Genomic DNA, 72,089 nt, shown 5'->3' on the forward strand with positions numbered 1-72,089 from the left:
TGGTCCTGCTCAGGGTCCTGTGCTCACATAGCTGGACAGGCACCACCCATACAACTACAATCCAGGAAATTAAGTGTCTGAACACTTGTGACCTCAGTGCCTCTTCATATGTCTGGCGGTGAAAAGAGCCATGTAAACACAATCACTGAGAAGGACAAAGGTCAACAGTCCACACTCAGGAAATTCCCAACCTTTTAATTATTTTTTCTACTAAAGCTTGAAGTCATATCTTATCTCCCTGATAAAAGAAAATACATTACACAATTTGTGGTTAATTTATAACCCTCATCATCTTTCAGCGACTAGTTGAACTATTCATGAGTTTGTATTGTATGAATGCTTCCAGAGGGCCTGCCGAGGGTTAGGTATCTTACTGGGCAATGTCACATGTTTGCTACAGTTAAAACCACCAGAAGCCAGAGTTGCAGATCTAGGCCCCAAACCCCTGCAGGTCATGAGCCAGAGTTTGGTCTGAGTCTCTTTTTGAGGGAGAGACATAATTATTAACACTCATTTTATAGATTAGCTAACTTAGGTTGAGAGTGTTTATAGAACTCACACAGGCCTGCATATCAGTCTCATTTTGTAGATCCCTATCTGTCTGTTGTCTAGAAGACAGAAAGGACAGATGTCCCTGGAGTCCATAGAGATCTCAGGGGCTACCTGGGCCAGGTATCTAACCACATCCTTTCCTTGTGCCCCTCTAGCTCTGGCATGTTCTCACAGACTCTTACTCATTGTGGTTGCACAAAGTCAAAATCCCCCAAATTTTACTACCTCACAACCACTAGGATGGCTATTAAAAACAACAAGAAAAGGAACATCACAAGTGTTGGTGAGGATATGAAGAGATTGGAACCCTTGGACATTACTGGTGGGAGTGTAAATTGGCACAGCTACCATGGTAAACAGGTAGTTCCTCAAGACGGTAAGCATAGAATTACTCAGCCATTCTACTTTCAGGTGTATACCTAAGAGAATTGAAAACAGTTTCAAAAAGCAAATACATATGCTGCATTTTTCATAGTAGCACCAGCCACAATAGCCAAAAAGTGAAAACAATGAAAATCAGTGGATGAATGGATGAAGAAATTGTGGTATGTACACACAGTAGAATATTTTCATTTCCATGAAAGGAATGAGGTATTGACACATGCTCCAATAGGGATGAACCTGAAAAACGTTATCCTAAATGAAAGAATCCGGACACAAAGGGCCATATACTACATGGTTCTATTCATATGAAACATGTAGAATGGGTAAATCCAAGAAGATAGAATGTAGATTTGTGGTTGTCAGAGACTTGGGAGAGGAGAAAGAGGGGAGAAACTGCTGAATGGGCATGAGATTTTATGTGATGAAATGGAAATTCTTTGGAACTAGATAGAGGTGTTGGTTGCACAACACTGTGAATGTACTGACACTGAATTGCTCACTTAAAAATGACTAATAGTAAGTAATGTGAACTTTACCTCAAGAAATTTTTTAAAATCCCAGTAATGTATCCTAACAATAACAAGACAGGCCACTCTAGTGCCTGTCAAGACCAAGGCTTGTTCCAGAGGCCCTGCTCAGTCTCCAGCCTCCTGCTGACCAGTCCAGGGCCTAGCCTTGGCCCTAGAAGCAGAGGAACCCTCACTTGGCCTGTGATCTGATTTCTTCCTATTAGCAGTAATAAAAGTTGGCTTGATTTAGACACTGTGCTTTGCAACCAGGAAATGACAAACGTACTCAACAGTGATAATGACTGTAAGTTAGGCCACTCTCACAGCCTGAAACACCCTCTCTCGTTGTCATCTTCTGGTCAAACACTCCTCTGTCCATGGTAGTGCATGCAGAGTATCACCTTCTCTGGGAAGCTCTCTCCCTGCCCCCAGGTGGGTCCAGATCTGACTCATCTCTGCCTTCCCCAAGCTCTTTGGAGGTGTCTACTTGCAGTGGAACACTCCACCTCAGTCTTCTGCATAAGTACCCTTTGTGATGGTCTTATTCACATGTTTCACCCATGGTGCATCATACCACTGGGACAGTGAAGACCCAATTCAGACTGATTGAGGGGGACCCATGGCCCTGGGAATCTCTGTGCGACCTCTCATGGAATAGGGCATCTTGTGCTGGAGTTCAAAGTTGGATGAACTTGGCTGGGGTGTGCCCCTGGAAAAGTCACTGGGCTTGGTGGGCACCATGGTGACATGTCTCCTTGGGAACTTCTTGGAACTGTGTGCAAAAATGATGAGTTTTTGTTTATTTTCTGGGGAAGTTGTTCATTACGTCCATCTGATTATCATTGGAGTTAGTGATCTAACTAAACATCAAGAAGGCAAGCTTGGGAACCCAGGTGATCTTGGCTGAATGAACCATTGGCCCTCTCCTTTCTTCCCTGCCTCTTGCTAGTCAGTTCAAGCAGCCTCCAAAGGGACAAAAATATTTAATATTTTCAGTGATTTTTGAACTGTTCATCCTGAGATCCAGGAGCAGGATACCTGTCAAAAATGAGTAATGACATTATTCCCATTTATAGCATAAGTTAAGTTAACTGATGGGATTTCTTTTATTTAAAAAAATCCTACTATTTTTGAAAAGGCTCTATGTACACATGCTAAAACATTAAAAGGAATGTGTAAGAGGATAATGCTTTTATATCTGAAGATTGGTGTATTTTGATCTCGTCAAGATGGTGGCATAAGCAGACTCTGAACTCATCTCGTCCCACAAACACAACCAGGTTACAACCATTTTTGTAAAAAATACCCTGGATAGAACTGAAAACTGGATAAAAAGAAACCCCACAACAAGGGACAGTCCTGACTAAGGCAGAAGAGGCAGAAATTCCTACTGGAGAAGAAAAAAGTCACCTTTGGGAGCAGCAGAACTTCTCAGCTGGCCAGGCAGGAGCCACCCTAAGGTCCACAGCCCTCCCTGGAGGAGTGAGGTCTGGAGTGGAGGCTGATACTGCTATAAGCGTCCTTCAGACTCAGCCATACTGAAATGAGGGTCTCACTGTCTGGCTTTGCTGACTATTTACTGCAGCAAGGAGACCCCCAGAAAAGCTACCAGCTGAAAGCTGAAAAGACCAGTGTCTTCAAGGGCCCACACACAAACTCACTCATTTCAGCAACCTAAAATCACCAGAGAGAAGGCTGACAGTCCTTTGGTGAAATGAGACTCACCCGGGGGGCTCTGGGGGTATCTTGGTGAGAGGAGGGACCTCTCCAGAGACTGACATATTGGTAGGGGCCATTGTTCCGACCTGGTCCAGGCGTGCTGACACAGACCCCCGTGGGCGTCATTGAGGTTCTTCCCTTGGCCTGTTAGCCCACAGGTCTGCCACACCCCCTAGAGCACAGATTTAATCCAGTTCAGCCAGGGCAGGTAGCCCACCCCAGGGACCAGCCTGACCCAACAGCAAGCCCTCAGGCTACTTTTCAGCCTGCATTGACTGGGTGCCTTGATCCCCTTACAGGCAGGTGACTGCGTCTGCCTATGTGGAGCAGGGCCGGTGTGAGGACAAGTTGAACTGTAGGGGGCATTGATGGAGAGGCGGGGGCCTCTGCAGTGCAGAGATGGGGAACTCTCCAGGGGGTTGAGAAGTGTGCATGAACCAGGACTGGGTGAGGCTTATCAGTGGCAGAAGACCTGTGCTTCACAAATAGCCATAAAAATGATCAGCACCACCTTCCAAAGCCCGAAATAATTGAGTGCTCCTAAGCCTAAGGCCAGCCCCACTCAGCTGCACCCCTAAGAGAACTGACAACAGTAGGCCTGAGGCCTATCCTCACATCTGTAAGTCCCTGAGCCTAGAAACCAGCTACATTGGGTGCCAACCCAATGAAGAGGAAAATTGCAATAGGAGTGTGCTGATAGACTTTGTAGCCAATGGTACTGAGGCTCCCCAAACCCGATTTACAAGCAGCTGGCCAGGTAAGGAAAGACTAGACTCTCTGGATACCTGCAGTAAGAAGAAGGCTGCCACAGCAGAAAGACACAAGTAGCCCACAAAGGGGTCACTCCTGCATCATTTGGACTGGTGATGAGAGGGAAGCACACTGCTGGACGTCATAAGGCATCTCATGCATAAGGGTACTTTTCAAAGATCAGGAGACATAGCTGACTCAACTAATACATAGAAATAAGCACAGAGAACGAGGCATAATGAAGAGACAAAGGAATACATTCCAAGCAAGGGAATAGGACAAAACCCCAGAAAAAGGACTAATTGAAACAGAAACAAGTGACCTACTAGACAAAGATTTCAAACAAAATATCATAAGGATGCTCACAGATATTGGAAGAAGAATGGATGAACACAGTGAGCTCATCAGCAAAAACTGGAAGATATAAAAACAACCAATCCCAATTGAAGAATACAATATTGGAAATTAGAAATTCACTAGAGGGACTCAATAGCAGAGTAGAGGATGCAGAAGAACTGATCAGTGAGCTAGACCAAAGACTAGAGGAAATCACCCAAGCTGAAAATATAAAAGAAAAAAGAACTAGACAGAATGAGAACAGTCTAAGGGAACTCTGGGACAATATCAAGCGCATGAACATTCATATTATAGGTGTCCAAGAAGGAGAAGAGAGAGACAAAGGGGCAGAAAATCTATTTGAAGAAATAATAGCTGAAAATTTTCCTAACCTAAGGAAGGAAACAGACATCCAAGTACAGGAAGCACAGAGAGCTCCAAACCAGAGAAGCCCAAAGAGGCACACACCAAGACACGTTATAATTAAAATGTCCAAAATTAAAGAATTGTAAAAGCAGCAAGAGAAAGGCCACAAGTGACACACAAAGGGAAGCCCATAAGGCTATCAGCTGACTTGTTAGCTGAGACCCTACAGGCAAGAAGAGAATGGCATGACATATTTAAAGTGCTAAAGAAAAAACCTACAGCCAAGCATACTCTCTCCCTCAAGGTTGTCATTCAGAATGGAAGGAGAGATAAAGAGCTTCCCAGACAAGCAAAAATTAAAGGAGTTTATCAGCAATAAACCAGTTCTAGAAGAAATGTTGAAGGTATTTTTAAGTGGGAAAGAGATGACCACAAATAGAGATTAAAAAAATTATCAAACAAACAAACAAACAAAAAAGGCAATAAAATCACTTGTAAAGGTAAAAATATAGTAAAGGTAGCAGATCAACTACCTGTGAAGATAAGATGAAGGTTAAAAGACAAATGTACTAAAATCACCTATTTCAAAGATAGGAGGGTAACGGATAGACACACACTAAACAAGAGACTACATATGATTTCAAAAACATAAAATGTGGGAGGAAGGGAGTGAATAAGTAGAGCTTTTAGACAGAGATCAAACTAAGGAGTGTATCACGTCGATATAGACTGTTTTATACATAGAATATTAAATAGGACTCTCAAGGTTATCACAAATCAGAAACCTATAATAAGCAAGAAAAAAAAAGTAAGACAAAAGAAATCAAACATATTACTAAAGATAACCATCAAACCACAAGGGAAGAGCGGAAAAGAAAAAGAAAGGAACAGAGCAGGAATACTAAAACACCAAGGAAAAAAGTAACAAAATGGCAATAAATACATATTTATCAATAGCTACTGTAAATGTCAATGGACTAAATGCTCCAATCAAATGTCATAGGGTGGCCAATTGGATAAAAAAACAAGACCCATGTATATGATGCATACAAGAGACACACTTCAGACCTAAAGACATGCACAAAGTGAAAGTGAAAGGATGGAAAAGATACTCCATGCTAACGGCAAAGAAAAGAAAGCAGGGGTAGTGATACTTTATATCATGCAAAATAGACTTTAAATCAAAAACCGCAACAAGAAACATTTATGGGCACTATATAATGATAAAGGGAGCAATCCGACAAGAAAATATAACACTTGTAAATATCTCTGCACCCAACATAGGAGTACCTAAATATATAAAGCAATTATTAACAGACATAAGAGGAGAAATAGACAGTAACACAATAATAGTAGGGGACTTTAACACCCCACTTACACCAATGGATAGATCCTCCAAACAGAAGATCAATAAGGAAACACTGGCCTTAAAGGACACGTTAGACCAGATGGACTTAGTAGATATACATAGAACATTCCATCCAAAACCACAGAATACATACTCTTTTCAAATGCACATGGAACATTGTCCAGGATTGATAACATATTAGGCCACAAAACAAGTCTCAATAAATTTAAGAAGATTGAAATAATATCATGCATCTTTTCTGACCACAAAGATATGAAACTAGAAATCAACTACAGGAAGAAAACCAGAAGCCACAAAAATGTGGAGATTAAACAAAATGGTACTGAACAATGATTGGGTCAATGAAGAAATCAAAGGAGAACTCAAAAAATTCCTGGAGAAAAATGAAAATGAAAATTAAAATACGACAAGCCAAAATCTGTGGGATACAGCAACAGTGGTTCTACGAGTGAAGTTTATAGCAATTCAGGCCTACCACAACAAAGAAGAAAAATCCCAAACAATCTAAAAGTGCATCTAAAGGTACTGGAAAAAGACCAACAAACAAAGCCCAACATCAGCAGAAGGAAGGAGATAATAAAAATCAGAGCAGAAATAAACGAAATAGAGACTGAAAACACAATAATGAAACCAAGAGCTGGTTCTTTGGAAAGACAAACAAAATTGACAAACCCTTAGCTAGACTCACCAAGAAAAAAAGAGAGAAGGTTCAAATAAATAAAATCAGAAATGAAAGAGGAGAGATTACAATGGTCTCCTCAGAATTAGGAAAAATAATAAAAGAATACTATGAAAAGCTATACGGCAACAAATTGGATAATCTAGACAAAATGGATAAATTCTTAGAAACATACAACCTTCCAAAAGTGGGCCAAGAAGTAGAGAATTCGAATAGACCAATCACCACTAAGGAGATTGAAACAGCAATCAAAAACCTCGCAAAAAATAAAAATCCAGGATCAGATGGCTTCCCTGGTGAATTGTACCAAACATTCAAAGAAGACTTAATACCTATCCTTCTCAAACTCTTCCAAAAAATTGAAGAGAAGGGGAGGTTTCTTAACTCATTCTACAAAGCCAACATTATGCTGATACCAAAAGCAGACAAAGACAACCAAGACAAGACAATTACAGACCAATATCACTGATGAATATTGATGCAAAAATCCTCAACAAAATACTAGCAAATTGAATAAAACAATGCATTAAACAGATCATACATCATGATCAAGTGAGTTTCATTCCAGGGATGCAGGGATGGTTCAACACCTGCAAATCTAACAACATGATACACTACCTTAACAAAATGAAGAATAAAAATCACATGATCATCTCAGTAAATGCAGAGAGAATATTTGACAAGATACAGCATCCGTTTATGATAAAAACTGTAAATACAATGGGTATAGAAGGAAAATACCTCAAGATAATAAAGGCCATATATGACAAACCCACAGCAAATATCATTCTCAATGGAGAAAAGCTGAAAGCTATTTGTCTAAGAACAGAAGCCAGACAAGGATGCCCACTGTCACCACTCTTATTTAACATTGTATTGGAAGTCCTAGCCACAGGAACCGGGCAAGAAAAAGAAATAAAATGATCTACATTGGAAAAGAAGAAGTGAAACTGTCACTCTTTGCAGATGACATTATTTTATATCGAGAAAACTCTAAAGATTCCACTAAAAAACTTTTAGAAACAATAAAGGAATACAGTCAAGTCGCGGGGTACAAAATCAACATACAAAAATCGGTTGCATTTCTATACACTAACAATGAAGTAACAGAAAGAGAAATTAAGAATACAATCCCATTTACAATTGCAACAAAAAGAATAAAATACCTAGGAATAACCTTAACCAAAGAGCTGAAAGATCTGTACAGCAAAAACTATAAAATATTGTTGAAAGAAATTGAAGAAGACACAAAGAAATGGAAAGATATTCCATGTTCTTGGGTTGGAAGAATCAACATCTTTAAAATGTCCATACTTCCTAAAGCAACCTATAGATTGAATGCAATCCCTATCAAAGTTCCCACAACACTTTTCACAGAAGTAGAACAAATAATCCTAAAATTTATGTGGAACAACAAAAGACCCTGAATAGCTAAAGGAATCTGGAGGAAAAAGAACAAAGCTGGAGGTATCACACTCCTGGATTTCAAATTATAGTACAAAACCATAATAACCAAAACAGCATGGTACCTGCACAAAAACAGAAACACAGATCAATGGAACAGAATTGAGAGCCCAGAAATAAACACACACATTTATGAAAAGCTCATATTCGACAGGGAGCCTAGAGCATACGATGGAGAAGGGAGAGTCTCTTCAATAAATCGTGTTGGGAAAACTGGACAGCCACATGCAAAAGAATGAAAGTAGACCATTCCCTTACACCAGGCACAAAAATCAACTCAAAATGGATTAAAGACTTGAATGTAAGATCCGAAACCATGAACCTTCTAGAAGAAAACTTAGGCAGTACACTCTTTGACATCAGTCTTAGCAGCATATTTTCAAGTCCCATGTCTGACTGGGCAAGGGAAACAAAAGAAAAAATGAACAAGTGGGACTACAGCAAGCTAAAAAGCTTCTGCACAGCAAAGGAAACCATCAACAAAATGAGAAGACAACCTAACAATTGGGAGAAGATATTTGCACACCATATATCAGATAAGGGGTTAATTTCCAAAATATACAAAGAACTCATACAGCTCAACAACAAAAAAACCAACAATCCAGTTATAAAATGGGCAAAAGATCTGAACAGTGATTTCTCCAAAGAAGATACACGGTTAGCCAACAGGCAGATGAAAAGATGCTCAACATCATTAACTATCAGGGAAATGCAAATCAAAACTACAATGAGGTATCACCTCACTCTGGCCAGAATGGCTATAATTAACAAGACAGGAAATGACAAATGTTGTAGAGGATGTGGAGAGAAGGGAACCCTGGTACACTGCTGGTGGGAGTGCAAACTGGTGCAACCACTATGGAAAGCAATTTGGAGTATCCTCAGAAAACTAAGAATAGATCTACCATATGATCCAGCTATCCCACTGCTGGGTATATATACAAAGAACTTGCAAATGCAAAAGCATAAAGATACATGCACCCTTATATTCATTGCAGCATTATACACAATAACCAAGATTTGGAAGCAACCCTGGTGCCCATCAAGGGACGAATGGATAAAGTAGATGTGGTATATATACACAATGGGATACTACTCAGCCATCAGAAATGATGAAATTCGGCCATTTGAGACAACATGGATGGTCCTTGAGGGTATTATGCTGAGTGAAATTAGTCAGAGGGAGAAAGTCAAATACCATATGATCTCACTCATAAGTAGAAGATAAAAACGACAAAAAAACCCCACATAGCATTGGAGATTGGACTGGTGGTTACCATTGGGGTAGGGGGAGGGCGGAGGGCAAAAGGAGTGATTAGGCTCACATGTGAGGGGATGCACTATAATTAGTGTTTGGGTGGTGAACATGATGTAATGTATACAGAATTTGAAATATGATGTACATCCGAAAAAAATAAAAATTAAAAAAATAATCATGAAAAAAATTTTTAAAAAATGACAAACAAACACATAACAATGGAGGTTGGATTGGTGGTTACCACAGTGGAAATGGGGCGGGGAGGGCAAAAGAGGTGATTAGGCTCGCATGTGAGGGGATGGACTATAATTAGTTTCGGGGTGTGAACATGATTTAATCTACACAGAATTCAAAATATAATACAATGCACATCTGAAAGCTATATAATGTTATAATCTAATGTTACTGCAATTAAAAACATTTAAACAAATTAAAAAATTGATGTTTTCTTAGTTTTTCTGGTAGATACTTTGATTAGATTAAAGAAATTACCTGCTATTAGAAGTTTACATTTTTTAATATCATAATTGGGAGTTAAGTATTATATGATGCTTTTTCTGCAACTGTTGAGATGATATGGATTTTTTTTGGTAAAAAACCACTTACAGTAAGAACTGATATTCATACTTTTTCTTTGTTAGCCACCCTTGAGTTCCAGGATCAAATCCAACTTGGCCATGTTGTATCATCACTGGTGCATTTGATTTTCTACTATTTTGTACAGATTTTTTGTGTTGAAGTTCTTAGGTGAGACAGGCACGCAGTCTTCTTTTCTTGTCTTGTTTTTATCTGATTTGAATCAAGTTGATGCTGCCCTCATAGAGTGTACTGGGAATTATGCATTCTGTTTCAATTCTCTGGATTGATTTTATGTGACACTTCAGTGTCTTTTGACTTCTCCTCTGTAGTCACAACCTCTAAGATAGCTGCCAATGGTCCATACCTCCTAGTGGTCATGACCCTCTATAGTGCCCTCTCCTTGGTGTGGGTTGGATCAGGTGCTTCAAATGAACAGAATATGTCAGGAGAGATGAGAGGCCATGTCTGATATTAGGTTATAAAAAGACTATGGCTTCCATCTTGAGCATCCTCTTTCACCCACTCGCTCTGAGAGAAGCCAGCTGCCATGTTGTGAGCTGCCCTACAGAGAGGATCAGGTGGAGGGAAAAGCGAGGGAGCCCTCTGGCCAACAACCAGTGAGGGACTGAGTCCATGAGGATGTGAGGAACTGAATCCTGCTAATAAGCACATAAGTGGGCCTTGGATTCATGGTTTAATTGCTTTGGAAAGACTCTTCCCCACCCTGACCTTCTGTTCCACATATATAAAGTGGGAATTAAAATAATCCAAACACCGCTCATCTCACTGGGTTGTCCTGAGGATCAATTAAGAGAGATGTGAAAGAACTTTATAAACTGTGTAGTGCAGAAGAGATGCTAGTGGTTAGTTTATTAGGAAGGAGACACTCTGGGGAGGAGTAGAATGTGAGCACCCATGAGAGAAACTTCCTCATGTTATAAAGTCTACCAAAGTGCTCCTACATCAGGGCAAGGAGCTTTCTGCATGGTGTGATGTCTGTGGGTCAGAAAGGATATTCCCTTGTGTCACACCAGCCCTCCTCAATGGGCTTGCTAGGGGGCCTCATCTTGTCTCTGTGTTGGGGCAGAACACTGGTCACTACCTTCTCAGAAGGCCTGGGCTCTAGAGCTAGTCCGCCCACTACTTCTGTGTGGCCTTTGGCAAGGCTGAGCCTGGTTAAAGTTAAGACCTTGGGCTCTGAAGCTGGATGGTCTAAATTTGAATCCTAGCTCTGCTAGGGATTTGTGATGAGACCTTGAACGGACACTTAAACTTTCTGTTCCTCAGTTTGCTCACCTGTAAAGTAAAGATCATAACAATATCTATCTCATAGGATTGTTGGGTAGACTGAATCAGTTCGTGCAGGCCAAACAGTCAGAACAATAAATATTAGCTGTTATTGTCTGAGCTTAGGACTTGCCCTTTGTGTGCCTGTGTGTGCGTGTGTGTGTGGTGTGCCCCTTTCTCTGCAACCCAGTTGAGAATCCAGTCTAGAATTTAGAACTAAGGGCCTAAATGAGCTGTTATCTTCTCCCAGGTCTAACCTATTTCATCTTTGCTCTCTATCTTGACCTCAAGACACTTGGTTTCTGATGGGATTGGAGGTCCTGGGGGAACCTGAAGGACAGGAAGGAGAATAAAGGAGGAGGAGGGAGGGTTTAGAAAATCCTCGAGGGACACAGAGGTTGAGGTAGCAAGGCAGTGAAAAGGCTGTCTGAATGTTATAAGGTCCTCCACAGTCTATTCTGGTCAATTTTCCTCGAAGACAGAGGAGGAAATGAGCCCTGGCATTGCCTTGGTCACATACTTCCAATGTATCAAGTCCTGTTGATTCTGTTGTCTTCATATCTTTCAAAAGAGGAGCAAGTTTAAGAAAGAAGTGTCAACCATGCCCAATACTGTTAATTCATTGCATGTATCCCAATTTATAACTCAATATTTATTTGTGTGGTTTTTTTTGTTTAGTATCTCTCTCCCCAGTGCCTCTGTGAGGTCAAGGATCCTGACTCTTTTATATTTGGGCTTGGTCTACAGCCTGAACACAGCAGGCATACAACCCAATCAACATACAATGACACTGGGGAGAGGTGACCCCTCTTCCAATGCCAGAGAGAATGTCCACAGACCTGTCACTTTCCTCACCACTCCCCCACCAACTACAAGGCTCAGCCACCAAAACTTAGATTCCACCTGACTACCCTGAATTGGCAAGATCTAGGTCTACCCAACTGAGAAGAATGGGGATTTGAGAACTGAGTTGCAGGCACCTAATCTTGCTTTTATTTTTTGCACTCTCCAGATTGTGGCCTATGAAAATGTGCAAATCCTTCCAGAGCAACTTTGCCTCCCATACCATGAGCAATTCTTCTGGCCAGTGGAAGTCAGGACAGGCTTCCCAGAAGAGGAGCCAATTGGGCTAACAATATAACAGGATGAGTATATCAGACTGATGGTGCTCCTTATATCACTGAGTGCTGACAACCTGTCCACATGTGGTGATGTCTGAGCCTAATGTGTCCATGAACGTTATTTGAAACTCAACTTTGACCAGTTGCTAAGGAGAGCAAGACAGCAGATAAACCATTTACTCTTGATGAGGATACTGTGTTTCTCATAACTGTATACTTTAACTTGGCTGTACTTTAAGTATCTGTTTATTTGTCTCTTTCTTCAACCTGAATAATTTCTGGGTCTTAGTCATGTTTTTAACCTAAGCTTTTATAACAGAGCTTTGAAAGTACATGATGAGCCCATTAGTACACAAACGAGTGGATGAGAGACACGGAGAATGTGGAGTGTCCTTCCAACACACAGTGTCTTCCTTCACACATTCAGCACAACTGTTAGAATGGGAGTGACTTCATGTTAGGTGTTCCCTTCAATGGAATGAAGGGGCAGAAAGATTATGCCTTCTATTGTTTCCCCTTGCAAAACAAGGTCATTTTCATGGGTTAGGACATGGTGCTGGCTAGATTTCAGTCCCAAGTAATGACTAGCCTATCACCCTTGGAATAGGTCACAACCAGCTGGAGAGGTCTTGAGGTGACTGGCGTGGGCAGATGATCTTATTAGGCATAGTAACAAAATCATCATAGCTGAGTATGTGCTTTGGAGGAAGATGAAATCACATTAGTTTCCACTGGGGTTTTGTTTCCAAGAAGAATAAAAAAGGCTTTGTGTTTAGTGGAGAGAATTAAGATGTCAACATTTATCAGATGACACTCTAACCTTTCTTTGTTTGAATGTGTTTTGTGTCCCTCTCTTGTTGGGAGCATAGAGGGGAGACCCTACCCGACAATAACGTTAGTGTCACCATGACTTGTGTCTGCCTTTGTTCTTGCTGAGATGAAGTAGGATCCTTTGTTCTGGTAGACCCATAGGGGAGCTGCTTTGGGGGTAGACATGGAGATAGAAATCAGAAATTTTCCAAATTTGCTGTTTGATCCTTGGGTGTCACTCATTCCTATGGTAGCACTTATGAGGGAATGGCAAATGTTGAGTAAGGTGTTTCAGTGAGGCAGCAGACTTTTCAGTCTCCATACCTATTAGTTTATTTATACTATGTTGTTGTGATCAATAGCTGTTGGGAAGCCATTTGCCATCAGTGAACCTCAATTTCTACATCTGTAAGCTAGCGAAGGTAGCATGACCCTACTTACCAGTGCCCAGGGAAGGCATCTAAAGAGGGAAGAAACATCTTGGAATTACTGAGACTTTCTTAGTTTTCCTGGGGATCATCTTCCAGCTTGCCATGTCTGTCCTTTGTTGGTATTCTAGCTTGGAGCCAATCCTCTCCTAAATTACCATTCTGTAGGGCTCCATTATCTCAGTGATTCCAGAGGTAACCCATGTTCTGAGCATAGTTATTTTTCTCTTTCCCTCCATTGGGAGGCTGCTCTTGTGGAAGGGGCCCTATTGGCTTCTGGCCCACAACCTGCATGATACATACACATAACATACATTCATTTGGCCTTGAGTCAATACACGGATGAATACACAGATATATTCATGATTTACACTTTCCAGTGGCAGCTGTGGATCTTAACAGATGCCTCCTGGAGAAAACCTTATCCCAAAGGTGACAAGGTGTGACAGTATAAATTTCAGGCTGCTGACAAGCTCCTAAATAAGTAAAAGGAGGTGAGTGAGATAGTTGGGACTTATTGTATTTTACCAGTGAGATGTCTACCTACTCAGGCAAGTTTTGGGAAGCCCTGGGGACTTTCAGGTTAGAGAGATGGAAACAGTTGGTGATGGGTGAGTATCACCTTCTGCAGAAGGGCTGAAATTGAGGAAGGATAAAGAGAGAAGGAAGTGCACAAATACAGTTTAAATGTCTTCTGTTTCTGTGGTTTTAAGAAACATTGAGAGTTTTTCTTTGACATGATCCATGGTTTCTCAGGCCAAATAGACACAGAACATTGGTCAGAGTGCTGATAATGGGTGGTGTAATTTTCAGATGCTCAGCCCTCAGATCTCTCCCATCAGGTATGTAGTTGGGGGGGGGGGCTAACAGGTGACAGAGATTGAGATTCTAGAACTCATCTTATGAACTCCTTACCACCCATTAGAAAATCCTCCCCCTGTCCAAAAGCAGGAAGCAATCTTCTCTGACTCCTTTGCCCCTAATAAAAAACTCTCATCATCTACTCTAGTCCTGGGTGCTGTGTACTGCCTGTAGTGATGCCTGTCATATTATTGGTGGCTAGGGTGGTTTGGGTCCACTTGGCCATCCAGGCTGCTGTTCTCCTCTTTGCTCCATTCATTCACACTCATTGTTCTTGGATATTGATCTGTCCAGAGAAAGGGGGCTATTATATGATCAAGAATCTATCTAACTTGCTGTCTAAGCCACAGGAAAAGGGCACACAGGTAGCTCAGTATTCCCATGTCTACCAACTCAACTACACCAACTTTTCTGGATGTCCCCTCTGCATAAAGCACTCTGCTAGGGACTAGGGACACAATGGTGACTAATACCCAGACTGTGCCCTTGAGCACCTCTCAATATGATAGGAGAACTTGGTATAGAAACCATCAATGGTGCTAGAGGGTAGAGAAGGCAATAATAGAATTTTGTATGGAAGATAGAAGCTGCCCAGTGGGGGAAGTGGTTAAATATGTTCAAGCAGGTTGGTGAGGAAAGACATTAACAGAGGGGGTCCTGATGAGCTGGGTTTTGAAGGATGAGAAGGAGCCTTCTAGGGGCACGGGGGAATTTCTAGGCAGAAAAAACTGCATGGGTAAAGATCTGTAGTCCTAGCTTTTTTGTAGGATTTCAAGTGTTTTGGAATGCATGCACCCATGGAGTCAAGGGCAGGTTAGAGATTAAAGGCTGGTGGGTTTACTTGAGTTTCTGTAACCTTTGGGCTTACTGATAACACTGATTGAGCTGTTTATTTACCACAGAATATGAACTCAAGGGAGGTCATCTGCGCAATGTCCATGATCCTTTGTCAACTATCATGGCAGAGAGAACACCTGCACATGGAGCACAAGTGGTCCTTCTATTGGATTCAGCCCTAGCCCCACCCACTTTCCCAGCACCCAAATCTTCCAGTCTCACAGAATCTCCTCTGGGCTGGAAGGGAAGCTCTGTACACTGAGGCCTGCAAACAGTAACACAGACTGTTGAAAGTAGAACTCAGAGGAGAGAATCTCAGAAGGAAAGTGGCCATGGACCTGATCCCAAGCCTTTCCATGGAAACGTGGGTTCTCCTAGCTACCAGTCTAGTGCTCCTCTATCTGTGAGTAACTGTCCAGGCTCATGTCCTCTTAACCTTGGACTTGGGGTGCTAATCAGGCACCCCTTTCCATTATCTGTTTTGAAGACTAAAAGTGTTAATAAAGGGGAAATTCCTTAGGCATTTGATGCTACAAACACTTGAAGGGTTATTATTGATCTTATGTAGATCCCTTGAAATAGTAAACTTCCCTTCCAACTGTCAATGTCTATGGCCTTGAGGCTTAGTGATACTATTTTCTCCTGGGCATGATCTTCCTATTGACTACCAGTTTGGACCTAGACTAGTCAACCATAATTCAGCAGAGACAGATTATAAGCAACTGGCCCCTTTGCAGTGGGGTCCTCATCTCCATCCCAAGGTCTGGGGCTCCCAGAGGCAGGAGGAAGTGGCTTGGGTTTTTGTGTCATTTACTTCACCTTCCAATGTCTGTCTTTGCTCCAAGAAACTTGTAGGACTTGTCCCTGTGTTACTCAGGTGGCTCCTGTTACCCACCCTTCCCACCACCTGGTATCATTTACACAAGGCACCTTGAACACCTAGACTTTTCAGGTGGGCTGGAGATTGCTCTACTCTGTCCTCAGACTCAGCTGTTCCGTATTTTCTGTGACTCTTCTATAGGAATCTTCTCCTAAGACTCATTTACCCCATCCTGCAATATACAGAACTATTTACCCCTAAATGGGGAATGTCTGGAGCAGAGGAGACTTGGAAGAAATCTTGAATTGTATTCTTTTCTTTCACCTTTTCTTTCCATTCTCTGGGAAGGTTATCATCAGTATAGAGATTTCTTTTCCCCTGATATGAAATCTGCTAGTAGCCTGTAAAGGCATGAGCCCCAAAAACCAATTTGTTTTTTTAAATATTTTTAACTTTAAGTTACAGTACAGGAGGATGAATCAAAACCATCCAGTGGAGGAATTCCTTTCAATGGTGGGATTCCTGGCATCATGGATCAGGTTGGGAGAGGAGATAATTTTGACATGTGGGTAAGGAAGCCCCCTCTGTATCACATTTAATCTGTGTCTCAATTTTCTTTTCAGAGGAGGAAATCAGGAACACAGGAAATTTAAATCCTGGTTTTAATTCTTTGAAATAAATGTTAGGAATTCCCGGTACATTGGCAATGTATTTTCTGACTGATGACATTTTAAAATTAATTGATGTGTTTTAATTTTGTTCTACATAATACCAGATTTTTTACTTGATAAAACTATTTCTAGCATGTACTTTTTTTTTCTTTTAGGAAGATTAGCCCTGAGCTAACTACTGCCAGTCCTCCACTTTTTTTCTGAGGAAGACTGGCCCTGAGCTAACATTCGTGCCCATCTTCCTCTACTTTTTGTTTTTTTTTATGTGGGACGCCTACCACAGCATGGTGTGCCAAGCGGTGCCATGTTGCACCCGGGATCTGAAACGGCGAACCCTGGGCTGCTGAGAAGCAGAATGTGTGCACTTAACCGCTGCACCACTGGGCCAGCCCCCTAGCATGTATTTTCTAAAGAAGGCTGTTGGCTCATGATTTGTGACAATAAACATGCATAAATAAACTCACCCTTGTAAAATAATGTCAGGAACTTGAATCTAGGGTACAAAAGTATACTTCTGTGATATAGTTTGTATTGTATATATGTTTGCTGAGGATGATTCACCCTGAGGTAACGTCTGTGCCAATATTCCTCTATTTTTTAGTATGTGGGCTGGCAGCACAGCTTCTAACTGAGCAGTGTATGTCAGCACCTGGGAACTGAATCCAGGCCACTGAAGTGGAGTGCACTGAACTTACCCACTGGACCACCAGGGCTGGTCCAAGATTGTATATATATTTTAAATATCCCTGCACAGCAGATTCTGTTAATTTCTCAATGCAAGTGCATAAATGAGACTGTAGGCCAGTGATGATATGAGAGGCATCCAGTAGAAGTCAGGATGAAGTGGAGGAATATTCCTCATCCCTTAGAGCAGTGATACTCCTTGGTCCTGGTCCCACAGGAGGTCCCTCACAGCACAGCAGGATTAGCATCTCATCAGCTTGAAGCCTGGACACAAGGATGCCATCTAAATCACTCTGCGTGTGGTCGGTCTGGCAGTGGGACTGTCATTAGAAACTATCACCGCCAGGCAAACAACCTTGTAGCCCTAGGACACTGAGGCAGCCAGGAGTCAGTTGCTGTGGAGTAGACAATGTGCTCCTTATGCCAACATAAGGTAAACATAATACAAATGATTGGCCTTGTTGTTAGTCTCTTCACATGTATCAAAAACAGCATTACTCTGCAAAAAGAGGAAAGCTGGAGGGAAAGCAGGGAATTCACCTAGCCCACCTTCTGCCTTGAGATGGAACCATGTGAGTTTAGACACTAGAAGAGATCTTTCCTTGGGGACCCGTGTTGTTCACACTTTCACTCAATTGCTTGGACTTACCTGAGAGTTTACATAACACATTGAAAGTTCAGAAGCAGAAATTGGTTTAATTGATTTGATGTGGGTATGATGGCAAAGGAACGAACTGAGTGGGGCTAACTGAGGCCAGTCTTGTTTCTGGTAGTCAGTGCACATGCTTCCATCAGCTGTTCTGGAGGAAGGACCCAAATGCCTGGGTGGGCCTGGCCAAGGTTCTTCTGCTGGGTCCTTCAAACACACATCCTTTCATGCAATTTTAGGGGTTCATATCACTACATATTATAATATTTGCTGGATTTGAACTAAATATCTGTATCCTTCCTGTACTAATTTAAAGGCTGACCTTCAAAGAAAAGACGTCTTAATTCAACTCTCTGGAACATTTTATGGTTACTCATTTTATGTTGCTCAATGCATCTTCTGCTATCAACAGGAAGCTACCTAAAGTATGGAAGACTCCCTATTGTTAGGCTAAAAGCACTTGTAGGGCATGTTGAACCATTTATACATACCATACTTTTCAGCCGTACTTTCCTAATTTACCTTGTGGAGTTAGCTTATAGACCTAACTACATCATGGTAAAGATGGCTTTTGGCAGCCTCTTCCCTCAGCCTCTCTCCTTCCTCCACTCTGCCATCTCTCAGTAACCCTGTAGTGGGAAGACTTGCAGAGATCTAGAACCGCTAGTTGTGGGATTCCACACATGACACATGAAAGATGAATTATAGGCAGGCCTGCTGTCGGAAACACCAGCCTTAATGAAGTTGGGATATTTGATGCACAGAGGCAGTAAACTAACTGTTTTGTTACTGACCATCTTGAAAAAAATGAGTGTGCCTGGCATTTTGCTCAGGAAGTAAGTGTGGCAGGTTGGAGGTCCAGATGCTATGGGGGGAAGAATGGTATGGAAATGGATTCTTCAATCATCAGATCCTTTATACAGTATCATTCAGGAAGCATATGGGTCAATCATCCTTATCTTTAGCTCAAGACAACCAAATTGCCTGACAGAAGAGACTTGGGAGTTGCTGAAAGACACTCACATTTCTACTGGGCCAATGGAAGCCTTGAATATAGTTTTAATTCTATAGAAGTAAGAACACTGTGGCTGCCTCAAGACCTTCCTGTGAAGACAGATTTAAGAACTAGATTCTAAGTCAGGATCAGGGCAGAGAGGGAAAGAAAAGCATAAAAGTCATCAAGCAAAGTGTAAGAACAATGTCACAGTAGGCTCTCAGTAACTCTATTCTATTGAGTGGACCCAGTTATGCAAAATCTATCATCAGAGAAGAAAAACATTTTTTCCCCTTTCTAAATAGAATGAGAATCTCCAAATCATGGAATAGTCAACATACTAAATAGACACGAGTGAATTCTCTGGAAGAATTCCAGCCTGAAAACCTCTCAGGAGCACTCAAATTTGGAAATATTTATCAAGTATTCACTCTAGGATTGGGACCATGGAGACTTGAGCTCTTTTAGCTACTCATCATTACTTTCTGTGGGTCTCACAGTGGAGGTGGGAAAGGAGAGGATGAGTGAATGTAATTACTGCTGTTGGAGTTACTGTTATTGTTTATCACCTAGACCTCTTTCTCTGTTGACTGTTCCGGTTCTGAGTCAGTGACTGGCCAGTTGTAGCACCTAATCCATAATCCCTGTGACCTGGCTTTCTCTTTCACTTTATAGGTATGGGACCTATTCACATGGACATTTTAAGAAACTGGGAATTCCTGGGCCAACACCTCTGCCATTTTTTGGAACTGTTCTGGGCTACATTAAGGTGAGAATTGTTTGAGCTCCCTCTTTTGCTTCTTATGGTTTTAAATTCCATCTTAGTTCCATATTACAAATGCCCCTGCTCTGGAGGAAGTTCTGCGGTTTCACACTTTGCAGATGGCATCATAAGCCTCACCCAGCACATCTCCAGGTTTAACCCAGGACTCTATTCTCAGCTGTTACGAACCCCAGGGTTCAACTCGGTTGGACGGCCCAGCTCTCCGGCTGATTCTGCACACGACTTGGTGCTCCAACTTGTAAGCATTCTGAAGAGGCTTTTCTTTCTGTCAGGTGCAGATTCCCAGGAAGGCACAATCATACTGAGTATTAGGACTAAAGAATAAAGGATGAGCCCAGTAGTAGTTCATTAAGCTGTGCACAGCAAAGTTAGATTTTGTTTGTAACATAAGCTCTGGGTACCCTTTTCTTTATTTCCTTCTCTTGGGTAGCTATTAAACTTCAGTTAATTAGGCAGCCCCAGTATTTACCATTGGGTAATTTACATATGCTTGAATTCACTGAAGAACTGCTAAACCCCTGAAGTTATTTCCATGGCTGTAACTAATCCTCTGCTACCCATATCTTTTGGGATTTGAGAGATGGAACAAGAGCTTTCTGTTTTACTTCTCTTCCTTCAAAGGAGGCTCCCTATAGGTCAGTCTGAGCAGGGAGTGGGTATAACTGAGAAAAGATGATGGTTGTCTATTGGCTTCAGATATTTAATCACTAATCAAGTTGTATTTCTTTTCTTTTCAACAAATATGGACTTATACAAAATCGCTGGAAAGGAGATGATTTGACAATTTTTTTAAAAAATTAATATAACTGAGTGGAATGTACTAGATGACAAACGGACTGTGAGTTCTCACAGAGCCTTTGTGGTTAATCCAACTCTGATGCCTGAGCCAGGTTGTGGCCACTGGATGGAAGGTTATGCATTTTTGTCCAAATGAAGGAGGTAGAGCCTTGTGTGCAGGCTCCTCACTTCCTCAGATTTCCTTTCTTGCAGATGTGACGCTTGTTTCTCAGATCCCAGCTCTCCCAACTGAGGCCTTCAGTGTCTCGTTACCACCTAAGAACTTTCATACTTTTTTCCCCCTCTGAAAAAGCAATAATTTACTTTTTGCCTTTCCCAGATAAGCTCCTTAATAGATGCATTCCAAGATCCACATTTCTGTAAACTTCTTCGCATAGTTAAATCATCACAACTGAAGGTGACAGAGGATTTTTAAAAGTTATATGTGAAAACACAGAGCAAATATTTTAATTTACTCTGTCCTATATAGAGTGGTGACATCTCCCTTCTTTTCCATGTTGAGCTGGAAAACTGGAAGTTAATTCCACTTTGTCATTTATCCATTCACTCACTTTTTCACTCAATACACATGCGTTAGACTTATTAAATCTGCTAGACCAAAGAGGTCACTAGTGTCTTAAACTTCTTAATTCTGTTAGAATTCTAGAGAGAGAACTCATGAGATAAAAGAAAAAGATTCTTAACTAGGAGTTCAAAGAGTGTGCAGGCCATTCTAACTTTCCCTCTGCTTCAGTTTTCTCCTGTGCCCATGGAGGTAATAATTCAAAGAGTTATTTGATTTCAGAGACAACACATGCACAAGCAAAATCACTTCAGAAAGACAAGGAGTTACTTAGTATTCATAGGCATGGGTAAATCATTTAGTATCTACAATACTCGGAGAAAATTCTAGAATCACTTTAGATTCTCCATTCAAATATCTCCTCTATTTTCTGTCCTTTCCTCTAAGACCTCTTTGAATAAAATCTCCCTCTATCAGTGAAAGATAGTAAGCTTGATTCATGGGATTCAAGTCATTTTTGTCCCAGTTATAAGTAGAGTTTATTACATTTAGATTAATAATCTAATTTTGTTTCTCCTTGCAGGGTGTTTTGGCTTTTGACAAGAAATGTTTTAAGAAATATGGAAAAATGTGGGGGTGAGTATTCTGGAAACTTCCATTAGCTAGACTTGTTATGATGAAGCTTCCTGGAGTGGAAGGCAATCTCAGTCGAGAGCCTTTTTTAGAGATTTTAGAAATAGGGGAATGAAACCATTCAGAATTCTACTGTCACTTTTTGAGCATTCCAAATCTTTTTCCATTTGTAGACACATTTTTCCACATTTGTGTCAGTATGCCTACAATTTTCATCTAATATTATGTCATATGTATTTATTACATTTTTGATATAACTTCAATATTATAATTTTTCATGAATGAGTTGGTGGAGTCTTCTTAATAAATCTTTTGTTAGTAACAAAATGGCAATAAATACATATTTATTAATAGCTACTTTAAGTAGCTATTTAGCCAATGAACTATTGGACAATAGACCATTGGTCAATGGACTAAATGCTCCAATCAAATGCCTTAGTGTGGTCAGTTGGATAAAAACAGAAGACTCATGTATACGCTGCATACCAGAGACATATTTCAGACCTAAAGACACTCACAAACTGAAAGTGAAAGGATGGAAAAAGATATTCCATGCAAATGGAAAAGACAAGAAAGCGAGGGTAGCAATACTTATATCAGACAAAATAGACTTTAAAACAAAAACTGTAACAAGAGACATTTATGGGCACTACATAATAATAAAGGGAACAATCCAACAAGAAAATATAACCCTGTAAATATCTATGCACCCAACATAGGAACACCTAAATATATAAAGCAACTATTAACAGACATAAAAAGGGAAATAGTAACAGAATACAGTAGGGGACTTTAACACTCCACTTACACCAATGGATAGATCCTCCAAACGGAAGATCAATAAGGAAACACTGGCCTTAAAGGACACATTAGACCAGATGGACTTAGTAGATATACATAGAACATTCCATCCAAAAACCACAGAATACACACTCTTCAAATTCACATGGAACATTGTCAAGGATTGATCACATATTAGGCCACAAAACTAGTCTCAATAAATTTAAGAAGATTGAAATAATACCATACATCTTTTCTGACCACAAAGATATGAAACTAGAAATCAACTACAGGAAGAAAATCAGAAAAGCCACAAACGTGTGGACATTAAATAAAATGGTACTGAACAACGATTGGGTCAATGAAGAAATCAAAGGAGAACTCAAAAAATTCCTGAAGAAAAATGAAAATGAAAATACTACATGCCAAAATCTGTGGGATACAGCAAAAGCGGTTCTACGAGGGAAATTTATAGAAATTCAGGTTTACCTCAACAAAGAAGAAAAATCCTAAACAGACAATCTAAAAACGCATCTAAAGGTACTGGAAAAAGAACAACAAACAAAGACAAAAATCATCAGAAGGAAGGAGATAATAAAAATCAGAGCAGAAATAAACCCAATAGAGACTAAAAAACAATAGAAAACATTAAGGAAATCAAGAGCTGATTCTTTGAAAAGACAAACAAAATTGACAAACCCTTAGCTAGACTCACCAAGAGAAAAAGAGAGAAGGCTCAAGTAAATAAAATCAGAAGTGAACGAGGAGAGATTACAATGAATACCTCAGAAACACAAAAGATAATAAGAGAATACTATGAAAAGCTATATGCCCACAAATTGTATAATCTAGAAGAAATGGATAAATTCTTAGAAAGATACAACCTTCCAAAACTGGACCAAGAAGAAGTAGAGAATTTGAATAGACCAATCACCAGTAAGGAGATTGAAATAGCAATCAAAACCTCCCAAAAAATAAAAGTCCAGAATCAGATGGCTTCCATGGTGAATTGTACCAAACATTCAAAGAAGACTTAATGCCTATCCTTCTCACACTCTTTCAAAAAATTGAAGAGGAGGGGAGGCTTCCTAACTCATTCTACGAAGCCAACATTGTCCTGATACCAAAACCACACAAGGACAACACAAAAAAAGAAAATCACAGACCAATATCACTGATGAACATCCATGCAAAAAACCTCAACAAAATACTAGCAAATCAAATACAACAATACATTAGAAAGATCATACAGCATGATCAAGTGGGTTTTATTCCAGGGATGCAGGGATGGTTCAACATCCGCAAATCTAACAACATGATACACCACCTTAACAAAATGAAGAATAAAAATCACATGATCATCTCAATAAATGCAGAGAAAGCGTTGAGAAGATACAACATCATTTATGATAAAAACTCTAAATACAATGGGTATAGAAGGAAAGTACCTCAACATAATAAATGCCATATATGACAAACCCACAGCAAATATCACTCTCAATGGAGAAAAACTGAAAGCTATCCCTCTAAGAACAGGAACCAGATGAGGATGTGCACTGTCACCACTCTTATTTAACATTGTATTGGAAGCCCTAGCCAGAGCAATCAGGCAAGAAAAAGAAATGAAAGGGATCCATATTGGAAGAGAAGTGAAACTGTCACTCTTTGCAGGCAACGTGATTTTATATATAGAAAACCCTAAAGAAGCCACTGATAACTTTTAGAAACAATAAACGAATACAGTCAAGTCATGGGATACAAAATCAACATACACAAATCGGTAGCATTTCTATACACTAACAACGAAGTAGCAGAAAGAGAAATTAAGAATACAATCCCATTTACAATTGCAACAAAAAGAATAAAATACCTAGGAATACACTTAACCAAAGAGGTGAAAGATCTGTACACCAAAAACTATAAAGCATTGTTGAAAGAAATCGAAGAAGACACCAAGAGATGGAAAGATATTTCAGGCTCTTGGGTTGGAAGAATTAACATCGTTAAAATGTCCATACTTCCTAAAGCAATCTGTAGATTCAACGCAATCCCTATCAAAGTTCCCACAACATTTTTCACAGAAATAGAACAAAGAATCCTAAAATTTATATGGAACAAAAGGCACCAAATAACCAAAGCAATCCTGAGAAAAAAGAACAAAGCTGGAGGTATCACACTCCCTGATTTTAAAATATACTAGAAAGCCATGGTAACCAAAACATCATGGTACTGGCACAGGAACAGACACACAGATCACTGGAACAGAATCAAGAGCCCAGAAGTAGACACACACATTTATGGATAGCTCATATTCAACAAGGGAGCCAAGAGCATACAATGGAGAAGGGAGAGTCTCTTCAATAAATCTTGTTGGGAAAACTAGACAGTCAAATGCAAAAGAATAAAAGTAGACCATGACCTTACACCATGCACAAAAATCAACTCAAAATGGATTAAAAGCTTGAATGTAAGACCTGAACCCATGAAACTTCTAGAAGAAAACATAGGCAGTATGTTCTTTGACATCAGTCTTAGCAGTATATTTTCAAGTCCTATGTCTGACTGGGCAAGGGAAACCAAAGAAAAAATGAACAAATGGGACTACAGCAAACTAAAAATTTCTGCACAGCAAAGGAAACCATCAACAAAACGAAAAGACAATCTAACAATTTGGAGAAGGTATTTGCACACCATATATCAGATAAGGGGTTAATTTCCAAAATACACAAAGAGCTCATACAGCTCAACAACAAAAAATACCAACAACCCAACTAAGAAATGGGTAAAAGATCTGAACAGAGATTTCTCCAAAGAAGATATATGGATGGCCAACAGGCATATGAAAAGATGTTCAGCATCATTAGCTATCAGGGAAATGCAAATCAAAATTACAATGAGGTATCACCTCACTCCAGTCAGAATGGCTGTAATTAACAAGACAGGAAACAACAAATGTTGGAGAGGATATGGAGAGAAGGGCACCCTGGTACACTGCTAGTGGGAGTGCAAACTGGTGCAGCCACTATAGAAAGCAGTATGGAGTATCCTCAGAAAATTAAGAATAGGTCTACCATATGATGCAGCTATCTCACTGCTGGGTATTTATCCAAAGAACTCGAAAATGCAAAGGCATAAAGATACATGCACTCCTACATTCATTGCAGCATTATTCACAATAGCCACGACTTGGAAGCAACCTAGATGCCCATCAAGGGACAAATGGATAAAGAAGACGTGGTGTTTATACACAATGGAATACTACTATGCCATCAGAAATGATGAAATCCAGCCATTTGTGACAACATGGATGGTCCTTGAGGGTATTATGCTGAGTGAAAATAGTCAGAGGGAGAAAGTCAAATACCGAATGATCTCACTCATAAATAGAAGACAAAAACAATGACAAACATGTAGCAATGGACATTGGATTGCTGGTGATCGTAGGGGAATGGGGGGAGGGCAAAAGGGGTGATTAGACTCGCATGTGAAGGGATGGACTATAATTAGTTTTTGGGTGGTGAACATGATGTAATCGACACAGAATACGATATATATTACCATGAACACTTGAAAGCTATATAATGTTATAATGCAATGGTACTGCAATTGAAAAAATAAAAATAAAAAAATAAAAAAACCTTTTTTTCTTAGATAATTTACTTGCCTTCCTTTATTTGCTAACTTTACTTCTTTTTTATAATGAAATATTTTAAACATACTAAAAATTATGGAGAATGGTATAGGAAATAACCACGTACACACTATCTAAACTTAACAAATGTTCTAATGTTATTTAAAACCATGACCTCTAGGGTTATGGATTATGTGACATCAGGATGAAAGTCTGGACTTCCAGGTGTGGCTCCAGCTCTAGAATCTGTTTATTAAATTTTATCCGCTTTGTTTTCCCAACAGGTTTTATGATGGTCGACAGCCCGTGTTGGCTATCACAGATCCAGACATGATCAAAACAGTACTAGTGAAAGAATGTTATTCTGTCTTCACAAACCGGCGGGTAGGCTTCCAATCTTTTTCATTTTAAAATTTATTTATTAAATTTTTATTTAGAAGTAATTATGGAGTCACAGGAAGTTGCCAAAAAGGAAGTACAGGGTGGTGCCATGTCACATGCCCTTCATCCCGATTCTCCCAATGATAATAACTTGCATAACTGTAGTACAGTATCAAAGCAGGAAATTGACGTTGGTACTATCTGCAGACCTTATTCGGATTTCATCAGTTTTATGCATACTCATTTTTGCATTTCTGTATGTTGCTTTGTGGATATTTATCATGTATGTAGATTTGTGTAATGACCACCACACTCAAGATATACAACTGTTCCATCACCATAAAACTCCCTCTTACTATTCTTTTATAGTCGTGATGTGTAGCTTGTCTTTTCCTCTTATCAAGGACAACAAAAAGCAGACATAACATTTTTTCTATTTCGATGAGGTGGATTTATCAATTTTTTCATTTATGGGTTGTGCCTTTGATTTCAAGTCTGAAAATTCTTCACCTAGCACTAGGTCCCAAAGATTTTCTCATATTATTTTTTCTAAACATTATATAGTTTTATGTTTTACATTTAAGTCTATGATCCATTTTATGTTAATTTTTATATCTGGTGTGACGTTTAGGTCAAGCTTCTTTTTTTAATAAAATTTTGCCTGTGAATGTCTAATTGCTTCAGCACCTTATTCGGAAAGGCTCTCTTTCATCCATTGACTAGCTTTTTCACCAATGTCAAAAATCAGTTGGGCCTATTTCTCATTCTCTATTCTGTTCATTGATCTCTGTATCTATCCCTCCACCAGTATCACACAATGTTGCTTACTGTAGCTATAGAGTAAGTCTTAACATCATGTAGAGTGATTCCACCCACTTTATTTTTTTTCAGAATCGTTTTAACTATAATAGGTGTTTTGCCTTACCACGCAAATTTAAAAGAAGCCTATCTATGTTTACAAAAAAATGCTGAGATTTTGATAAAGTCTATAGATCAATTTGGGAAAAATTTATATGTTTACTAGGTCAAGTCTTTCAATCCATAAACACAGTATGTCTCTCCATTTATTTACATTTCTTTGATTCCTTTCACCAACATTTGCTAGTTCTCAACATAGAGATCCTGTACATGTTTTGTTAAATTTACACCTGAAGAACTACATTTTCTTTGGAGTAATTGTATATGGTATTGTATTTTCAACGTATTTTCACATATTCATTGTTATTACATAGAGATGTGGTTGATTTTCGTGTTGATTTTGCAGCCTACAGCCTTGCTGAGCTTATTTATAATTCTAGAGGTTTTTAAAAAAAATATTCTTTTAGATTTTCTACATTGACAATTATGTCATATGAAAGTAGGGACACTTCTTTTTTCTCCCAATCTATATGCCTTTTATTTCTTTTTCTTGTCTTACTGTAACAGGTAGGATTTCCAATATGATGATGAGGAATGGTGGTGAGAGTGGGCATTTTTGCCTTGTTCCTAATCTTAGGGGGAAGCATTCATTTTTTCACCATCTCTAAATTTTTATTAAATTATTTTGGGCAAATAAAAAAAAATATATATATAATTAAGGTGTAAAATGTGATGTTTTGATATATGTATACATTGTGAAATGATTACCACAAATGAATTAACATATTCGTTATCTCCCATAGTTACTTTTTCTTGTTTGTGTGGTAAGAACACTTAAGATCTACTCTTAGCAAATTTCGAGTATACAATACGGCATTACTAACTATAGTCACCATGCTGTACATTAGGTCTTCAGAGCTTATTCATTTTATAACTGTAAGTTTGTAACTTTTGATCAATATCATTCATTCCTCTTCTCCCTAGACTTTGATAACCACCATTCAACTCTCTCTTACTATAATTTTGACCTTTTTTAAAAAAATTCCACATATGAATGAGATCATATGATACTTGTCCTTCTGTGTCTGGCTTAATTCTCTTACTGTGTTGTACTCCAGGTTCATCCATGTTGGCATAAATGGCAGGACTTCCTTCTTTTTAAAGGCTAAATAATATGCCGTTGTATATATATATACACCACATTGTCTTTATTTATTCCTCTGTCCATTTACATTGAAAGTAATTACTGATAGAAAGAACTTATTAATGCTATTTTGTATATGCAGGTGTTCATAGATCCTTTGTTCTTTCTTCTGCACTTCTTCCTATCTTCCTTTGTGTTTTGATGGTTTTACATAGTGGTGTGCTTTGCAGAGCATCTTCAATTTCTATGCTGGCTGTTGGTTTCCTCAGCAGCAAAGGCTCCAGTCTCTTCTGCAAAGCAGGCCACAGATATTCATGATCACTCCAACTGCATGGCTGATACTGGCAGTCCTTGACATTCTTCTCTGTTGCTAGCTGTCTCAAGATGTTTCAGCTCTGTAGTCTCTGGATGTATTGAAATCAAAGCAAGTCATTTGTCCAGTGCCCTGAAATGCTGCAGAAACGGGTCACTTGCCCTGCCGTGCTATTCCCAGCAAGGGGAACTCTTTCAGTCTGGCGAGTTCCCTCTTAGCAATGAGCAGTGCTGGCCTGTGGGATTAAATGATGCAGGCAAAGAGAAATGATTCTCCCTACCTATTTGTGCAAGTATTCTCTCTCTCTCTCTTTTTTTGGCTCCATTGTGTTGCTGAAGCTTCTTAAGTGGGCTCCTGATCTCTTCTAGATCTATTTTCATTTGTGGATAGCTGTATAATTGCTGCTCTTTGTTGGGCGATAGATGCTTGAGCCTCCTACTCTGCCATCTTGGTGATGTCACTCTTGTCTTTCATCACAAGTGTGACGTTAGCTGTGATTTTCATAGATGTTCCTTATGAAGTTGATGAAATTTCCCTCTCTGCCTAGTTTTTATCATGAATGGGTGGTGGAGATATCCATTTTAAAACAAAATATAGTTTTGGAAGATGAAAGAAAGTCTCAAGTAGGCTGGCTTTTTAGGCCAGTCCCAAGCTGAGAAATAGAATGATCTGTTTCTTTTCCTTTCTGTCCCTGGAGAAAAAAGTAATGGAAAGGGATTGCCATGTGATTGTATCTTTTCTTCAGAATATCAAATAGATTACTAAAGTTTTAACTACTATATTTTTTTTAAAAAATCACTGTTTCAAGAAATCCCTTTGTCTGGGTTGCTTTTGCTGTACATATATGTAAAGACAGAACTAGTCTGAGGCATCATAGAGTTTTCCAAGGCTATCTATCTTTCACCAATCCCTTTCCACTCTGTGCAGCCCTGGAGGATGAACTAGGTCTTATTCCTGTCTATTCTCATGGAAGAACAGTTTCCCTATGTCGTGAGTCATTTGCATTTAAAATGAGTATAAAAGAACATAAAAGCTGGAAACCACATAAGATGGCTGGATGTCTCCTTCACCTTCACAGGAACGTAGGCTTTTGGGATAAATATTTGCTGAGCATCTAGCATAGGGTTGACTACTAAGTAGAAAGTCAAAATATTTGTTGAATATTCGATGCTAATTTAAGAAATTTTCATAATTGTTGAGACCTCCAAAATTTACATAGGGCAAAATGTCTTTTACTTTTGAGTCTAGTCTTTTGGTCCAATGGGACTTATGAAAAATGCCATCACTATAGCTGAGGATGAAAAATGGAAGAGAATACGAACATTACTGTCTCCAACCTTCACCAGTGGGAAGCTCAAGGAGGTAAGAAAGTAGAACTTTTAATTAGAAGCTTAAATAATTCATCTGGAGTCAGATAGATAATAAGACTTTAGTCTTTTTCCAAGGGGGTGTTTTGCTGAATTTGACCTTCCTAAAAATGGCATTTTATTTTTATTTCCTAGAAGAGACATTATAACATTTATTATACCATGTCACTTACTGCTACATGCTTGCGAAAGCCAGGTCCTTCAAGGACTTGAGTCTCCACATTGAAGTTTGGATGGTGGTGTATTTTGTTTCTAGATGTTCCCTATCATTGGCCAGTATGGAGATATGTTGGTGAGGAACCTGAGGAAGGAAGCAGAGAAAGGCAAACCTATCACCATGAAAGAGTAAGTAGGAGTGAGTCTGTTGGGATTCTGAGCTCTATCACGAGACCCTTCAGCAGCCAGCCACAGAGCCAAAATTCACACTGTTGAGTTATTCTAGTGACCAAACAGATATAGGTGTGTGGTGCCACAACTCCAATGGGCCACCCAAGGAGTCAATTGCCCAATAAGGCAGGGAAGCCAGGAGTGAACTGGTTTTCTCCTGTGTACATGAGCTAGGCTTCATTTATCTGCTTAATTGTTAGCTTGGATATTCTGGAAGACAAAATTACATAGTTTAGTAGAAGGAAACATGATTGTGAAAGTTTTAAGTTAACAGGGTATGGAATGGTGGGAGAGGAAGGCACTTGATACATATTGGCAGGCAGTGGGTGGAGTAGGAAAGTTACGATGTGGAACTTGGAACAACTTAAACCCCTTCATGATTTTTTCTGAGTATACCAGCAAAATACTAAGTATTAAATCTTCTCACCACTTCTCCTTCTTAAAGTCTCAAAGGGAGAAGGCCCTGTACAGGCTATGGGTGGGGAGATCATATCATTTATTGCCTAAGCTGGGATTTTTTTTTTAATTATGCAGGAACAACAAAGGTAAACTGAGACTGTCCTGGGGAAAACTGGGACATATGATCATCCCCCAAATCAATTTTGGAGTGATTTATTATCATTATTTTTTAACTAAGAATATCCTTAGTTTTTACATTTACAGAAATGAGTCTGTCCTCAGTGTAACCTGAGATTACTGGAGTTGAGGAAGAATGTTTTTTTTCCAAGAGCCTTAGAAGGGGTCTAGAGAAGGAGGGATGATGCTCCTGGCAACTTGAAACAGGTGTAACCGTTCTGTAATGTGCTAAAGAAGAATCAGCTCTGACCATAGGTCCTGTGGTGAGACAAGAGCCAGATCGGTGTCACCTTTCTTGGCTCCCCTAGGAAGAGCTAATTATTCAGCCCCTTGTTCTGCTCAGACATGGTGCTTATACACCTACTGTTGCCTGTACTCAAAACACACTGCTGTAGTTTGTTTGTTTATTGTTCTCCATCTGTCTATGACTCAGCTTCTTTGGCTCAGAGGAGGCTCTAAGATGCCTTACTGCCCCCAGCTCACCTAACACAGGGCCAGCTGCATGATTGGCACCTGGTAAACACCTCATGAGTGAGTGTGATGGTAGCACAGACTCTTCAGATGTTCCAGCAGAAATTTCTGCAAGTGTGGGTCTCTTTAACCCTTGCCTGGGCGTATGAATTAAAAAGCACTTCTTGCTGCATGTGTTGTATAAAGAAAGAAAAGACACACTGATTTTAATTTTCCATGTCTTTCTTTGTCTCCTCAGCATCTTTGGGGCCTACAGCATGGATGTGATTACTAGCACATCATTTGGAGTGAACATAGATTCCCTCAATAACCCACAAGATCCTTTTGTGGAAAATACTAAGAAGCTCTTAAGATTTGATTTCCTTGATCCATTCTTCCTCTCAATACGTATGTGGACTACTATTTTTGTTTTCCTTCCTTTCTTCCTTTCTTCCTTTTTGTAAGAGCTTTATTAAGATATAATTATTATATCATATAATTAAACAATTTAAAATATACAATTCAATTTTTTCACAATCTAAGCATCCATGCATATATGAATGAAGAAAATGTAGTTTATATTTAAATTTAAATACTATTCAGCCATAAAAGAAATGGAAATCCTGCCATTTGTGATAATATGGCTGGACCTTGAGGGCATTATGATAAATGAAATAAGTCAGACAGAGAAGGACAAGTACTGTGTGATGTCATTTATCTATGGAACCTAAAAAGCCCCTGAAAACACTAAACTCAGAGAAAATGAGATCAGACTTGTGGCTACCAAAGGGGAGATTGATGGTGGTGGATTAGGAGAAGGTGGTCCAAACATATAAACTTTCGGTTGTAAGATAAATAGTTCCTGGGGATGTAATGTACAACATAATGTCTAAAGCTAACACTCCTGTGTGGTATATTTTTAAGTTACTAAGAGAGTGTATCCTAAAAGTTCTCATTACCAGGGAAATTTTTTTTGTAATTATATGAGGTGATGGTTAACTAACTTTTCACAATATATATGTCAAGTCATTATGATGTATGTCTTAAACTTATAAAGTACTGTATGTCGATTATAATCCATTGAAATTGAAAAAATTATTACATTCAAAGTTATGTGCAGTAGTCACTATAGTCAATTGTTAGAACATTTTTGTCAACACAGATACCTTGTACTTTTTAACTACCACCTCCCACTCCCATAGTCCTAAGTAACCACTCATTTGCTTTCTGTCTCTATAGATTTAGCTAGCTTGGAAACTTCATATAGAGGGAATCATACAATATGTGGTCTTTTGTGACTGGCTTTCTTCATTTAGCATTACTCTTTTCAAGGTTCATCCATGTCATAGCATGTATGGGTACTTCATTTCTTTCTATGGTTAAATAATATTCTGTTGTATGGACATTCCACCTTTTGTTTATCCATTTATCAGCTGATGGACATTTGGGTTGTTTCCACCTATTGGCTGTTGTGAATAGTGCTGCAACGAACATTCATGTACAAGTTTTTTTTTTAAATCTGAATACCTGTTTTTGATTCTTTTCAGTATTTACTTAGGGGCAGAATTGCTGAGTTATAGTTATAACTGCCAAACTGTTTTCCACAATAGCAATACCAATTTACATTTGCACCAGTAACACGTGAAGGTTCCATTTTCTCCACATCCTCACCAACACTTGGTCAATATTTTTCTTTTTTCTTCATTATGGCCATCCGAGTAGATGTGAAGTGGTATCTCATTGTGGTTTTGATTTTCATTTCCCTAATGACTAGTGATGTTGAACAACATCTTACATGTTTGTTGGCCATTTTTCTATCTTCTCTAGATAAATGTCTATTCAAAGCCTTGCCCATTTATAGCCATGTTGTTGGGCTTTTTGTTCTTGAGCTCTAAGAGTTCTCTAGATGATTTAGATAAAAGTCCCTTATCAGATGTATGATTTAAAAATATTTTCTCCCATTTTTTTAGGTATCTTTCACTTTCTTGTTAGTGTCCTTTGAAGAAAAAAAATTTGCATTTTGATGGTGTACAATGTATGTATTTTTTCTTTTATTGCCAGTGCTTTTGATGTCATATCTAAGAATCCATTGCCATATCTGAAGTCATGAAGTTTTATTCCTTGGTTTTCTTCCAAAAGTTAGATAGTTTTAGCTCTTATGTTTAAGTCTTTGCTCCATTTTGAGTGGGTTTTTTTTTTTTTGTCTATGGAGTTAGGTAAGAGATCAACTTCATTATTTTGCATGTGGCCATCCAGTTGTTCCAGCACCATTTATTGAAAAGACTATGTTTTCCCATTAAATGGCTTTGGAACACTTCTCAAAATTGACTTGACTATAGACATGTGGGTTTATTTCTGGACCCTAAATTCTATTCTGTTGATCTATTTGTCTATCCTTATGCCAGTACCACATTGTCTTGATTATCATAGCTTTGCGGTAAGTTTTGAAATTGAGAGTGTGAGTCCTACAATTTAATTCTTCTCTTTTTCAGGATTGTTTTGGCTATTCTGGGTTCCCTGCTTCAGTATGAATTTTAAATTCATCTTTTCAATTTATACAAAGAAACTAGCTAGGACTCTGATAGGAAATGTATTACACCTTTATGTTGATTTGGAGAGTATTGCCATCTTGACAACATTAAGTTTTCTCTCCATGAATGTGAGATGTTTTTCCATTTACTCAGATCTTCTTTAATTTATTTCACCAATATTTTGTAATTTTCAGAGTATAAATTTTGCACTCATTTTGTTAAGTTTATTGCTAAATATATTGTTCCTTTTGATGTTAACATAAATGGAATTCTTTTCTTAAATTCACTTTTGAACTTCTTATTGCAGTGTATAGAAATATTGAGCTGTATATTGATTTTGTTTCCTGAAAGCCTGCTGACTTAGTTTATCATATGTAAGAGGTTTTTAGTGGATTCTTTAGGATTTTCTATATACAAGATCGTGCTATCTTATAATAGAGATAGTTTTACTTCTTTAATTCCTATATAGATGTCCTTTATTAGGTTGAAGAAATTCTCTTCTATTCCTAGATGGTTGAGTGTTTTTAACACAAAATTGTGAAATGCTTTTTCTACATCTATTGAGATGATCATGTGCTTTTTATTTTTTATTCTGTTGATATGGTGTATTACACAACCTTGCATTCCTGGGATAAACTCCACTTGGTTTTGCTGTGTACCTCTTTTTCTATGTTGCTGGATTCAGTTTTCTAGTATTTTGTTGAGGATTTGTGCTTATGAAATGTTGTTCATAAGATACATTGGTGCATAGCTTTCTTTTCTTATGATGTCTTTGTCTGGTTGTAGTATTAGGGTAATACTGGCCTTGTAGAATGAGTTTGGAAGTATTCCCTTCTCTTCTACTTTTTAGAAGAGCTTGTGAAATATTGGTTTTAATTCCTTTATAAATAATTGGTAGAATTCCTCATTGAAACCATCTGGACCTGAGCTTTTCTTTGCAAGTAGCTTCCTGAGTACTCACTCAATCTTTTTGCTTGTTATAGTTCTATTCAGATTATCTATTTCTTTTTACTTATTGAGGTCACATAGGGTTATAACATCATATAAATTTCAAGTGTACGTCGTTATATTTTGACCTCTATATAGACTGCATTGTGTTCACCACAAAAGTGTTGTTGCCATCCATCACCATGCACATATGCCTCTTTACCCCTTTTGCCTTCCCGCAGCCCCATTCCCCTCTACTAACCACCACAGATTGTCTCTTTCCTTTTGAGTCAGTTCCTATAGTTTGTTTCTTTCTAGGAAATTGCCTATTTCATCTAAGTTATCTAATTTATTGGCGTACAATTGTTCATAGTATTCCTTTATAGTTCTTTGTATTTTTTTTAACATCAGTAGTAGTGTTCTCTCTTTCATTTGTGATGCTGGTAAGTTGAATCTTCTCTCCTTTTTCCTTGGTCAATCTAGCTAAAGTTCTTTTCAAAGAATCAGCTGTTACTTTCATTGATTTTCTCTATTACTCTTTATTCTGTTTCATTAGTTTCTGCTGTTAACTTTATTGTTTCCTTTATTCTGCTTGCTTTAGGTTTCATTTGCTCTTCTTTTTTCAGTGTGTTAATGTGGAAAGTTAGATTGCTGATTTGAGACTTTTGTTTTTTCTAAATGTAGATATTTATAACCATAAATTTCTCTCTGAACACTGCTTTTGCTACATCCTGTAAGTTTTGGTATATTGTGTTTTCATTTTTATTATCTCAAATTTGCCCTTTTGATTTCTTTTCTGGCCTATTAGTTATTTATGAGTGTATTATTTAATTTTGACATACTTGTCATGAGTTTCCCAGTTTTCCTTCTGTTTTTGATTTCTAGTTTCATTTTATACTGGTTGAAAGACATCATGTGTTATTTCTATCATGACTCTAATTTCTTGAACTGTATGATTAATTAAAGTAGCAGACTATGGTCTGGTTTATCCAAAGAGACTTCAATCCAAATAGATAAAAGGCTAAAAGGTCAAGGAATGCAATCTTGTTTCTTTTGTCACTCCAAAGATACAGGAGGGGTCACTGACCTCACTCCTCTAAAGATGAGCCTATGTGTGGACTTGCCCTTGCTCAGCCCTTGGCTTGGCAGTCCAAGCAAAGGTCAATGAGGGAATGATTCTTGGTTGAGAAGCCTGGTGTCTTTTACTATTCTGTGTAGTAAACTACAATTGCTTCATGTAAATTTTGCAATTTCAATTGTGCTTTTTTTTCTTTTCCCTACAGTATTCTTTCCATTTCTTATCCCAGTTTATGAAGCATTAAATATCTTTGTTTTTCCAAAATGTGTTACTGATTTCTTCATAAAATCTGTAAAAAAGATGAAAGAAAGTCGTCTCAAAGATAAAGCAAAGGTAAATCTGGTGGTGGTTACATGATAGTGTTCAATTTTTGATAGTTTATTGAGCTGTATACATATGATTTGCACACTTCTCTATAAATTTTTAATGGTAGGCAGAGAACTCTAGGGTTTAGAGCAGAAGAGTTCTAACATTTGGGGGAAAATGAGGAAGGTGGAGGCTGGGGAGGAAGAAAATAAGTTGGAGAACAATGTTTAAAATTTAATAATAAGCTTGAGAAATGTATGTTACTGCATGAATATTGTTGAGATAAAAACTTTTCCACTTCCATTCAATAAATTGTGAAAGGAAAAAAGTAACTCTTTAAAAATTATTTTACTGGTATAATAATTTCCCCAGATCTTATATTAGCAAAAAATCACTTCTATCAAGCCTTTCATTTGATACATTACTCAGTGGAAGTTCCCATGAGGCTACCTTGTGGAGTATAGCCTATGTTAACTTTGAGCCCTCTAATAGTCTGGAGTGAGCAGGAGTCTTCTCTGGGCATTGAGGCTGCAGGGTGACTGACCCTAGTTTGCCTTCATGAGGTCTGGAGACCAGCACAAGGATGTCTTCAGGTCAGGGAGACAGGGCTGAGTACAGCAGGATGTCACTGAAGATTGTGTAGAGTTCTGGGAGGGTGGAGCACTTGAAGATATTTACAGAAAAACTCCTGATGAACTCAACATGTATCAGAGGATTAATCTATGTTGCCATTCATTAAGAATTAAAGCTGGAAAGAAAAATGATTGAAGTCAGGGACTTCCTCCTGAGCAGGCAGGCATGACAGGAAGAGGAGCAGGTAACTCTTTGGCCAGGAAGCTGTGGTCAAAAGCCAGAGAAGCCAAAAATCAGAGAGAACAAGGATCAAAAAGTACTTGGACATGATGGCTGGATTCCTCTCGAGGACATAATCTGCTCTCTCACATTTTTAGCTGGGTTATTTTGTTGAGACAATACTAGTCACTTTTCTGGAGTTAAAGGGGCTATATTCTCAGAGAAGAGGGTAAATACTGAACTCCTAATTTATTTCTTACTTCAAAAGTGAATTTTATTGAAATTTCTCTTTCTGCTTCCAGCAACGAGTGGATTTTCTTCAGCTAATGATTAACTCCCAAAATTCCAAAGAAATAGACAACCTTAAAGGTAACCAAGGAGTGCTTCAGAGGGCCACTGTGTGGTGGCTCAGAGGGTGGTGGTGGTTCCAAAAACATGAGGGAAGTTTTCCAGACAGATGAGAATTTCTGCCCAATTAAGAAAGACACATGTTCAGATATAAATGTAGCCAGAGGCACTTTCTAGAGCATGCATTCACAACTCTTTTCAAAACTTGAAGAGCAAACAGAAACAAGTGTTTCCTGCCTAGAAGTTAGTCAGTGTCTGTGGATGACCTACATGAGAACCTCTGGAGAGCTTGATTCCTTGTCAGTTTTCAGGCCTCATTCAGACTCAGTGAATCAGAACCTCTTCCTGGAAATTTGCATCAAGGCTTTATCACCTTAGGAAGCACATTGCCACAGTGTTGGGATCTTATCTTGGACACTGGATTAAAGTTGTATTCACTAGCTTAATCTACTGAAAAAGTTTTATTTTTATCCATGTAATTAATAAGTAACTTATGGGGGAAGCCTTTGAGACCATGTAAACATTCAGTTCCTCTTCAATTTCACCAACTAGTTTTATCAATGTGAATGGTTTTTGACTGAGACCATTACTACTTCAATGGTTGCAAAATAATGACTTTCTCATTCCATTATTTCTTCTACATTTATGAGTTGATGTTCCCTTGTAAGGGAGAACTTTCCATTCTTCCCAATTTATTTATTTATTTGTTTACTTATATCCTTATGATCTCATATGTTACTAATTTAATCTCTTACTTACATCATCCTTTATTTTTATGCTCAAATTCTCTCAGGTTTGTCCACTGGAAGCCCTTTCAAGTGGGCTCTTGTATCCTTCTTTTTCTTCTTCCTTTTTTTAATTTTATTTTTTCAATAGACTTTATATTTTAGTGAAACTTTAGATTCACAGCAAAGTTGAGCAGAAGGTGCAGAGATTTCCCATTTATCTCCTGCCCCAGCCACACACAGCTTCTTCCACTCTCGAAGTCCCTCACTAGAGTGGTACATTTGTAACTATCGATGAACCAACACTGACACATTACCACCACCCAAAGTCCATATTCTACACTAGTGTTCACTCTTGGTATAACACATTCTACGGGTTTTGACAAATGTATAACGACATATATCCATGATTATAGTCTACTGAGTATCCTGTATCCTTTTCAGCTATCATTTTCTGAACACTTCCTTGCTTTCTCTTGCAAGACATTCCAGGTTTCTCTTCTATTTCCCCTGACCAGCCCTGGAATCAACCATTTCTTCAGGAGCTCTGGTTCCTTTTATTGAGAAATAGTATTTAGAAACCAAAATGTGTTTTCTCATTGCTGGTCATTTGTAGTAGCTCACTGTTACTATAGGTGTCTTTGATTCTAGAAACTCTCAGTGGGCAAAGCTAAGCACATCAAATACAGTCACTCAGAACTGATAAACATAAATATTTCTATCACTACCCATAACCAGTGATGTAAAGAAAATGTCTCTATTTCTCAAAAAAATTAGTTTCTGATTTATAGTTTATTTCCATGACATAAATACTCCCATATGTTTAATTTCAAGCTACCAATGGTTTTACAGCCATCTCACAAAATTCCTGAATATTTAACAATTGGTTCTGGAGTACAGGGATGATCTGAGTCCAGCACGCCACTATAAATATATCTATATCTATGCCTACATTTACATCTATCTATCTACTATCTATCTATCTAGTCCAATACCACTTTCTGTGATGAAGGAAATACTCTTTATCTGCACTGTTCAATGTAGTAACCACTAGGCACATGTGGCTATTGAACACTTGACATGTGGCAAGTGTCACTGAAGAACTGAAGCTTAAGTTATATTTAAATTTAATTAGTTAAAATTCAAAGAGCTACATGTAGCTAACATATTGGACAGGAGAGCTCTAAACCTTGAGTATCATGAAGTTCATGCTAACTGGAGGAAAGAATTTGACAGTTGAATTTACCCACAATAGCATCACAGAAATCATCATTGGGAAATCAGAACTCTGTAGACCTTTCTTTTCCTCATTTTGTATTCTTTTAAACTGTGAATTACATGATTTGGATGGGTACCATGTTTATTTCAAATCTCAGAATATCTAAATGTCCTAATCTAGTGTTTATCAAATAGATTAAAATCTGAGTGTGCTCAATGTCTTTCAGGAGAAAATCTAAGGGGATGCCAACTTAGAATCATGGGGTAGCTTCCTGAGTATGAAGTAAACAATGAGGGACAGCATGTGGTGAGGAAGATTACATTCAGGTCATTATTGATTGAGAATTGATGTTACTCTCAATGGACCCTATTTTTTGTTCTTCTCCCTAAGGTGCCCCCATACAAAGTAGTATATTCTAGTTGTAGGTCCGTCTGGTTGTGTTATGTGGGATGCCGCCTCAGCATGGCTTGATGAGTGGTGCCATGTCCATGTCCAGGATCCAAACATGCAAAACTCTGGGCTGCTGAACCGAGTGTGTGAATTTAACTACTCAGCCACGGGGCTGGCCCCCTATGTTTTTTATTTCATTCTGGCCAATGTCTTTCTATTGACCCAATCTTTCATCTGCTATTTTAATGCCATTGATCAGACAAGGGTCAACCACCACACTTCCAGCATTTTGTCTGTCCCCATAGTTTCTGTATATATCTGAGATCTTCCACTTGAAGACTTGTGCTCCAGGTCTTCCATTACCTGACGCTTCTCATATAGCAATCCATGCTGTTCCACCTATGTTGTGCACAGAAACCACTACATCTCATGAAAGTTCAGCTTTGATTAGATAGTTCTAGGGTAGGAGTTAAGATTCTGCATTTCTAAAAAACTCCCAGATACTGCTGATGTTGCTGGTCCATGGACCACATTTTGAGTAGCAAGAGTTTATCTGTAGTGCATATTATTCTCTTAAGTTCCTTCAAACATAATTAGATGAAAAATCCTTTAATTTTCTCTAAAATTAAGTCTTGATATGGCAAACTCTCTTAAAAAGTTTCAAACTATATTCTAGCTGGAATAATTTGAATTTTTCCTTGGGGAGAATACTAAACCATATTACTTGTATAGTTTTGGGTAAAGTATTTTTATAGGATTCTCCAAAGGACAATGCTATTAATACTGTGTTAGATAGAAATGTTACTTTTTAAATTACCCAGCTGAGTTTGTGGGAAGGGTGGCATAACCAGAAGGAGATGGCCAAGAATAGTATAGACCTTGAGGAAAAGGATTAAGATCATTTTTGCCTTTTTTTCTGGCTCTGTAAGATAGACATCAGAAGGCAAACCACTCCCAGTTTGACTCTGAACTCATTTTCTTGTTTTTCCCTAGGGATTTGGGAGTTTCATTTGTATTTCTCATCATCTGAATCCATAGTCCATCATAGTCCAGAAAGTGAGCCTGGGTGTGTTCTTCTCAGGACAATGGTAAAGGACAAGAGCATGAAGCCCAGTCCTATGGATGCCTTTCAAAACTGTGCTTGCAAGACACTTAGCCAACATTCCATTGGTTTAAAGCAAGCCACATGGCCAACCCAAGAATCAGAATGAGAGGGCACCACAAAGTTAGATAGCAAAAGGCATCTAAACTGTGCTGTGTCATGTTGACGTACTTTACCTAAAACGTCTTTCCTCTCCTTTTAGCTCTGTCTGATCTAGAACTTGTGGCCCAATCTATTACGTTTATCTTTGCTGGCTATGAGCCTGTTAGCACTTCTCTTTCCTTCCTTCTGTATCTTTTGGCCACTCACCCTGATGTCCAGCAGAAGCTACAGGAGGAGATTGATGCGACTTTCCCCAATAAGGTGAGTGGATGGTACCTGGAGAGGGAGGGAGAAGATGAAGTCTTAGCAAAAATGTCTCCTCACCACTTCCTAGGACAAGTTTTTCAAAAAGCATAAAATCAGTTCTTTTACCTGTGCTATTTAGGAAGAGACAAAAACAAAGGGAGAAAACTGGATAACGTATGCTACTCAGAGACATACAAGATCTTTGAAAAAAAGTGCTAGCCCTGGCATTTCAGTTATCTGTTCCTGTGATAATGCCAAATGAAAATCACAAAACCTCAGTGGCATCTAACAATAAGTTATCTCCGTTGATATTGGCTGGACTTGCTTTGGTCTGCCTGTTGGATGATCTAGGCTGGCCTTGGCTAAGCTGACTGGGCTGACCAAGCTCCACACATGATCCATATATCTCTCATGGTCCAGAAAGCGAGCCTGGGTGTGTTCTTCTCAGGACAATGGTAAAGGACAAGAGCATGAAGCCCAGTCCTATGGATGCCTTTCAAAACTGTGCTTGCAAGACACTTAGCCAACATTCCATTGGTTTAATGCAAGCCACATGGCCAACCCAAGAATCAGAGAGGGCACCACAAAGTTAGATAGCAAAAGGCATGAACACAGGAAGGGTGGAGAGTTGGGACCATTAGTGTAATTTACCAACCTAGGTAAACTTTTCAGACAGGAAAACCCTGGTGTACAGGAAAGAGCATAGGGTAGGAAATGGAAGACATGACTTTGAGTCCTAACTTTGGCTTTGGACAAGTCTTATGAACTTTCTGAGTCATAGGTCCTTCATGTATAAGGTAAGGAGACCTATCTAAATTAGAGATTATCTATATTCCCTGGTAAAGCCCATATTGTGATTCTTTTGATTGCAATCTGAGGAAAAGGTCACTTAGGGGCAGAGGCTAGCTAAGCATTGTGTCTCCCTTTTTTTATAATAATAATTACAAGGCATCAACAATACTAATAGCTAACGTTTGCTTCTTACTATATATGTCTGTTCTAAATTTTTTCTGTTTATCCATGAGTTTAATCTTCATAAAATTCTGTGTTAGGATAGTCTAGGTTATGCCTCAGTAACAGATTAGTCGTCAATCTCAGTGGCTTTACATAACAAAGATTTACTTCTAACTCATATTTAGATGCCGAAAGGATTTTAGTGGAGGATGGGAGTGGGAGTCTCTGCTCCACATAATTGCTTGGGGATATGGGCTGTAAGGATCCACCTTCCTATAGTTGATTATCTGGAACATAAGGTCTTTGTGTTGGCTGGAGATCAAGACTGTAGTGTTGCTCATAGCTTTTCAAATGTTTTGTCCCCGAACTGACATGCTTCACCTCAGCTCACAGCCCATTGGCATTGCTGGTTTCCCCTAAGTTCAAGTGGGCTGAGAAATGTGAGGGACTACATGGATGTTGGGTGAGCATTGAATATCTCTGACACACAACCCTATTGAATGTCTAATCTATTTACCTCCAAGTAACATATCAGAAACTGAGCAACAGCAAGATGACATAACTTTCATATGCTAGTCATACAACAAGCTCTGAAGAAGCCAAGCTATGAGCCAGGATATCTGGCTCCTGAGCCAAACTCTTAACCTCTACAATATTGCCTCTGAAATATAACACCAGGTGATAGCCACATATTGTCCACAGAGTTTTCACATCTCTGCGAAAACTGGAATTCTTTGTGGTGTGAAGAGACCTGGCCTCTGTGGCTGGAGTGGCGTTTTTAGACCCTCAGAGCTTACAGTCAGATCCTGAAGCTACAACTAGGACACTGTTTCAGCAACAGAGGGTGGGGCTGAGAGTGAGAAGAGATCCTCTTAAATCTTTCCATATAAATGAAATTGTGTGTCCTGCTAGCATCCAATCTTATCCTTCTTTTGTCAAATTTGGTTTAGAAAGGTATTAGCTTCTCCCCATGTTATTTATAGAGCTTTTATATAACAGTGTTTTTCTCCAAGTCTTTTACATATATAACCTAAGAAGTTAGCAAGTAGGATTTGTCAACTAAATAACCTTTGTGTTGAATAGGGATATTTGCTCTTTCACACTTTCTCTTTCCTTAGTAGAGATTTGTGGCCTCTTCTTTTAAAGGAAACAGTGACTTTGGGATATTTCACTTAAGAGTAAGGGTCATATGCTATTAGTCACATTTGTTCAGGTGAGAAAGAAAAACCACTACATGGTAATGTGAGAGATTTAAGGCCCTGTTTAGAAGATTGTCCCAACAGTGTCCCATAGCCATAGATACTCTATGCATCACAGTGAGCCATCGAGGAAGTCAAAGAACATGACACATGTTAAAATATCTGTAACTTCTAAGGTCCTTTACCAAAATAAATTATTTCTTTTGTACTCAACATTTCAATAGTCCTGCATAGGCTGAGTGGAAAATTGATCCCAAGTCTCTGTTTATCAAAATCTGTTTCTTTCTTCCAGGCACCTCCTACCTATGATGCCCTGGTACAGATGGAATATCTTGATGTGGTGTTGAATGAAACTCTCAGATTATTCCCAATTGCTGATAGACTTGAGAGGGTCTGTAAGAAAGATGTGGAAATCAATGGGGTGTTCATTCCCAAAGGGACAACAGTGATGATGCCAATCTTTGTTCTTCACCAACACCCAGAGTTCTGGTCGGAACCTGAGGAGTTCCGTCCTGAAAGGTACAGAGCACCTGGGGAAGAGGACTCACCCTGATTCAGGCTGGTTCAAGCATATACTGACATCTTTTAGTATAGATGACAAGTGTGTGATTCTACAATCACTTGTTTGTACATCATTTTATTTTTGAAAGTTTTTTCTCTTATTACAAGAGTGATTATTATTTGTTGTCAAAATTTTACAAACTGTAGACTAGAAAAAAGAAATTATAGCTGTCCGGAGTCCCCATACCTTAAGATAGGCCTCATTAATAATGTGATATATGTCTTTATGGACATGGTTTTATGCGTATATAGAGTTTTAAAAGTTATATTGGAATTATGTTTTATCAGACTCTGAACTGCTTACTTTATGTAACAGTAAACTATAAACAACATCTAATGTTACACTATATATACTTGTGAGTGTGATTGTATGTGTATACCATTATTTACTGGATGGTTATCTGATTTTAGGAATATGGACTTTTGTTTCCTGTATCTTTTTCTGTGCTGCTCTCTTCAACTCTCTGCTATTACCACCAATGTTCCCACATTCCATTTTTTAAAACGTTAGTGCCATTCCTCTATGGAATTTTTTAAGGGGAATTTTCGACATACACAAGTATATGTGTATTCAACATATAGACAAGCATAGTCCCTAGACTCAAGTCTATGGGATAGTTTTCATGCACCTATACGTGCCCAACAACGCTTGCCCAAAAATTGTCAACCTATGTCAGCTGCCCCATCCACACACCACTGCTACCCTTCTTCTGAATCCAATATTATTTTAAGATGTGTCATCTGAAATAGTCCAGAATATTCTCCAAAATACAAAGACTCTTTAAAAAGTGCATAACCACGATATCATTATCACTTTTGCCAAATCCACCTTTTTCTTCATATAACCAAATATTGCAGAATCAAATTTGAATAAAACAGATCTAACTTTTAAGGAATTTATAGCTTAGTGAAACAGCTAGACAAGGAAATTAGTGATTGTACTATGGTAGAGTATCCTCATATGCCCATATAAATCACCTGACATAAGCTATTCTATGGGAAAGAGAGGGAGAGAGAAAGAGAGGGAAAGGGAGGAGGAGAGGAGAGCGAAAGGAAATGAAGGGAAAATAACAATTTAAAGAATGGGAGGCATTTCCTGTGCTTCCTTTCTCCATGAGCACATGACCAACATAAGTATGAGTGGAAGCAAGAATCTACTTTTCCTTCAATCACTCTCATTTCTTACTTGCTTTTCAGAGTGTGAACATCCCACCACCCTGAATGTAGTTTTTGTGTTTAAAGATAAATTTTCTCTTAAATAGCATTCATCTTATCTCATCAACAAGACTGAAAGATCCTATAGGGTAAGGAGAATGGAAAGGGTCTATAGTTTACAATTCTCACAGCAAAATACCCATAGCAGGATGTCAATGACTAGTGCACAAAAGTGTTCTGTGTACTACAGGATGAAGGGGCTAAGTGAAAACCCCAATCCTGTAACTCCTGTGGATTTTATATTTCATTAACTTGTTTTTCTCTACTATTGTGGAACCAGGTTCAGTAAGAAGAACAAGGACAGCATAAATCCTTATACATACCTGCCCTTTGGAACTGGACCCCGAAACTGTATTGGCATGAGGTTCGCTATCGTAAACATAAAACTTGCGGTTGTCAGAGTGCTGCAGAACTTCTCCTTCAAACCTTGTAAAGAAACGCAGGTGAGACAGTGAACTTTCTGCGTGAATAATGATTTATGGGAGGTTTTTTTCAACTGAGAGGGTCTATATATACGCATATGTAAATAAAAGAATGTATTCTATTCAAAGAATAATTTATTCTATTGGCCAGAGAATCTATTTGGAGCCATCTGTGACATTTAGGGGTCTTTTGTTCTCGAATGCTGAGACTGTGGCTTTTTAAAGACTCAACTATAAAGGCAATCTAGAGTCGATGCTGATAGTGTGTTGTGATTATGCCCAATTCTTTGAAGTTGAGCAAAGTTTTGACTTTGCTTTCAAGTCCACTAGAAGGAAGAGGAAGTGTTGTGCACAGCCAGAAAGTGCAATAATTACCATGCTGTGACTTTCGAAGGAGGCTCTTCTCTAACAGAACTTACTGAAGCTTCATGACAGTAGTTTTCAACCATTGTCTTGAAAATGAAATAACCATGGAGCTTTAAAAAAAACTCTGATACTTAGGACATCTCAGAAACTGTAAAATAATTTGCCCAGAGTGTGTCTTAGAAGCACCCCCATTGTATCTCCTGTGCAGCCTAGGTTGAGAATCTCCCATTGAAAGCATTTTGCCAGATGTGAAGAACTCCGACAGTCCAGAGCCATCCTGCTTCTTTGACCTCACCTTCCAATAGCTCTGCTCCAGTCAAGCTGGACTCCTTTCCCACCTTAATAATAACTCTATGAATGTTCTTCCCACCTTCCTCCTCATTATGTTCTCATTCTTCAAATCCTGGTTCTATCCCCACCCCCACCATCTTCCCCATCTAGTAAAGAGCCCATTCTCTCCTCTGCTCTGTTATTGGTTTCTTCAGGCTGGTCTCATTGGTCAGATCACTTAATAATTTGTCATTAAATCATCCAGTTTGGTTCTCTGTGTTTTCTTTGTACTCAAGATTGTTGTTAACTCTACCACCTCATTCCATTGCTTTCATAAACTTGGATGACTTGTAGTCATCCAGTGAATGCATATGGAGTGATTTGAAGTTGATTTAGAGCTCTTGGATAAAAATTTTTAGACAGTTTTAATTTGAAAATTTTAACAACTGACGTTTGTGTATGTGAATGTTGTGTATGTGTCTGTTTGCAGGGGATATATATGCATGCCATTTGAAATTATAAAATAACAAGGTTTTACATTTATGGAAAGACGTGGAATCAAATCTGTCTTCTGAAGAATATAAAGAAGAGTAGTCATTGATTCATATCAAGCAAGGCCCTATAAGAAGGTTATTTCTAGGACTTGTGCACTTAATATGCAGCTCTTCCTCTTAAGTAGGCTCCATGCAGGTAGAGGAGGATACAGATGGTTTTGATCTTATTTGTGGCTTTAGGCCAGCTCTGTAGTAATGGTGTAAGTGTGTGAACAGGGGAATCAGTCACGAGAGAAAGCAGATGTCTGGTACAGTTAGGATAGAGCAGACACTCCCTGAAAGCTCCCAGTCATCCACAGGGTGGCGCTTCTCACTCTCCACGACAATTTGCTTGCCCTTGATTAACTGAATTCAGAAAGTTACTTTCCTGCTCATCCCTCAACCCTGATGAAGCGACTGGCTGAGAATGGAGATAAATGTATCAGTCAAAACGCTGTAGATTTTCAGAAGTTTACCGTCAGCACTATATGGGAACCAAGAGATGTTAGAAGACAGGCATAATGCTTCATAAAGACCTCTTCCCATCATGAAACTGGATGGGTTTCACTGGGAGAGGTGACTAGACTCTTTAGAATTTGAGGATGGTTCATACAATAAGAAGTGTAATATGCACTCAGGATACCTAGCAAGTTTGAACATACACAAAGTTAATTCTGTTGGCTTTTCAAAATAATTTGCCATAAAGCCTAAGTTTATCCATTTTAGTTAAAATTTAAATCAAAACGGAACATAAGCCAACTTGATTTTGTGTCCAGCCTGGTGTGGAATATGTCTTCAATAGATATTTTGTTGAATGAATGGATGGCTAAAATTTTGACTATGCAATCTGACACAGTTTATAGAATAAATATAAAGAATCAAGGATATATGATGCTCAAAGTAGTTTTTATATGTTTGTAAAGCATTACTGTCCTTAAGGTATCTTGTCTAATTCGCTGCTGTTGTTGTTGGATCTTTGTTAGTCAGTTCTCTTTGGCTGTTTAACTATTGCAGATTCCCCTGAAATTAGTCAGTCAAGGACTTATTCGACCGGAAAAACCCATTGTTCTGAAAGTTGAGTCGAGAGATGGGACCATGAGTGGAGCCTGATTTTCGCTAAAGACTTCCGCTTTGTTCTTCAAGGAAGCTGTATCCCAGAACACAAAAGACTTCAAATTACTTTGTGAATGAAACCCAGAATAAAGATTGTCTTAACCTACTGCACTTGATGGATGCCTAGGGGTTCTTACATTCATTGAGCTTTCTCATTGTCTAAGTAGAATATTATATGTTGTGTGGTGTAAAGGAGAGGACAAAGTAAGTGTCAGATATGTGGACTCAGCTTATCTGTTTCTCACAGGATGAGCTCCATCCACCCCCAGTTACTTGCATCTACTTTTCCTGAGCACTGATCAAGAATAAAAGTTTCTCAACAATTGTATCGCAAACTTTAAAGAAAACAAGAATTATTGTGCTGATTGTAGTAGTGACATTTATATCACATGTTCATTTTGAATATTCCATGAAGTATTATACATTGGGAAAGTCAATAAATATCTCTTTACAAAAGTGTTATCTGATGCCTTAGTGCACATTAGGGGGGATCTATAGAACTGAGTCAGTGAGCCAACAACTAAGTGGTTTTGACCATCACAATCACTGTTCGGCTGGGGCCCTTTTCAGAACTCCCGTTTAATATTTAAGACAGGTGAGAGTTAATCCACTGTGATTTTTCCTGTTGCTTAGAAAGTGTATTAATAGTCCAATTCTCTCATTTTTGGAGCACATATCGTTTGTAACATTCAACTGAGGCACTGATTATTATATTATTAGTTTTGACTTACTGTTCTTATCTTACCTGCGCTGACTTTTCTGAAGGCGGGAAACATGTTTTCTTGTACCTCTTTGTATTCTGTCCTCAGCTCCCAACTGTCTTAACACAATGAAGATCAAATGAGAAATGGTTGATAGGTCAATTGACTGAGCAGAAAGACTAAAAATACTCATCAGTTTCAGTTGGTATCAGCAGGTGCAAAGGTTTTCCTTTTCCTTTTCTGCCCCTTCCCTTTCCTTCTATCTCCTCCTCTCCCCTTCCTTCCTTTTCCTTTCCTGGATAATTCAGTCTTAAAGCCAGTAGGTGGGGCACAGCATGGTTGGCAGCCACACATTGGGTGGTGGGAGCCGAGTGGGGGGGGTCACAGTGGCTCCAACTCAGAGATAGAGTTGGATGGGGAGAGTGCTCACATGGAGGAGTAGTCTGACATGTGTGTGGGAGCCCAAGCAAAGTGAGAAGGGGATCCACACAGAGGGGGGCCTGGAGAGAGAAGTCAGAGCCTCAATAGGATGTGGAGAACCAAAGTAGGGTAAGGAGGCATGCATCCATGAGTGGAAAGTGATGGAGCAGGAATTCGTCACATAAAGGGGGGTTGATCAAATAATTAAACATATTAAGGATGATAGGAGCCATATTTTTCACTGTTGGACAAGGGAGTCTCTGATTCTGAAAGGCAGAAAAATCAGAATGAACCCTGTGGTGTCAGCAACTGGAAGTAAATTTATGCTTTTATATATAGATAGATGATAGATACATGACAGATAGGTGTGTGTGTGTGTGTGTGTGTGTGTGTGTGTGTAGATACAAAAACATATCTTCCCTACTTCTCTCTGCTGTTTGGGCTTAGACTGATGCCCTAAGTGCAATGAGCACCTGGTGCCAATATCCTGGGTTATAAATACCATTTTCTGCTAAAAGGAACCAGGGCTCCTTAGAAAATTGGCTTATTCCAGGGCCGGGACTTGGGAAAGTACAAGATGAGCCTGGAACACCTTTTTCTGCTAGAATACAAGAGAATGCTAAGCAGTGGTGAGGACATGTTAACAGGACATGGAAGCCAGCCTGAGGGGCTTCCACTGGCGAAATCAGGGACAAGTTGACCATCATAATAAAGAAGGATAGTAAGAGATTATTACCCATTGAATAAAATAGGAAAACACAACTTATACACACACACATATATATATAAATAAATGGATACATTGCAATGTGATGAGGATATTTACACAGTTTCGAAGTGCTGCTGTTCAAAATTCTCATTAATTACAGGGAGAAAGTGTACATTCACAGTGGAGAAACATGGCAGATACCCCCTTAATCAAGTGATGAGAGAAAGAATCAGCAGGAACAGGGTGAATTGATTGTCACCTGATGGAACGTAGTGAGAAGAACTCAGCATCACCTCTGTGATAGTCTTGCCAAGTAGCTAAACCAGAAAGAAATCCTGAAAGAAATCAGACAAACCCAAACTGAGGAATATTCTACTTCTAGTTTGTAACTGGGGTGTAATCTTCAAAGACTAAAGGTCATGAAAGCCAAAGACTAAGGAATGTTCCAGACCAGAGGAAACCAAAGAGAGGTGACATCTAAGCAGAAGAGATGGGCAGGGCCCTTCTGCTATAAAGCACATTGTTGGGACAACTGTGGGGTTTCAATGGAGTCTGAGGGTTTGATGACAGTAATGCGGCAGCGTTAACTTCCTAACTTTAGTGGTCATATTGCGGTAATGTAGGAGAGTAACCTTGTTTTCAGGAAATACAGGGGTTTATGAAATACCAGGTCTGCAATTTACTCTGAGATGATTCAGGAAAATAGTCCTGTGAAAAGACCTTAGCAAGTTGTGATTGTTTGCAGGGGCAAGAGCCAGAGAAACACATTTGGCTTATACAGCTGTCCTCTTCTCTCACCTTCATTTTACTTGTTTTGTTTTAACATAAGAAGGCAGCACCACAAAGTGATTGAGAGATGGGGGATCTGAAGCTGGAGCTCCTGGGTTGAATCCTGGCTCTTTCCAGGGCTGAGTCTGGATCAATCAGTGCTTTTGGGAAAATGCTTAAACTCCCAAGTGAATTGGCTTTAGTTTGGCCCTGGGTGATTCTCCAGAGACTCTGGAGAATGGGGCAGCTGTGAGCTAGAAAGAGCCAACACTCCCAGCACTTGGGGATAGGTGCGCAGCCCAGTGAAAGGGATCTGGTGCCTTCCTCCACTATAGACACGTATAAGTGAGACCTTGAGCAAGTTACTTAACACCTTCATACCTTAATTCTTGGTGCCTCAGAGTCCCCATCTGCAAAATAGGGGGATAATGCCAGCAGCTTTCTCAAGTTACGCTGGAATCAGATGATGTGTATGAAGTATTTAGGACACAGTTCCCTGAGGACACGGTGAGCACTTAATAAACGTCAGCTATTATTTCCATCAACATATTATCCTCAGTCATCAGGAGGCCAAATTTCCTTTTGAAATTTGGAATCCAGCATTATCAACTCAAGCTTCATCTACCTCTTTAGAAAATAATTGCATACATCTCCCATGGGGGTTTAAGTATGAGATCTTTGGTGTCTCAGCTGATGCTGTTCAATAATTTCCAAAGAACAATATAAATATCCACATTCTAGGAGTGCCTTTGTCATCACAGCTAAGTGTGGGCAACGTTGAGGAAGATCTGCTGCAGTGACTCTAGGGAAACTCTCCCACTGTGTTCATGTGAGCCCTCTCCTGCCTTCCCTTAGAATTGTTTTTCTTGTCCCAGAGTTCTGACAAGTCTCTCTGATCATATCCAGGTTGTGCAGTGTCCAGGATTCACGAAAATCTAGGGTGAAGCATGTTTATCCCTTTGGGGTCAAGGATAGGCAAGACTGGGGAATTGTCAAGTCAATGTTGGTTAATTTAGCAATTCACTTCCTCTCCTGCACAGACTGGATGAGAACTTCTGCAGAGTGTTTGATTATCGATATTGGGTTGGAAGGCCATCAGCTGGTTATCTGAACTTCCATATTCACTTCTTTAGGCCAAGAATTGTCCTTGCTATGGGATCTAGGTTGAGATGACAAAAGTCCTTATGAGTGTAACAATGTAAGTCTCTATGAATGTATATATCATTCTATATATCACCTATCTATCCATCTGTCTATATCAGTCAATCATCTATCTATATTTACCCATTTATCTATCTATACCTCTATCCATCTCTCTATCATCCATTTATCTACATCTGTATGCATCTATATCTAATTATTTACCTACCATATATCTACATTTATCCATCTATATCTATCCTCTATATCTATCTATCTGTCTATCTATCTATCTATCTATCTATCTATCTATCTATCTATTATCATCTGTGTATCTATCAAGAAAGAGAGAAATGTCTTAAAAGACCCAGGAATCCAGCACTCAGCTGTTTGAGTCTTTCCAACCCAGACATGTTAAGAAGGCTTTCAGGATGACCCCAGCTCCAGCCTGTCTATCATCACATCGGAGACCCCAAGCAAGAACTGCCCAGCTGAGCCTAGTCAACTCCATATTCATGAGGAAAATAAAAGATCATTGTTGTTTCCTCTTTTGGGGCGGTCTATTATGCCATAATAGATAAATGGAACATCCCTCCTTTATTTCAGATAGGATAAGATGTACAGGAACCAGAAGAAAGAAAATAACTGAGGGAAACTGAAGAAAGTAATAAACCTTTAAGTTACTGTGAATCACTGGAAGCAGCAGTGGGTTAATGGGACAACTGAGTGCCAGGGTACAAGCCGGAGTGACACTTGGAGTCATGATATAAGAAATAGATATGTACAAAGCCAGAGTCAATGTGATCATTACCATGACCACCTCAAGGCTGAACTATGTGCAGAAATAGAACATTTCATTTTAACCTTGACTGTCTCCAGATGGCCAGAGAACAATGTGGTAGTTTTCTCCTGCAGTTAAAACATTTGGAAAGCCCTGGGCACAAGAAAAACTGTCCCGACAGGGTGAACAATGAGAATTGGACTCAGACTTAGCCCTGCATACCCTGCAATTTCTTTTTTCTGTAAAAATCCAGCCACCCTAGACTGAGGGGGTTCACCCATCAGCTTGCTGGTTGACGTGTACTTCCTAGTTTGCAAACCTCTTCAATAAAGTGTCTCTTTTCTTTAAAACTTTATCTTTGTCTCATAAAACTGCTCATTTGAGTTGAAATTGCTGGTGATGAGGATGGAATGTGAAGCTTCCACCTGATTGCTTTCTGGGGATGGCTAGACACTGCGTATCTTCATGTCTACAGCCACTTGTCTGCTCCTGTACATCTCAGATGGACTCAGGTGTGATCAAGGCAAGGCCCTGTCACATCCTCAACCTCTCATGCTTTGATAGAGGCCTAGAGGTGTCTTTAAGGAGAGGAATCCCTCAGGAGGGGAATCCTTCAATTTCTGGTTTCTTTAAGGAGGAGAATTTTTCAATTTTGGGTTTCTTTAAGGTTCAGCTGGCTTAAAAGGAGGTTTCTCCATTCAGGGATGTTTCTCCATTCAGGGAGGGTACCTTTTGTTCTAAAGCTTGTTCTAAAGAGGCAGCAGGTGGCCAACTGCCTGTCACCACTCCTATGACCTTTCTGTACAAAAATTATGGACTGAACACTTGCAAGTTCCTTGTCACATGCCTCCAGATTACTAGAGATGATCTAAAATTGCTTTGGCCACAATGGGGCTCACTTGATATCCCCACGTTGGTTTATTTGTGCACTCAGTTGGAAAAGAGAGGATATTGCACATCTCAAAGGCACTGGGAAGCCTGTCTTAATTTTTTAAGGCTTCTAAACATAATCGGAAACCATCATTGCCTCTTTAAAAGGAAATAATTAAGTAAGAAACAAGCCAGATTGGATGATATCAGCTGCACCAGCAACCACTGGAGCAAAATGAAACCAAATCTGCTGCTCATCTCTCCTCTCTCACTGAGCTCCCATATTTCAAGTACCCCAAATTCCTTATCTAAAACTAAGCAGGTGTAAATGGATAAACTTTTGAGGTAATTTGAAATTATAATGGCTATTCTGGGGAGATTTTGTTTCAGATATCTCCACCTTAAGGCTCACCCTCAAAAGGGAGGATTCAAAACCTCTCAGAGACAATGGAATGTATTCTTTGATTAACATGCACAAGCTTCTAAAATGGAAAAAGGCCTTCAAAAATGGCTCTAAAGAGGATCCTTATGGCAAAAAGAAAAGAATCTTTAGTAAAAATCTTTAGCCATCTGGGTAAGTCCATCTTCCAAGAAGCAATTTAGATTCAATTATTCTTTTGAATTTTGTGCCTGAGACATGGCTAAATTTTTTAAACGTGTCTGTTGTGTCTATGTATGCCTACGTATGTAAGTCTTACTTTATCCCTCCAGATGATATCATTTCTAAAGGAGCTCTACATGGTTTTTTGGGAAGACTGCAGTGTAGGAGGACTCTGAACTCACCTCCTCCCATGGACACAACAAATTTACAACTACCCTTGGAATAATGACGCCTGAAAGAGTACTGGAAACTGGTTTTAAAGGACCCTCACAACAAGGGAGAACTCTGAGTGAGGTGGAAGAGGTAGAAATATCTTTACGGAGAGGAAACAAACACATTCTAGTCATGGCTGAGGGCAATCTTAGGGTACAAAGTTTTTCCTGAAGTAATTGGGAATCTGAGCAGGAGAACTTTGCTATAATAAGCAGCTTTTGAACTCAGCACAACTGAGATGAGTGTCATATTACCTGGCTTTGCTGGCTATTAACAACAATGGGGAATATCCTTCAAAAGGGGTATTGAACATAAGAGAAAGAAAAGCCTGCTCTTAAAGGGCCCACACGCAAATTCACCCATTCCAGAAGGCAAAACAAAATCACAAGAGAGGTGCACAGTCCTTTGGTGAAAGAGAATCACCTGATAAGCTCTGGGTGCATCTCAGAGAGGCAGGAGTCTGCTCTGACCACTCTCCAGGGATCTGAGACCTTGGCAGCAGCCATTGTGACCTCTACAGGCATGGTTACATAGATGCTGGCAAATGCCATTGAAGTTTTTCCCTTGGACTGTTAGCACAGGGGCTTGCCTCAACCACTAGAGTATGGATTTAACCCAGTTTAGCTAAGACAGGCAGTAGCCCTGGGGACTGGCCCTACCCACCAGCAAGCCCTCAGGCAATTTGTTGGCCCACATACGTGGGGTGTGTGGGACCTCTGCAGCAGGGCTAGCAGGTCTGCTGCAGCAGGGCAGGGCATGCACACAGGACAGGACTGTGTCGGTGGGGTGTGTGGGATCTGTGGGCAGTGGGGCTTGTCAGCTGCCTCAGACTTGTGCTTCTCAAGCAGCCACATAGAGGATCTGTCCCATGTCCAAAGCCTGAAACAATTGTGTGCTGCCACATCTGGGGCTGAGTCCACCAAAAACTCCTGAAAGAGCTGACAGTAGACTCCCAGGCTAGAGTCCTACAGCAGTTGTGAGTCCCTGAGCCTAGCAACCAGTTTCCGTGGGGGCCTACTCACTTAAGAGCAAAAGAGCAGCAGATAGGTGCTATAGACATTGCAACCAACTGTTCTGGGGCTCTCCCCACTGAATAAAGTAAGTAAAGAGACTGTAATAGCAACATGCACTTGAGCCTTACCACTAGCCAGGCAGAGGGAAAGCTTAGCCTTCCTTTGCACCTGCAGTAAGAGCAAACCTGGCACAACAGAAGGACACACACAGCCAACTCAGAAGACACTCCTGGAATATTTTAAACTGGTGATGAAATGGAAGCACACTACTGGGCCTCACAAGGCATCTCTTATATAAGGCCACTTCTCCAAGATCAGGAGATGTAGCTGATTTACCTAATACATATAAATGAGCACAGAGAAGTAGGCAAAATGAGGAGACAAAGGAATATGTTGTGAATAAAGGACTAGGAAAAATCCTCAGAAAAAGAACTGAATAAAACAATAAACAACCCACTTAATAAAGACCACAAACTAATAGTCATAAAGATGCTTACCAATCTTCGGAGAAAAACACAGGAACACAGTGAGAACTTCAGCAAAGAATTGGAAGATATAAAAAATAATGAATCAGAACTGAAGAAGACAATAATTGAAGAGGAAAATTCACTAGAAGGAATCGTCAATAGCAGAGTAGATGACACAGAGGAACAGATCAGTGAACTGTATGAAAGACTGGAGGAAATCACCCAAGCTGAACAGATGAAATAAAAAATGATTAAGAAGGACAAGGACAGTCTAAGGGGCTCTGGGACAATGTCAAGCATAGTTTTTCCCCTATTACAGGTGTCCCTGAAGGAGAAGAGGGAGACAAAGAGTCAGAGAATCTATTTTAAGAAATAGTAGCTGAAAATTTTCCCAACCTAAAGAAGGAAACAGACATTCAGGTACAGGAAGCACAGAAAGTACCAAACAAGATGAACCCAAAGAGGCTCACACCAAGACACATTATAATTAAGATGTCAAGAATTAAAGATAAAGATAGAAACCTAAAAGCTGCAAGAGAAAGGCAACAAGTTACATGCAGAGGAAACCCCAAAGGCTATCAGGTGACTTCTGAGCAGAAACGTTATAGGCTAGAAGGGAGTGGCATGATATATATATTTAAAGTGCTGAAATGGAAAATCTGCAGTCAGGAATACTCTACCTGGCAAGGTTATCATTCAGCATGCAAGGAGAGATAAAGAATTTTCCAGACAAGCAAAAACTAAAGAGTTTATCACTAATAAACCAGGCTGACAAGGAATGTTAAACGGGCTTATTTAAGGAGAAAGGAAAAGGCCACAAATATGAATAAGAAAATTACCAAAAATAAATAAAATAAAATAAAATAAATGGTAAAGACAAATATACAGTAAAGGTAGCAGATCAACCTCCTATGAAGGTCAAAAAACAAAAGTACTAAAAGTGTCTATTTCCGTGATAAGAGGGTAACAGATACTCAAAAAAAGAGATTGAATATGATATCAAATACACAAAATGTAGAGGGAGGAGAGTAAAAAAAAGTAGGGCTTTTAACAAGAGGTCAAACTAAAGAGACCATCAACTTAATATAGATTGCTCTATATGTAGGTTATTACAGATGAGCATCATGCTAATCACAAACCAGAAATCTATAATAAATACACAAAAATTAAGAGAAAGGAACCCAAACAGAACACTAAAGAAAGACATCAAACCACAAGGGATGAGAGCAAGAGAAGAAGAAAGGAACAGAGAAGAACTACTAAAACACCCAGAAGAAAAATAAGAATAAATGGCAAGAAGCACATACTTATCAATAGCTACTTTAAATGTCCATGGGCTAAATGCTCCAATCAAAAGGCATAGGGTGGCTGCCTGGATAAAAAAAAAAGACCCGTATATATGCTGCATGCAAGAGACACACTTCAGACCTACAGTTACTCACAAACTGAAAGCGAAAGGATGGAAAAAGATACTCCACGCAAATGACAATGAAAAGAAAACTGAGATAGCAATACATATATCAGACAAAATAGACTTTAAAATAAAAGCAATAACAAGAGACAAAGAAGGGCACTACATAATAATGAAGGGAAAAATCCAACAAGAGGATATAACACTTGTAAACATCTATGCACCCAACATAGGAACACCTAAATATACAAAGCAATTATTAACAGACATAAAAGGAGAAATAGACACTTACACAATACTGGTAGGGATTTTAACACTCCACTTACACCAATGGATAGATCATCCAAACAAAAGATCAATAGGGAAACATTGGCCTCAAATGACACACTTGACAAGATGGCCTTGGCAGATAGATACAGAACATTCCATCCTCAATCCACAGAGTACACATTCTTTATGAATTCACATGGAACATTCTCCAGGAGAATTTTGTGGCATTTTAGGTCACAAAACAAGTCTCAGTAAATCTAAGAAGATTGAAATAATACCAAGCATCTTTTGTGATGGCAAAGGTACGAAACTAGAAATCAAGTACAAGAATCAAAGTGGAAAATCCACAAATATGTAGACATTAAACAAAATGCTACTGGACAACGATTGGGTCAATGAGGAAATCAAAGGAGAAATTAAAAATACCTGAAGACAAATGAAAATTGATATTCAACACACCAAACTTTATGGGACACAGCAAAAGCAGTTCTAAGTGGGAATTGTATAGCAACACAGACCTATCTCAACAAACAAGAAAAATCTCAAATAAACAATCTAACAGTGCATCTAAGAGAACGAGAAAAAGAAGAAAAAAATGGGCTCAAAATTGGTAGAACAAAGGAAATAATAAAAATCAGAGCAGAAATAAGTGAAATAGAGACTAAAAAAAAATAGTAAAAATCAATCATACTAAGAGGTGGTTCTTTGAAAAGACACACTAAATTGACAAAGCTTTGGCCAAACTCACCAAGAAAAAAAGAGATAAGGCTCAAATAAATAGAATCAGAAACGAAAGAGGATAAATTATAATGGACACTTCAGAAATATAAAAGAGTGTAAGAGAATACAACAAAAAGCTATATGCTAACAAATTGGATAATCTAGAAGAAATGGATAAATTCTTAGAATCATACAACCTTCAAAAACTGAATCAAGAAGAAATAGAGAAGTTGGATAGTCAAATCACCAGCAAGGAGATCAAAACATTTATCAACCTCCCCCCACCAAAATAAAGGTCCATGACCAGATGGCTTTCCTAAAGAATTCTACCAAACATTTAAAGAAGACTTAATACCCATGCTTCCCAAATTCTTCCAAAAAAATTGAAGAGGAAAGGAAGCTTCCTAACTCATTCTCTGAGGCCAACATTACCCTGATACCAAAACCAGACAAGGACAACAACAACAAAAAAGAAAATTACAGGCCAATATCATTGAAGAACATCAATGCAAAAATCCTCAACAAAACACTAACAAATTGAGCACAATAATACATTAAAAAGATAATACACCATGATCAAGTGCGATTTATTCCAGGGGTGCAGGGATGGTCCAATATCTGAAGATCAATCATGTGATATACCACATTAACGAAATGGACAATAAAAATCACATGATCATCTCAATAGATGCAGAGAAGGCATTTGACAAGAAACAGCATACACTTATGATAGAAACTCTCAATAAAATGAATAGAAGGAAAGTGCCTCAACATAATAAGGGCCATGTATGACAAATCCACAGCTAATATCATCACACTCAACAGAGAAAAACTGAAAGCTATCCCTTTAAGAATAGGAACCAGAGAAGATTGTCCACTTTCACCACTCTTATTTAACATAGTATTGGAAGTCCTTGCCAGAGAAACCAGGCAAGAAAAAGAAATAAAAGGAATCTAAACTGGAAAAGAAGTGAAAGGATCACTATTTGCATTTGACATGATTTTATATATAGAAAACCCTAAAGAATCCACCCCAAAACTGTTACAAATAATAGATGAATACAGTCAAGTTGTTGTGTATAAGCCAATATACAAAAATCAGTTCCACTTCTATACACTAACAGCGAAGTAGCAGAAAGAAAAATTAAGAATACAATCCCATCTACCATTCCAACAAAAGAGTAAAATATCCAGGAATAACTTTACATAAAGAGGTGAAAGACCTATACACTAAAAACTATCATGCATTATTGAAAGACATGGAAGAAGACGCAAAGAAATGGAAAGATATTCCATGCTCTTGGATTGGAAGAATTGGACACTTAAAATGTCCATACTTCCTAAAGCTGTCTACAGATTCAATACAATCCATTTCAATGTTTCAATGACATTTTTCACAGAAATAGAACCAAGAATCCTAAAATTTTATTGAACTACAAAAGACCCCAAATAGTCAAAGCAATCCTGAGGAAAAAGATAAAATGTGGAGGTGTCACATTCCCTGTTTTCAAAATATACCACACATCTATAGTAACCAAACAGCATGATACTGGTATGAAAACAGACTCAGAGATCAATGGAAAAGAATTGAGAGCCCAGAAATAAACCCACACATCTATGGACAGCTAATTTTTCTACAAGGAAGCCAAGAACATACGATGGAGAAAAAAAATCTCTTCAATAAATGGTGTTGGGAAAACCTGCCACTCACATGCCAAAGAATGAAAGTAGACTATTACCTTATGCAATGCACAGAAATCAAATCAAAATGGATTAACTACTTGAATGTAAGCCCTGAAACCATAAAACATCTAGAAGAAAATATAGGTAGGAAGCTCTTTGACATCAATCTTAGCAGCATATTTACAAATACCATATCTGACCAGGCAAGGGAAACAACAGAAAAAGTAAACAAATGGGACTATATCAACCTAAAATGCTTATGCACAACAAGGGAATTCATCAACAAAATGAAAATATAACCTAACAATTGAGAGAAGATATCTGCAAATCAAATATCTGATAAAGGGTCAATATCCAAAATATATAAAGAACTAGCCATAAAAAGGATCAGCCCCACCTTCCAAAGCCTGAAACAATTGGGTGCTCCCCTGCCTAGAGCCAGCTCCACTCAGCTGCACTCCTAAGAGAACTGACAACAGCCTTGTAGGCCTGAGACCTATAGCAACTGTAAGCCCCTGAGCCTAGCAACCAGCTACACTGGGTACCAACCCAATTAAGAGGAAAACTGCAATAGGAGTGTGCTGAGAGACTCTGTAGCCAATGGTGCTGAGGCTCCCCAAACCGGATTTACAAACAGCTGGCCAGGGAAGGAAAGACTAGACTCTCTGGGTACCTGAAGTGGGAGCAACCCTCCCACAGCAGAAGGACGCAGGTAGCCCACAAAGGGGTCACTCATGGTTCTTCTGGACTGGTGATGAGAGGGAAGCACTCTGCTGGGCCTCATAAGGAGTCTCATACATAAGGCCACTTCTCCAAGATCAGGAGACATGGCTGACTCACTTAATCCATAGAAATAAGCACAGAGAAAGAAGCATAATGAGGAGACAAAGGAATACTTTCCAAGCAAGGGATCAGGACAACACCCCAGAAAAAGAACTAAAAGAGACAGAAACAAGTGACCTACTTGACAAAGAGTTCAAGCAAAGTATCATAAGGATGTTCACAGATATTAGGAGAAGACTGGATGAACACAGTGAGCTCATGAGCAAAGAACTGGAAGATATTAAAAAAAAAAAAAACAATCAGACATCCCACAACTAGAAGGACCTGCAACTAAGATATACAACTGTGTACGGGGGTGGGGGGAGGGTTGGGGAGGTAAAGCAGAAAAAAAAAAAAAAGATTGGCAACAGTTGTTAGCCCAGGTGCCAATCTTTTTTTTTTTTTTTTTAAACCAATCAGAAATGAGGAATACAATACTGGAAATGAAAAATTCACTAGAGGGACTCAATAGCAGAGTAGAGGATGCAGAAGAACAGATCAGCGAGCTAGATGAAGGACTAGAAGAAATCACTCATGCAGAACAGAAAAAAGAAAAAGAATTAGACAGAATGAGAACAGTCTAAGGGAACTCTGGGACAATATCAAGCACACTAACATTCATATTATAGGTGTCCAAGAAGAAGAGAGAGACAAAGGGGCAGAAAATCTATTTGAAGAAATAATAGCTGAAAATTTTCCTAACCTGAAGAAGGAAACAGGCATCCAAGTTCAGGAAGCACAGAGAGCTCCAAACAAGATAAGCCCAAAGAGGCCCACACCAAGACATGTTATAATTAAAATGTCCAAAATTAAAGGTAAAGAGAGAATCCTAAAAGCAGCAAGAGAAAGGCCACAAGTGATTTACAAAGGGAAGCCCATCAGGCTATCAGCGGATTACTTAGCCGAGACTCTACAGGCAAGAAGAGAATGGCACGACGTATTTAAAGTGCTAAAAGGAAAAAAACCTATAGCCAAGAATACTCTATCCATCAAGGTTGTCATTCAGAATGGAAGGAGAGATAAAGAGTTTCCCAGACGAGCAAAAATTAAAGGAGTTTATCACCAAGAAACAAGCGCTACTAGAAATGTTGAAGGGACTTATTTAAGTAGGAAAGCAATGACCACAAATAGAGATGAAAAAAAAATATCAAAAAATAAAAACAGCAACAACAAAAAACCAGGCAATAAAATCACTTGTAAAGGTAAATCTATAGTAAAGGTAGCAGATCAACTACCTGTGAAGATAATATGAAGGTTAAAAGACAAATGTACTAAAATCACCTACTTCAATGATAATAGAGTAACTGATAGACATACACTAAACAAGAGATTAGATATGATTTCAAAAACATAAAATGTGTGAGGAGGGGAGTGAAAAAGTAGAGCTTTTAGAAAGAGGTCAAGCTAAAAAGTCTATCTACTCAATATAGACTGTTATATGCATTGCAGATTAAATAGGATCCTCATGGTAATCACAAATCAGGAACCTATAATAAGCAAGAAAAAAAAGTAAGACAAAACAAATCAAACATATTACTAAAGATCTCCATCAAACCACAAGGGAAGAGAGCAAGAGAAAAAGAAAGGAACAGAGAACTACTAAAACACCCAGAAAAAAAAGTAACAAAATGCCAAAAAATATATATTTACCAATAGCTACTTTAAACGTCAATGGACTAAATGCTCCAATCAAATGTCATAGGGTGGCCAATTGCATAAATTAAACGAGACCTATGTATATGCTGCATACAAGAGACACGCTTCAAACCTAAAGACACTCACAAACTGAAAGTGAAAGGATGGAAAAAGATATTCCATGCAAATAGCAAAGAAAAGAAAGTGGGGGTAGCAATACTTATATCAGATAAAATAGACTATAAAACAAAAACTGTAACAAGAGACAAAGACGGGCACTACATAATGATAAAGGGAACAATCACACAAGAAAATGTAACACTTGTAAATATCATGCACCCAGCATAGGAGCACCTAAATATATAAAGCAATTATTAACAGACATAAGAGGAGAAATAGTAACACAATAATAGTAGGAGACTTTAACACTCCACTTACACCAATGGGTAGATCCTCCAAACAGAAGATCAATAAGGAAACACTGGCTTTAAAGGACACATTAGACCAGATGGACTTAGTAGATATACATAGAACATTCCACCCCAAAACCACAGAATACAGATTCTTTTCAAATGCACATGGAACATTGTCTAGGATTTATCACATATTAGGCCACAAAACAAGTCTCAATAAATTTAAGAAGATCAAAATAATACCATGCATATATCCTGACCACCAAGGTCTGAAACTAGAAATCAACTATGGGAAGAAAACCAGAAAAGCCACAAAAATGTGGAGATTAAGCAAAATGCTACTGAACAAGGATTGGGTCAGTGAAGAAATCAAAGGAGAGGTCAAAAAATTCCTGGAGACAAGTGAAATAAAAATACGATATGCCAAAATTTGTGGGATACAGTAAAAGTGATTCTACGAGGGAAGTTTATAGCAATTCAGGACTACCTCAACAAACAAGAAACATCCCAAATAGACAACCTAAAAGCACATCTAAATGTACTCAAAAGAGAACAAAAAACAAAGCCCAAAATCAGCAGAAGGAAGGAAATAATAAAAATCAGAGCAGAAATAAACTAAATAGAGACTAAAAAAAAAAAAAAAAACAGAAAAAATTAATGAAACCAAGAGCTGGTTCTGTGAAAAGTTAAACAAAATTGACAAACCCTTAGCTAGGCTCTCCAAGAAAAAAATAGAGAAGGCTCAAATAAATAAAATCAGAAATGAACGAGGAGAGATTACAACAGACACCTCAGAAATACAAAAGATAATAAGAGACTACTATGACAATCTATATGTCAACAAATTGGATAATCTAGAAGAAATGGATGAATTCTTAGAAACATACAACCTTCCGAAACTGGACCAAGAAGAAGTAGAAAATTTGAATGGACTGATCACCTGTAAGGAGATTGAAACAGCAGTCAAAAACCTCCCAAAAAGCAAAAGTCCAGGGCCAGATGGCTTCCCTGGTGAATTCTACCAAATATTCAAAGAAGACTTAATGCCTATCCTTCTCAAACTCTTCCAAAAAATTGAAGAGGAGGGAAGGCTTCTTAACTCATTATATGAAGCCAACATTGTCTTGATACCAAAACCACACAAGGACAACACAAAAAAAGAAAATTACAGGCCAATATCACTCATGAACATTGTTGCAAAAATCCTCAACAAAATTCTAGCAAATCGAATACAACAATACATTAAAAATATCACACATCATGATCAAGTGGGTTTCATTCCAAGGATGCAGGGATGGTTCAACATCTGCAAATCTATCAACGTGATACACCACATTAACAAAATGAAGACTAAAAATCACTTGATCATCTCAATAGATACAGAGGAAGCATTTAACAGATACAGCATCCATTTATGATAAAAACTCTAAATACAATGGACATAGAAGGAAAATATCTCAACATAATAAAGGCCATATATGACAAACCCACAGCAAATATCATTCTCAATGGAGAAAAACTGAAAGCTTTCTCTCTAAGAACAGGAACCAGACAAGGATCTCCACTGTCACCACTCTTACTTAACATTGTATTGGAAGTCCTAGTCAGAGCAATCAGGCCAGAAAAATAAATAAAAGGGATCCACATTGGAAAAGAAGAAGTGAAACTGTCACTCTTTGTAGATGATATAATTTTATATATAGAAAACCCTAAAGAATCCACTAAAACACTTTTAGAAACAATAAAGGAATGCAGTCAAGTTGTAGAATACAGAATCAATGTACAAAAATTAGTTGCATTTCTATACACTAGCAACGTAGTAGCAGAAAGAGAAATTAAGAATATAATGCCAATGAAAATTGCAACAAAAGAATAAAATACATAGGAAAAAACTTAACCAAAGAGGTGAAAGATCTGTACACGAAAAACTATAAACATTGTTGAAAGAAATTGAAGAAGACACAAAGAAATGGAAACATATTCCGTGCTCTTGGATCGGAAGAATTCACATCGTTAAAATGTCCATACTTCCTAAAGCAATCTATATATTCAACGCAATCCCTATCAAAGTTCTCACACTATTTTTCACAGAAATAGAACAAAGAATCTCAAAATTTATATGGAACAACAAAAGACCCTGAATAGCCAAAGGATTCCTGAGAAAAAAGAACAAAACTCGAGGTATCACACTCCCTTATTTCAAAATATACTACAAAGCCATAGTAACCAAAACAGCATGGTACTGGCACAAAAACAGGCACACAGATCAATGGAACAGAATCAAGAGTCCAGAAGTAAACCCACACATTTATGGACAGCTAATATTTGATAGAGGAGCCAAGAGTATATGATGGAGAAAGAAGAGTCTCTGTAATAAACGATGTTGGGAAAACTGGACAGCCACATGCAAATGAATGAAAGTAGACCACTACCTTACACCATGCACAAAAATCAACTAAAAATGGATTAAAGACTTGAATGTAAGACTCGAAACTATGAAACTTCCAGAAGAAAACATCAGCAGTAAGTTCTTTGACATCAGACTTAGCAGCATATTTTCAAGTCGTATGTCTGACCGGGCAAGGGAAACCAAAGAAAAAATGAACAAATGGGACTACAGCAAACTAAAAATTTCTGCACAGCAAAGGAAACCATCAATAAAACGAAAAGACAATCTAACAATTGAGAGAAGATATTTGCAAACCATATAGTAGATAAGGGGTTAATATCCATAATATACAAAGAATTGATACAGCTCAACAACAAAAAACCCAACAATCCAATTAAAAAATGGGCAAAAGATCTTAACAGAGATTTCTGCAAAGAAGATACACGGATGGCCAACAGGCATATGAAAAGATGCTCAACGTCGTTAGCTATCAGGGAAATGCAAATCAAAACTACAATGAGTTATCACCTCACTCAGGTCAGAATGGATATAGTTAACAAGACAGGAAACAACAAATGTTGGAGAGGATGTGGAGAGAAAGGAACCCTTGTCCACTGTTCAGAGTGCAAATTGGTGCAGCCACTATGGAAAGCAGTATGCAGTACTCTGAGAAAATTAAGAATAGATCTACCATATGATCCAGCTATCCCACTGCTGGGTATTTATCCAAAAAACTTGAAAACGCAAAGGCATAAAGAGACTTGCACCCCTATGTTCACTGCAGCATTATACACAATAACCAAGACGTGCAAGCAACCTAGATGCCAATCAAGGAACGAATGGATAAAGAAGATGTGATATTTATACATGATGGAATACTACTCAGCAATAAGAAATGATGAAATTTGGCCATTTGAGACAACATGGACGGACCTTGAGGGTATTATGGAGTGAAATAAGTCAGAGGGAGAAAGTCAAATATCACATAATCTCATTCATAAGTAGAAGATAAAACAACAACAAACAAACACATAACATTGGAGATTGGATTGATGGTTACCATAGGGGAACAGGGGAGGGCAAAAGGGGTGATTAGGCTCACATGTGAGGGGATGGACTATAATTAGCTTTCGCATGGTGAATATGATGTAATCTACACAGAATTCAAAATATATTATGATGTACATCTGAAAGCTATTAAAAATTATGAGTAACATTTACTTAAATAGAAAATATGCATGGTATTTACATTTATCAAAATAGATAAATGGACAATATATATCTTCCATTTTAACTGTAATATATAGGTAAATTTATTAGGTACAAATAAAATAAAATGATTTCTTAAAATGCAAAACATGATGCATGCATGGAACATACTCAAAATAAGAAATACATGTCATTATATTAATTTTTTTCAGTTACATATATGGTTTTATATATGTGAGTGTATGCTAGATCATAATATACATTATATTTAATGCTGTGGGATAATCTGAAAGCCACTGCTCTTATACCACAGTATATTAAGCAACAGAAGGGTCTATGTTATGAGGTGGAGAAGCCAATACAAAGACAATTACCCTTTCTGTCATCTACACATGCAGTGATATATTCTCACTGTCAGACTGTAATCATTCTCTGATAGGCTTACATTTTGTTGTACTGTCTTTTCAGATCTACAGCCAAGCAACAGCGTTTATTTAAAAGATCTTCCTCCCATTACTTATAACTACTTGCAAGACTTGTAATTCTGGTGGTGGCTTCCAAGATATTTACAGCTCTGCCATCAGTTTAGAAGTTGGTGTTCCATCTTTCAAATCTGTATTCTGCATACTCCACTTAGAGAAACACTCTTCAGCAGTAATATGAGGATCTTCTTGCCTCTGCCTCTTCTGTCATTTTCAGTTTAGCAGAGCATGTCAAGATGAACCCACAGACACAAGTGAATATCAGGGTGTAATTTCCAAAAAGTGTAAGATTTACTTTAACTGTATTATATAGAAGGAGTTTATATTCTTTTACTGTAATGCACAGGCGATTATGCTATCCTCTAAGAGTAAAATCTGTAATTATTCTGTAACAACTGCCTTGCATTATTTCTTTTCTAGATAAACTTTGTAAGTTTTGAAACTGGGAAAATGATTGCATGTGAAAAGTAGACAATAAGATATATGTTTTCAGTAAGAAGGTATAAAGAGTGGAAATATTTTTGTTTGTTTTATTAAGAAAGATAAAATTTTCCTTAAGCACTAGGAAAGAAAAAAGGAAAATAGGCATAGGACTAATTATGAATGTAAAAAGCAAGTGACAAATGTTTGTGGAAGTAAAACCCTGAGGAAATAGTTCTATGCATGGTAAAGTTGGTTAAGATTAAAAAGAAATCAATAAATTAAATGTTTTAATGAAAAGTGTATGCTGGTGCAAAATTAGAATTTAGCTTTCTCTCTCTCAAATGGTTAGTTTTTTAAAACTTTTAGTCTGCTCTTGATTAAGAGATTATAAAATATTTTTCTTTATTTTTGAGTGAGTCTACCTAAAAGAAAGAAAATCTATTATTGTGTTAAAAGAATTTCCTATAATCAAAAAGATTAAGGTCTCTCTATTAGTTTTTATTAACTGTTTAACTCTCCGTTTGCCTTTGGACAGCATTTGTTGTCACCTTGACTGAATGGATAATTAAGCATGGTTTACTTTTTGACAAAGTGTTTTAAAGCCTTTTGATATTTTTGACAAACTTCTCCCAGGGTTTGAATCCTAGTAAAGACTTTCTTTTGACTTAAAAATAAATTTGAGAATTTCCAGTGGGCCCTGGGACTTCTCAAAGAACTCGTTCTTTCTGTCTATAAATAAGGAGTTATTAAATCAATTAGACTTATTTGGTATGTTAAATTACGTGGAAAGCATTTTCAAATAAAAAAATAACAGTAAGCCTTCTTTATGTTATATCTTTGTATGTATATGTTATAAAAGTTCCATAAATTATGCGAAAGTCATAGAAATCTAATATGTCCTGGCATAAAATGTTTCTGTCATCAAAATTGAGGCTCACACTATCATCCAAGCACCCTTATTGGACTTTCATGCAAAGGCAGCAAGAACAGAATCTATAGAGATTATGACACATGTGGAGAAAGCCTATTTTGTTTCTCTTGCAAAAAACAAAAAACAAAAAAAACTTGACCCCTCATTGCCAGACTTTGCCACCCTGATGTCCTTGTAACACAGCAACATTCTGCTCCTGAATCAGATAAATTAAGGTGTGTGAACAAAGTCTGCAAATTAAACAAATAATTGGGGCTATGGGAAGTTAAATAGTCAGGACTTTGGGAAACTCAAGATGGCTTCTTGGTTTTTCCAGGCTCCCAGGTAAATCTCATTTTTTCATTCTTTCACCTAACATAGAGCTTTAATAAAAACTATTTCTGTACCCAGAGCACTTGGGACTGCTCCCTCTGGGTCCTTGGAGCACCTGCAGCTTCATCTCATTCAAATGCTACTTTGTATGGGTTATCATTATGTTCCTGTTATTGTATACATGTTTTCCTGGTGGGTTGAAACCTCTCTTACCACACATTGATAACCTCACAATGGCAAAGAAACTGTTAGACAATGTATTTCCTGCTGGAATTATACCTTCCACAGTCTCCAGTGACTGAGGCACTTACATCACTGGGCAAATCATTCAAACCTTAAAAAAATCCTTTTAAACTTCTGGACTTTTAAACTTCTGTGGCCTGTAATCTTCAATCATCAGGCAATGCTAAAGAAAACCAATGGAAAAACAAGATCCAAGTAGAAGAAATATTAAATTACATGGGACTACATGAGCTGCTGAAGATACTCTGCTGTTTAGTTTCTCCAGATTTAAAGAAATCATTTCTTTCAAGCTAACTATGATTTACAGCAATTTGTAAGCAGAATTGAAGCATTTATCTTTTCCTCCCTACCTCATCCCTCCAAAATTTGGAAATTATTCATAACTGAGTATTCTTTTTTTCATGGAAATACAGTTGTTGGCACAAGATCAATAAGAAACTGTTCTCCACATAAGATGAGACAATTGGAAACACTGGTTATATTACCAAGGCTTTGACTGGTATGTCTTATGTGAGAAGGACATGCATAAAGTCAGATATGACCAAACAGCTTTGAGGATCAAGGATTGACTTTGTAAAGCAAACAATGCCATTTAAAAATATTGGCCTGGTACACTGCTACAGGATTCTCTGCAACCTTACCAGGTTAGTAAAGAAGGTCAATCACCTGGCATGGACAAGAACCTCAGGATATGTTGGGGTCCTCAAAAACAGAGGAATTCACCTAAATCTGTAGGTATTGCAGGTGGGATCTGATGAAAAGTCCTTGGCTTGGCTTTCCTGGCCTCAAGAGAGATTTAACATTCAATCTAAGATTCCATATAAAAGTTCCAGCAAAGCAGACTTAATAGAGTGTCCTGGCTGAGTGAGCTTGCCTAGGACTCTCTCCCCTCCAGCATACAACAAAAAGGAGCAACAATATTCCAACAGAAAATATCCTAATAGCACATTAATACTCAGTGAGTCATGGCAGCCAAAGGACGGAGGATGGAGAGGCTGGAGATTCCCACGGAAGAGCTGGAATAGGGTAAAAGAGAACTTTGCTCCCTCCCCTAAAGACTGGGATCACTGCCATGGGAGGCCCCATGAGAGAAGGAGTGGGGGAGGGGATGCGTGTCTGTGGGATCACACAGGTCTCCCTAGAGCCATTGTAGCCTAGAGGGAAGCCCTCTAATGGGGAAAAGCTTTCACGTGGGGTGACCTCATCAAGCCAAGAACCCAGAAGACCAGATAAGGAGAGCTGATCAGGAAACTGGGGACTGTGTGCAAGAGAAAATGCCCCCCCACCACCACCTGCACTGTGTCACACCATCTCAGCTGAAGGCAGAGGGCTCAGAATACGTGGCTGTAGACCCTCATCCAGTGGCAATAGGCTGTAACTGCAACCAAATAATATCACAATGGGAAAAACCCATAATTCCAGCATCAGACAATTCATCAAATCTCCAGACCAGGGAGAAAATGACAAGCACCCAGAATTCAGTCCTGGGGATGCGGAAATAAGTAAACTAAATGACAAATGAATTCAGAATAGCTATCATCAAAAAACTCAATGAGGTAAAAAAGAACATAGAGAAACAATTCAATAAGTTCAGGAGCTACTTCACAAAAGGAGAGATGAAAGACACAATGGAAGAGACAAAACAAAATACAGATTCCCTGAATGCTCATGTGGACAATACAGAGGACTGAATCCGCATAATCGAAGACACACATGGTGAATTGCTCCAGACAGAGGAGGAGCGAGAACTGAGACTAAAAAGTATTAAAGAAATTCTCTGAGAAATATCTGACTCAATGAGGAAATGCAATATAAGAATTATAGGTATCCAAGAAGGTGAAGAGAAGGAGAATGGAGCAGAAAGCCTGCTCAAAGAAATAATAGCAGGGAACTTCCAAAATCTAGGGAATGAGAGAGAAATGCATGTGGAGGAAGCTTTCAGATCTATGTTTGTCAATGTAAAAAGACGTACTGCAAGGCACATAGTAATAAAACTGGCAAAAATGAATGACAAAGAAATAATACTCAGGGAAGCAAGGCAGAAGAAAATTACCTACAAAGGAACCCCTATCAGACTTTCAGCAGATTTCTCTGCAGAAACCTTACAGACTAGGAGAGAATGAAATGAGATATTCAAAACTTTTAAAGATAAAAATATTCAGGCAAGATTACTTTTTCCAGCAAAAATATCCTTCAGATATGAGGGAGAAATTAGATCTCCCCCAGACAAAAGCTAAGGGGCTTTGTAGCCATGAGACCCCTCCCTCCAAGAAATCCCCAAGAAGGTCCTCATACCTGAAAAAAGAAAAAAGAGAGAAAGGAGTCACAAAACACAGAGTAAGGAGACAGATAGAATCAGAATAGGATAGCAAATATTCAACTATAGCATTAGGATAAACAGAAGGAGAATACCAAAAACAAAGACAATCTTGTCACTTTAACCACAAACTCACAACACAAGTTGGAATAAGATATGAGAAAAATATCAGGAGGGGAAGGGGAAAGAGGCTGAATAAGTTTAGAGTAAGGAAATAAGACGCCATCAAAAAATGGACTGTGCTATGCACGATATTCTGAATACAAACTTTAGGGTAGCCACTAAACTAAAAAGCAGAACAGAGACACAGAAATAAATAAGGAAAAAACCAAGAAACACAGTATAAGAAATTGCAGAAATCAATGGGTAGACCAAAGCACCCACGATGAGAAACAAAGGAAATGCAGGAAAACCAGAAAACGACCAAACTCCAACAACTTGTTACCCAAATGAGACCAAGAAGTTGTTTCCTGGTAACAAGAAATTCTCCCTCCCCAAGCCCACCTGAGGTAAGATCTCATTTGGATGATGGTCTCAATTACAAAATGTGAAAAGGCTAAATATTCTTTGAGAATCTCTGCCACATTGGTGTCCTCTTAGGGCCTAGAATGCTGCCGAGCACATAGTAGGCCTTTAGTAAAAATATCTCATGGCTGTTTGTGAAACGTATTGGAACCCCAGGTGGACCCCAGTGGAACCACTCATCCTTATGGCACTTGGGGATTTCTCAACACCTGCTGTCATGTGGTTTATCTCCATGTAAGACACTCCTGGGAGGACAGCAGGAAGGTCCTTTTCCTATCTTCTTCTTAGATCCACAGACATTTTCTCAGCCCCACTCTGGGTCAAGTATTATATCTTCCCAGCTTGTTAGGGAAATATTAGACCCAAGAACAGACTGATTCAGTATGGTGGGAGGTCAGCCCTGGCGATTTGGGAGCACAGAGAAGGAGCACTTGGCCCGAGAGGGGGTTGGGAGGAGGTTAAACCTGATCTGGGGCTTTTAAAAATTTATT

General features: G+C 38.6%; 1 protein-coding gene across 1 annotated transcript; it reads left to right on the forward strand.

The window, feature by feature from the left end:
- Positions 1-15,495: 15,495 nt before the first annotated feature.
- Positions 15,496-48,585, forward strand: LOC124242225 (cytochrome P450 3A12-like). Its single transcript, XM_046667030.1, has 13 exons — positions 15,496-15,712; positions 19,803-19,896; positions 21,795-21,847; positions 26,540-26,639; positions 30,200-30,313; positions 30,575-30,663; positions 31,991-32,139; positions 36,473-36,600; positions 37,668-37,734; positions 41,352-41,512; positions 43,943-44,169; positions 45,707-45,869; positions 48,032-48,585. The coding sequence occupies exons 1-13, from the start codon at positions 15,642-15,644 to the stop codon at positions 48,125-48,127; spliced, it is 1,512 nt and encodes a 503-aa protein (XP_046522986.1). The 5' UTR covers positions 15,496-15,641; the 3' UTR covers positions 48,128-48,585.
- Positions 48,586-72,089: the final 23,504 nt, after the last annotated feature.

This window comes from Equus quagga, chromosome 7 (assembly GCF_021613505.1).
Source record: "Equus quagga isolate Etosha38 chromosome 7, UCLA_HA_Equagga_1.0, whole genome shotgun sequence".
Lineage (NCBI taxonomy): Eukaryota > Metazoa > Chordata > Mammalia > Perissodactyla > Equidae > Equus > Equus quagga.

What these genes read in the sequence shown, in the direction of transcription:
- LOC124242225 (XM_046667030.1), top strand. Translation starts at nt 15,642, where the DNA reads ATGGACCTGATCCCAAGCCTTTCCATGGAAACGTGGGTTCTCCTAGCT. An exon ending in AGAAATAGACAACCTTAAAG is followed by an intron (nt 37,735 to 41,351) that starts GTAACCAAGGAG and finishes CTCTCCTTTTAG; the next exon opens with CTCTGTCTGATCTAGAACTT. An exon ending in ATGCGACTTTCCCCAATAAG is followed by an intron (nt 41,513 to 43,942) that starts GTGAGTGGATGG and finishes TCTTTCTTCCAG; the next exon opens with GCACCTCCTACCTATGATGC.